The sequence below is a fragment of the Lissotriton helveticus genome, chromosome 2_1, assembly GCF_964261635.1.
Source record: "Lissotriton helveticus chromosome 2_1, aLisHel1.1, whole genome shotgun sequence".
NCBI classification, from domain to species: Eukaryota; Metazoa; Chordata; class Amphibia; order Caudata; family Salamandridae; genus Lissotriton; species Lissotriton helveticus.
The window spans coordinates 1,148,078,897-1,148,150,985 of NC_136059.1; positions in this window are offsets into that span (position 1 = coordinate 1,148,078,897).

The window sequence follows — 72,089 nt, forward strand, 5'->3', positions numbered from 1 at the left end:
CTCATTGGATATACCTTACTCTCGTGGGATCTGGACTTGGCCGAACTGAGTAGTTTCATGTAAGAACTACCAATGCGCTCTCATTGGGCAGAGCGGACTACCGGCGACACATTTTGCATTTGTAAAAATCTCGCGCGTAAACATACGCCCTTTCAATTAGTAAACACACCTGGCGCCGTTTAATGAGAAGAGGAGTATATATTCACCTTGAATAACAGTCCTCATTTCTTTCGGCACATCCACCACGATGGACCAGCCCTGACTCCCGCTAAGACTAGGCATCCCGCTATTAACAAGGTATGTTTTGCGAACCTAGGTATACTGTATCTCGGCTACATCTAATTTAACAAACACGCGCGCAAATATATTAATACCATTTCCTCTGGTTTGTTTTTTGGACTCTACCTTTCCATATTGATTTAATCTAAAGACTACCAACGTCCGTGATCTATTCATCTACATATCCACATTATGGACACGGGTTCTGACATTTTAGGTACGTACTGCCACCTAGCTTCAACATTTATGACTACCCGCTCTCAATTTTATAATACAAGTTATACTCCATGCTCTCCTTCTGGCTTATTTTCAACAGCTATCTAGATAGCGGTGCATCTTCGGAACTTCAAATACACGCAATACTATCTATGTGGAGTTGCAATAGGTAAATATCATTGATATAACCTTGTAGGCTCACAAAATAAGTAAGATGCATTCCTTGTACATTATTAGGCATTAAATAGAAATTCCTTCATTCGTTTCAGCAGGCTACATCATACCGACCATCTATTGGTACGACTGGACCAGTCTCTAATTAAGTGAATATCTTTTTCTGCTAAAACAGATTATCTAGATAAGGTAATTGAGATTAGGGTAGGTCTATTTTCTTTATAAGTTTCAATCTTAGATATTTATGGGGCCCCCCACCTATAAAACTTATTTGTCTTTCTGTTTTTACTAAGGCATAACCAGTCTGCTACCGGCTCTACTGCTCAATATCCTTTTTAGTAAGATGGTGATGTAAGCAAGTGCCCTGAAAATTATACTAAAGTTGATTATAGAATAAATAGGTATACATGGGATATTTTTTCTTAATATTAAAACAGTTTATGCCTGTCTTTTATACTCATACTATTAGTTAGTCAGAACGTATGGTATAATATGGTGTTTCTTTTGTTTTAAACATGTATAATTAAGAACCAGACAACCCTCTTGTGAGGTGTCTTCAACGAATATCAACAGGAGAATATTGTACCTTAAATATCTTATGTAAGTATATCTTAGAACGACATCCCTATTAACCGTCAATCCCCCTATCTTTTGGTTTGATTACTCTCACTCTGTTAGAAAGATGAGAGATTCACCTACATCCATCTAAATGCAAGAATGGCCGTTTATAAACATCAAATGTCTCACATATTTAAACTTTTTCAACACAGCTTATATTCTTACCTCCTTCTACCCTAACCTTGACTACTACTTTCTATGTCTAATAGACTCTCCTTTTCAGTAGATTTTAACAAATATAGCAAGATCTGTTGTACAGTTTATAGATACACAGAGGAATGCGACCATTGATGTGACTTTAAACTTACTGTATAAGACTGATACATTATCCTAGAGCTGCTCATAGTATGTTTAAAATCATAACAGGATTATTAGATCAAATTTTGTGATATTTAATAAATTATGACCTAGACCCAAGACTGATATACTGTGTACAGAATGAACATATAAACTAATAAGAAATTTGTGATATATGACATGTTTTTTCAATTGTTTTCTTTAGTGTTGTGCTTATATGTTCTCACTGCAAATGACGGACTCCTGAAGAAGGCTAATGCCAAAACGCGCGTAGAGTCCCATCTACCGCTTTGCTTATTACACTCAAGCCCCATTTAACACCGGAGTCATCTTTGTTGTCCACCTTGTATTTTACGTTTTTGTAATTTTTCATTTGGCAAATCAATAAGTATATCACATACCTTTTAACTTGAAAATGTATATTTTTATAAACTGAATATGTTCAACTAAAATGTTAAAATATATATTGAAATAAAACAAAAATATCAATTTATAATACAAAAATAATTGTTGTTCTTATCAGTTCTTTACTACAGGTCATAATCACTTTGTAGTTACTCAGTTTCCTTCTTGGGTTTCTGGCTTAAGAATAATTCTCACTACTTAATGTTTTGCAAGAAAGTTCTTATATGTTTCCCTACAAGTAGTGAATGTATCATTAGTAGGGGTCCCCCTTCTTTACAAATACTTTTAGAAAGTTGCCATTTTTTATCCTAGCCATTTGGTGCCTGCAGCCTGTGTCTTTGGCCACATTACTGTGCATAGTTGGCAGATGGCTTTTGTGCATTCCTCAGACAGTGAGACAATGTGGGACCACGTGTTGGCCGGATGGGCCATACTGCAAGGATGGGTGAGGTCTGCTGTTCCCTGCCCCACTTATATTTAAAAGGGCTGTCATCAGCAAACTCACAAAGGAACTTGACACAAACCTTTTGCCACCCTAGTTCACTTGGACATTTTCAGATCCAAATGTGGGGATAGTCTAGAAGTTTCTTCCACTTCAAATAATGCTACCAGGTATCAATATTGGACCTATACACCAACTCTTTTGTACATTCTTGGGCTACAGTATAAGGAATGTCTTGTTTCCTAGAGAAATGACCTGTTGCTTGATGCCTGCCGTGTTCTTCCGAGGACTACCCCGCTGCTACCGGAGCACAGCCCTTCTACTTGAGGACTGCCTTGTTCTTCAGAAGACTACCCTGATGCTTGAGGCCTGTGCTGCTCTCTGTGAAGGAAGACTGGACTGGCTCCCTTCATCCCAGGCTAACCTGAGTGACTCCATTGGTCAGTTGACTGACCTCCTGTTCTGAGCTGCAGAGCCACAATAAGATCCAGAGGCCTCCCTACAACAGCTCAGCTGACCTGTTGCACGTTACCTACCTGGACTGGCAGTCTGGACCTGCCTGAGTCCTGGGGGCCTCTGCTAGAGTGAATCTGTGATCCCCAAGAGTTGTCGCCACAGGTCCTGGACCCTTGGTTGGCATCATAGTGCACTCCTCTGGAAGAAAAGGAAAAATATGAAGTTTGGGCTCTTCGCAACCATGAACGGGCCTGATTGCACTGAGACTCTGTCACCCGTGACAACCGCCAGCGCTAAGCTCTGGTGAATATGACTCAAATCGCTACAGTGACCGCCAATGTCTACCGGCAATTCAAGATCTGTCCTTTGCTCTACACTAATGATAGCCTGTGGTGACCACTAATGCAAAGCTGCAGCAATGACCGTCTATGGCTCCCGACTGGAACTTTGCGCTACAGCAACAACCATCCTCAATACAAGGCTTGCTCTTAGCACTAAAGCGACAGCTATCCATAGTGCTCCCCCTGCTCCTTGCAGCTTTCTTCATCATGAATGGTACTCTTTGTTCCAGAGTTGAAGAAGGTAACTTTTTCAGTAGGACTAACCAGGTCCCGAAATTGGCCTGCATCATCGCAGTTGGCCTGAGCATGTGACTTTCGCCCATCTAGCATGACCAGATGACCACAAGTGCACTTTGTGCTTTTAGGTGCTATATCTACTTAAATCTTAAAAATTGCATATATCAGTTTCTACTGATTAGATTTTTGTTGTTTTACAGTCATTTAATTTATTTAAAAAATGTACTCTATTTTTATAAATTGGTATGTCATATTTCTTATGTGTTTGCAGTTTATTACTGGTTGTGTGCTGCATAAATACCTTACACAGTGATTCTAATTTAAACACTGCCTAATTTAGTGACTAAAGTGACAAGGATCGTGGTTGTTACTTGAGAAGGGGTTTCACCCTCCTCAACCCAAAAACGACTTTGCTTTATCATGATCCATATTTTTTTTCTTTACAATTTGCAAGTTGCAGTCCTAATTTTATAATTCTGTCAACAGGACTAGAAATCCCATAATGCAAAACAACGTCTGAATGAGTGACTCAGCTATTAAACTGGTAAACTTGAGAGCTTTGGAACCTATCCCATTTTCATAATTTTAATTCCAAACTTTGCTACTAGTTGATAGGTGCTGTTGGCACATTGGACAAACCACGAGCCAGTGATGAAATTATGTTTTTCACTCTTACTTGCCTCAGGAAGAAAGTAATATCTGCTTCCATACGGCGCTTGGCCATTTGAGGGGGGGAAAGGGTGGTCAAAAATCTTGCAAGGGCCCTCTGAGTAGGATAGGTGCATACCTGAGATCAAAGAAAATGGGTCTGTGAGTTCCAAAGGTCATAAGGACATATAGGGTTGGTGAAGGCTGATGTACCCTGTAAGGGTTTGAGATGTCGTCATTGGGGCTTAAAAGAGGAACCCTCCCAGTAAATAGGCATAAGTGAAAGTTCTTGTGTGAACTGCCTCAGTTGAATTACAAAATGAGATCTCTAGCAACCTCTAGTACAAAAAGTAAAGTGACAAAAGGGATGAGCAACTTAACTTCAAGAACAGGTTAACCCGATGAGGCTCAGAGAGCCTCATCTGAAGGAAACAGTGCAGAGTTTAAACCATAAGAGTACTCACCAATAAAGGAGTCAGACGGCCTGCTAATGTGGGTCACGGGCACTCAGGAGATTGAGGGATAATCTTGGAGAAGGTTGGCGGGCAGCAATATTTTTGAGGATGGTGTTTAGAAAGCGATCATTCACAACAGAAGACCAGAGGAGAGATGGACAAAGTGGTTGGAGAGGAAGAAGTGCATACTGCAGATATTGGATCAAGTGCAAAATATTAACTTCGAAAGAAGAGGATGTGGTCAAGACAAGCAAGGTTGGAATGCTTAAACGTTTGAAGTGTGAAGTGGTCCCCAAGGGGTACAGAAATTAGCACTAGGGGGTTCAAGAAGAGACTGGCCTACAATCTCCTTGCATAGCTTCTTCCTGAGACTAAGAAGGATGATGCCAGTTGAATTGCTGTCACAGCCATTTCGGTTAAAATTGTATTTACATCTTGTTGTAGGTAGCCAAAATTAAAGCCCAGTCTCAAAAGTGATATGAATTGGATTTACTGGCTAACAGGATATTGATGCAAAACCTGTTGCACAAAAAGGAAAATTAATTGTTCTAATTTAGCTCACTCTCTTTGGCACCCTTTTTACCATACCGAGTTAGTTCTCAATCAGCTATTTATTTTTTTGTCAGTGTGTTTTAATTATATTGCTAATACCGTATAAATTGTGTATTGCATTGATCTTGGTTTTCTGCTGTATTTTGAATTCCTTATTTTCTGTTATTCAATTGCATTTGAATACAATTCTTCTGTTTGTATCCTGTGATGTCCGTTTTGACCAGAATCAGTTTTCATAATGTAATTGGTATATGTCTGAAATATTTCTCTACTGAAAAAACAGGTGTTTCTATGCTGTTGGGTACCCCACCTCTCAGTTTATTAGGCTTCCCTATGTGGGAAGGGTATGCCCAGACGTGGGTCTCTTGCTCACTAAACCACTGGAGTCAAGCTATCCTGGCTGAAGACGGCTGATAGCCAGAAACCGGTCCTAGGATGCTTGATTCCGGTCCAGGAAAGACATGGCATGCAAGTTCGGGCTGGACTGTTCCCATGAGGCACAGGGTCAAGACTGATTTGCATATGGCCATGACTAAACTGGGGTGGCTTGGCAAGCAAAATAACGATGGATTAAACCCAGATCTGTGACTGGGGGTGAATGTTTTGCCATTGTGCAACATTCCGTCCATCACCTTGTGTGTTTTGCTGAAAATCCAAAAAGTCATTCGTACAGACCAAAAGAAATACAGGCACTGATTTACACAAAAGAAAGACATACTAACACCCATGCATATAGGCATACAGAAACACATTTTCAAGCACCAAAGAACATAGGCCACGAGACATTCAGGCAAATATTTTTTGTTTCAGTTTTATGTCTTGCAAACTTGGCCCAAGGGTATTAGAGCCCTTTCCATGAGCACCGGGGAGATTAGCTCCCAGATTCATCAAGAACACATTTTGCTATTCATTAATAGCGAAAAATACTGATTCGCTATTAAGGAATAGCAAAATGCTATGCATCAAGAAATCACTACAATATTAGCGATTTCTAATAATTCCTTAATTGTGACTCGCAAATTGCGAGTCGCAATTAAGGAATATCTCCCCATTCATTCCTATGGGCCTAGAGGCCCATAGGAATGAATTAGGAGACAATCTCAATTTGCTAATCGCAATTAGCGATTCGCGAATTGAGATTGTGATTTCAAGGGTGCAGGGGTGTCCAAAGGACACCCTGTTGCACCCCTGAAATTGATGTGTGCACATATGTTGCGCACACACATGCCCTTAGGGCATGTGTGTGCGCAACATGAAACTTTGAAAAATGCACTTTAGTGCATTTTTCAAAGTTTTTGCAAATTACCACGAAGATGTATTTCATGGTAATTTGCGTGCCCTAATAGCGAATTCGCTATTTTTTTCACTTTCATGCATTGCATTTAAGGAATCTCAATTTGAGATTCCTTAAATGCAAAGAATCTCAATTTAGCGACTTCTTAATTAGCGATTTTTGCATTTGGGATGATGCATCCCAAATGCAAAAATACTGCTCGCAAAGGGCCAGATTCTCAGAATCTGGCCCTTTGCGAGCGGATTTAAGCTTATTGAATCTGGCCCTTGGTGATTTGCCCAGGATCACAATATGTTGAGCCAAAGCTTGGCTTTAAACCTGGCTCCCCAGTTCCAAAGACAGCAAGCCTGGCCACTAGGTAACATCACCTTCTTCCTCACATCAGATAGAAGGTATGCAGAGAGCCATTCTCACATAGAAATACAGAGGCACAACAAGTGCAGTTCTACACCAGGGAAACAATGCTTAATTATGCCATTGTTTGTAGGTTGTGGGCACCAACACTTATTTTTCTGGAACTAGGCCAGACTTAGACCTGATGAGAGAAAGAGGAAGGCAAAAAGTGGAAATAGCAGGAAGCAAAAGATAGAACAAGATTTACGAAGGAATAAAGTAGGGATGAAAAAGATCCTACAAGAGTGAAATAAAAAGGAAGTGTAGGGTGATGCAAGTAAGGGGCATGATGGGGAATTAAGACTAGGCTGACATGGCCACCCAAGCACTCAGGAGCTCCTCAGAAAGCTTAGGTTGGACCCTCTTTTTCTCTTTGAACAAACTAAACTCAAAAAAGGCCACATGTACCACATTAATGACCTCACACAAACAAACTTTGGAGACGGTTCATAATTTGGCGGAGAAGATACTCCGTCGCAACGGAAACAGAGTACCCTTTCCACCAAACTGAAGATGTACCGGACAAGAGATGTCTCCTGGGATGGCAGGAATCTCAAATTTTGGTAGGCCAGGTACTCCCTCGGGGAGTATTTTACTCTGTCACTGTGATGGAGTAAATAACTGTCCACGAAAACTCTAAATCAGGCACTATCACACAAACTCACTGAGGTCTGTTGATAACACTTTTAAAACCAGCATTTTTGGATACTGAATGGGGTAAAAGACGATTTAACTGAAATTTTAAAAAACAAATGCAGGGTACGCATGCAAACCTGCCAATAGGTGTAATATTTTCGGTTTCGGAGACCCGCACAAACATCTGCATAGTCCAGCAGTAAAACAGGGTTGCCAGAGCTTTCACATTTTCTTTTCGGTAGCCCGGCTCGGTGCCTGACACTGTGTGTTAGCTGAGATTAAGACACGATTTAGCTTCCACTCTGAAATATATTCGGTTTCACAGCACTCACCGTCCAGGATGACATACCTAAATAAAATGCGTTGCTTGAAATCCCGCCTGAACAAACTGCCAGGGACAGGAAATATCTGTGGGGCAGAGGCCGCATACTACAAATATCCTACTAACTCCCCAGGGACAAGCGATGCCAATTGGGAGGCTCTAAATAAACCTGGCAGGGGGATGAAGGCTGAGGGCTGAACACAGACCGTGCATCACTTGCTTCAAGGGAAACAATGCCAACTGCCTGAAACTTGCAAACAGGAATGCCGTTTCTCAATACATTGATCCTTATTTGATGGCGTCGGCATCCTGATGAGTGATAGATAGATAGATAGATATTTCTTTATTCGGTTTTTGTCATTTAAAAAACCATAAAAGCAGTTTCACACATAAAATTACATTTCACATTTAAAAATTTACGATTCAATGCCCCATGATATGTACAACTTAAAAGAAATTCAAGATATATACATGAAACCTTGTATGATAAAATCCTGATGAGTGTAAAGTGATTCTTGTGTCTAAATCGGACACTGTTGTGCAGCCGAATGAGCGTTTATTGTTGTATGCGAAATGGGATAACATTCTGCATGCTGTGGGACTGTTACACATCTGTGTATCTTACATTTTCAGTAGTTTTGCAAATTTATGGTGATTCACAAAGTAGAAAAAGCTGTATATATTTATTTTAACTACCCCAAATGTACTCTTGATGATTACCTGCATTTGTATATATATCTATCAACTTATTTCCCATGGAAAATATATTTGCATTCAGGGTAACTTTTTCCGTAACACCCAATGAAAATATAGTAGTGCTTGGGTTATTTTCCCCATCCAATTTGCACCACTGTGTAGCCATGCCACACTCACTGCCTAATGTATATTGTGGGATCGCAAATAACATAACCATTATACACACCTTTTTGTGACTAAAATTAAATGAGCAGAATGTATTTGAAAACAATTGTTATTTTCTGTAAGCACCCACAAATTGCAAACTTTGTGGATGTTAACCACATTTCCAGTGGTCAGTTGCTCAGGAGCATCCATGTTTTCCTCCACAAATGTAGACTTTCGACTGCATGACATTTCCATATACTTCCCCCAGTTGTAAGGGAAAATGCAGTGGGTAAAATCGGTAAATCGTGAGTCTGTGACTTGGGACCTGATTTAGAGTTCAGCGGACAAGTTACTCGTCACAAACGTGATAGATATACCATACACTGTATTACAAGTGCATTATATCCGTTGGCACTTGTATGATGGCAGGCGGGATAGCCGTCATGTTTGTGACTGATTATTCAGTTCACCAAACCCTAAATCAAGCCTATAGTCTGTTGGAACATGACTGCAAATTTAACATTTTACAGATTCAAGTTGCACTTACAACTGGAAAAAGTAGCATGAATTGACCTTTTAATGTAAGTTCTTAGCCTTTGTGTACCCACAACAGGTAGCCCCGGGGCTCTCTTCGGGCAGGAGCACCCATAAGACAAGCACAATGAGGTGTGAGATCTTTGCTCCTGGCTGTCATCACCTCCCAAAATCATCAGTAAAGGACTAGGAATGGGCTGGCCGGACCTATAAACTTCCCCACCTTCAACTGCAAAAACTACACTCACATCCACAACCCTACCATCCACCAAACAGAGTGCTCAGGAAGAACTAATCATCAGCCCCTTGATAACAAAGTCTTGAATGAATTTCTAAAGGGAACCTTCCTCCAAGCTCCTCACTTCAGTGTCTGGGTCCTGACCTTCCAGTCACAAGAATGCAGGCAACACACTTCCACAGTCTAGGCAGCTATCCTCACCACCATTTTATGCTATGATAAATCTTGGGTTTTCAAAGTGATTCCATCTTCTAATTAATAGTGTGAGTCAAATTTTAAGGGTGGACATCAGAAGACATTCGCTCCAGCATTTCCAGAATCTCATTTTCACTATCTGCATTATTTACCATGTATATTTTCATGGTGCTGTGATCATAAGGTTACTGTTTTCTTTGAATGTAGCCTAGGGATCTCAATAATTCCCTCTACATGTGTCCAGCCATTACTTCAAACCCCTGAAATGATTAGTCTTCCTTGCTGAAGCAGTGGACTAGCCGTAGCCTAGCAGTAAATGCAGTGAATTATTTTCTTGGGTGTACAAAACTAATCCCAATTACAAACAATAATCGATACACACTGGATTAACCACTATCTTTGGGTTCTAGAACTGAATTCTGCACGGTGTAAAGCACTTCAATGCCTAAATAATGGTAGTAAATGCTATTGATGCCCACTTAACTGAGCTGACTTCCAAGAAGTAGCACAAAAAGGTGATCTGTACAGAAGTCTGGCAGAAAGCCTCCAACATCCTCCAACATCCTCCAGGAGGCCGTGTTTACAGCAGCTATACTCAAGGCTCCTGACTTCTCCAAATAATTTTTTGTGCAAACGGATGCTTCAGAGCATGACATAAGGGCTGATTAGCACACTTATATGAGGATGGTCTATACCAACCTGTATCGTTTATCTTAATCAGTAGAAGATTATTTGTCTGGGAATATAGGTGGACTTAGTTTTAAAAGGATGCCTTTACAGTGGCCATAGAACTAAGGTCAAGACTGATTTGCATATGGCTGGGTCCAAACTGGGGTGGCGTAGTGAGCAAAAAAAGATGGCTTCAACACAAATCTCTTAACTGATTGTGAATGTTCAATTCATTCAGCATTCCGTCCATCATTTATTGCCACAGCACTTTTCGCCCTAAGTGGGATGGGTATGCCCAGACGTGGGTCCCTCAGTCTCTGTGCCATTGGATTCAAGCTAGCATGGCTGATGAGGGCTGTTACCCCAAAACCTGTCCAAGGAAGCTTGTTTCTGGTCTAGGGAGCACCCAGCTTGGCAGTTCAGCCTGGACTTTTCCCATGAGGAGCAGTGTCAAGAGTGATTTGCATATGACTGGGTGCAAACTGGGGGTGGTGTAGTGGGCAAATAAAGATGGATTTAACCTAGATCTCTTCACTGGGGGTGAATATTTGATTCATTCAGTATTCCGTCTATCCTTCTTGCCCTAAGTGGGATGGGTATGCCCAGACGTGGGTGCCTTGCTAGCTGTGCCATTTGATTCAAACTAGCCTGGCAGATGAGGGGTGTTACCCCAAAACCAGTCCCAGGATGCTTCCTTCCGGTCCAGGGAGGACTGGTTTGGCAGTTCAGGCTGGTCTGCTCTGCTCCCATGAGGGGCAGGGTCAAGACTGATTTGCATATGGCTGGTTCCAAACTGGGGTGGTGTAGTGAGCAAAAGAACAATGGATTCAACCCAGATCTCTTGACTGGGTGTGAATGTTTGACTCATTCAGAATTCCGTCCTTCCATTGTTGCCACAGCTCTTTTTGCCCTAAGTGGGATTGGTATGCCCAAACGTAGGTCCCTTGCTCACTGTGCCACATGATTCAAGCTGGACTGGCTCAGGATGCTTGCTTCCTGTCCAGGAAGGACCCGGCTTGGCAGTTTGGGCTGGACTGTTCCCTTGAGGAGAATTGTCAAGACTGTTTTGCATATGGCTGGGTCCAAACTAGAGTGGTTAGTGAGCAAAAGATAGATGGCTTTAATCCAAATCTCTTGACTGGGGTGAATGTTTGTTTCATTCAGTATTCCGTCCATCATTTGTTGCCGCAGCACTTTGCTTAGGTCTTGGCCCTAAAGAAGCTGGGACCATACCTGTTTGTGGCTCACCTCCGGTTTCTAACAGACCACAGGCCTCTCAGGTGGCTCTTGCTAATAAGGGGTGAAAATTCCGAACTACTGTGGTCATCCATTGCCCTACAGGGAATGGACTTTGAGGTGGAACAATGCCCTGGGCCAGACCATGTCAATGCCAATGGTCCCTCCAGGTTCTACCGTCTAAGAGATGAGAACTCTGAGAAGGTTAGGTTCAGGAGAACACATGCTAGACCTTTCAGCTTTATGGTGGTCTTTCCCCAAACATTTTGCCTTGCTCTTCCTCTTTTTGCTAAATTCGTTTTTGCTGCCTTAAGGACCCTGCACACTGTACCACTGCTAACCAGTGCCAAAGTGTTTGTGTTCTGTCCTTTAATCATTAGTGAAAGTGGCTTACACCCAATTGGCACATTTAATTTGCTTTTAAGCCCCAAGTAAAGTGGTACTACAGGCACCCAGGGCCTGTAAATTAAATTATAAAAGTGGGCCTGCAGCACTGATTGTGCCACCCATTTAAGTAGAGTTTTAAGTTCTAAAACAAGTCGCAGGCCTGCCATTGCAGCCTGTGTGTGCCAGTTTTTTTACAGCCATTTCGACCTGGCAAAATAAACCTTTTGCCAGGCCTAAACTTTCCTTTTTAATTCATATAAGTCACCTCTAGTGTAGGCCCTAAACAGCCCTTAGTGCAGGATGCAGTGTATTTAAAAAGTTGGACCGGTCCTTTCAAGTTTTACTTGTCCTGATAGAGAAAAACTCATTTTTCGCTACTGTGAGGCCTACCTCTCCCATAGAATTACATTGGGTTACCTTATTACGTTTAATAAGAGCTAACTTTCAATTGGGATCAGGTAGGAAAGTTGAGTTTTTGCAACCTAAAATGCTCTTTAATGATAATGCTGGATTTTAACCCCTTGCGCGCTGTGCCGATTTTCGCCCAGTGTGGGCAAATTAGAGAGTGGGCGGGGTTCGGACAGCCCCCACCCGTCCTCTGCACACGCACACCGTGACGTATGACAGCCGGGGGCCGTCGTAAGCACCTAAGGGGTTAAGTCACAACTCTGAAAATGCCTCTTTTATAAAGTTGACATTTTCTTCTCCCAGCCATTTGATGACTGCAGCTTGTATCCTGGGTCACATGACTAGGTTTAGCTGGCAGTTGGTCTTTGGGTATTACTACTAGACATTGCAACAAAGGGGGAATGGGTGTTGGCAGGATGGGCCATCTCTGTCAGGATGAGGGAGAGGATCTGTCACCTATCTCACTTACACATCACAAAGGCTTGGCCCAAGCGCTCTCACACAGAGTTTCACACTAATCTTTGGTACCCTCTGACAAGATGGGGTCAAAGGAGGGAGGAAGGAAATTCCAGACACCTCTGTAGGGGGAGGACTCTAGAATCTTCTCCCAATTCAAAGTGGGCACCAGGAATAAATAGTGAACCCTCAGAGCCAACTCTTCGGTACACTTCTGGAGTTGTGGAAAACTCAGAAGGAGGACTACTGTGCTGCTCTGCTGCAAGAAGGCCTGCACTGCTGCTCTGCTGCCCTGCTTCGCTGCTTCTCTGCTGCCCTGCTGCCTGAGTGAGAAAAACTAGAGCTGCATCTTGAACGCAGGACCACCAGAGGGACCCCAAGGGCTAGTTGACTAGTCTCCTGATCAGAGCCTGAGGAACAGAAAAAGTTCCAACTCTCTTGCACCCTGCACCTGGACTCTGTCTGCTATGAGTTCTAACCTGACATGTGGTGCCCGTCGTGTCCTGGACCCTTGGCTAAAGCTGCTCTGCCAGCTGAACTGTCGTCCCATCTGAACAGACGCACTGTGATGTTGCCTAGACACAAGCCTGCATTGTAGCCTGCTGAGCGACTGTGTGATGCATCCTTGATGCAGACCTCACAGCCTCTCATTAGGAACAGTCACAGCATGACACAGTCTCAACAAAAGCCTGTATCTCCATCCTTGCAGCTCATCTGAACCACCATTGCATGACGCATCCTGAACATGGACCTTATATCACTTCTTGGGACCGCCACTACGCAGCACAACACTCCACAACCAGGATTTAAAGTTCATTTCTCAGCAGGATAACTTGATCCCTGTATCTGGCCCACTCTCCGTCGCAGTCAGCCTAAACTTGGTAATTTGTTTCAGTCCAGTGTGACCAAAAAACAACCACAGTTGGCATATTGTGGTTCCAAGCACTGTCTTTACCTAAACGTTTAAAATTCTACATCTCCGGTTCTACTTATTGGCTTTTTGTTGTCAAATAATTTAATACATTTTACTCTATTTCTATGGATTTGGGTGGGATTTTTCATGTCTAATGTTTTCACTTTACTACTGTTTGTGTGCTATATCAATACTTTACACTTTTCCTCTAAGTTAAGCCTGCATGCTTTCATGCCAAGCTACCAAAAGGTTAAGCACAAGCGAACTTGGTGTTTGCTTGTGTTTCACCTGACCAAGAATTGTGGTTGCTGCATGAGGAGGGTTTTACCCCCCTCAGTCAGCAACCCAATTTGCTCCACTAAAATATTAGCAGTTGGACATGGAGTGGATTTCCAGTGAAGTCTTGTTCAACAAAGTTGCAACCTGAAGGCTTTCTCATGCCATCTGGAATATTTGCACCAAGAAACCTTAAAGATTGCCTTGGTGCAAGGTTCTTAGTCTAATGCACATTTTAAATTTAGTAGTTAAAAATTCAGAGCTGATCATAGTGAATGTTGTGCATGAGGTAGAACTGAACTGACAAACAGCGCACTTGTCAAAAGTAGCAAGAGACTAACATATTTTTTTAAATTAAAAATGTTTTAGATCAGCACATTTTTTTATTTTGAGGGTGGGGTATTTCTTTCTTCAGGAGGCAAGAGGGAGAAAGGCAGTTTGCGCCTTAGCATTTTTTTTCTGGAAGTACCAGAACTTAGAGCCACATGTATCATGCATTTTACTGGTCGCAAATGGCCCGATTTGTAGAATCAGGATGTTTGTGACCGGCAAAATGCATTTTGGAATCTATGAATTCTGATTTGCGATTTGGTAATATGTTACTGAATCACAATTTGGAATTCCGAATACATACCGATTTGGTATTAGGAAGTGGTGTGTTTTGGGCATCCCTTCCTGATATCAAATCGCAGCGGTATGTAGGAATGTTTTACTACCGAAATGCGGTCGCAAAACATTTGCATTTCACCACTTACTTCAAGTAGGTTGAAACCCATTCGCAAACGGGAATGAGTCCCAAAGGGACCCCTTCCGCTTTGTGAATGTTTGTTAAATGTTTGGTCTTGAAAAATGAAAAGAAAACGTTTTATTTTTCTTTCAGAAATGCAACACGTATTCCTTTAAGAAAAACGAACTGCATTTAAAAAAAATGATTGCTTTATTTAAACGCAATCACAGACATGGTGATCTGCTGTCCCAAGCAGGCCACCCTCCCTGTGATTGTAGCGATTCCTAATGGGTCACAAATTGTGACCCCACTTATTATTATTAATGAGGTAGGTTGATTTGTGACTCATTAGGAAACGCTAAATGAAACTCATGGAGTTTCATACATTCAAATAGCGATTACCTAATTGCGATTTGCAGAGAATTGCACCTAAGGTAATCGCTATTTGAAATGATGATACATGTGGCCGTTAGTAAATTGTGGAAATCAAGTGTCCAGCTTGAGATTGGAATCTAGGATTACATATAAAAGTAACAGGTTGAAGGCATTGGCCCATGGGACCGGCCGTAGTGTGCTCACCCAAATGCTATGTTTTTATGAAAGTATGGAGAATTTTGGATTAGTGAGGATCTTTTTGTAGATGGATGATCACTTGTGTCGGGCATAAAAGAAGTGATGGGAAGAATGTTGCACATAGTCTAAACACTGACAATTCTTGGGGTACCATTCAAACCTATCATTTTATTATTTACCACAATACCACCTCAGATTAGACCCAGCCATATGAAAATCAGCCTTGATCCAGCTTCAATGGGAACAGTCCAGCCCAAATTTCCTCTCCTAAACAGAACAGACTGGCTCTACTCTAGTGTTTGTTCATGGTGGCTAGTCTATGGATGGGGAACTAATTTATTATCATTGATCCTCATTGTTGTTATTATCATGCTTATTATCATCCTCATCAGTATGCATGGATTCCTTCAATCTTTGCCTAAAAACCTGTTTCTAATTTTATCATTAAAGAATAGTTGTGATTTCACCAGTCCTATTTAGTATGCTGGTGCTCAACTGAAATAACTCACTATAGGCGAGTTGTGATTTCACAATGCCCACTGTCAGAGCGAGCAGACTGTGTGAAAGATAAGCCACGCGCCGACTTTCCAGCTCTTCTGATGGACTTCCCAGTAATAGCCAGCCAATAGGAGAAGGGAGACCCATGAGGCACTATGTTTATTTATTGCGGGCAGTATTTCTTTGCAGCAAATTTTCCTCGACTTACCACACATTTTGAATTACAACCATTTAAGAAAGTGACTGATATTAAGGTGCTATTTTTTTTGCAGCAAATTACACGCTTCATGCTTTTGAGTTTAACTTCACACCACGTATTCTGTATTGCATTATCATTATCGTTATCATTGGTATTATTATTATTATTATTATTATCACATGTAGGGGCCCCCCATGCTCTGGACCCAGTCATGAGCTGTCACCCAGGGGGCCACTGTCTGTGCACATTGTTGGAGGCCCCCCGCACTGCGGGGGCTGCGGGGGCTAATGTTAGGCCTCTGGGTAGGTGCACTCCTGGCATCTAGGAGACAACCCTGCCATTAATAGATTTTGGCATCACGCTTCAGAAGACCCTTCTGAAGTGGGATCCAAATCCTCTCTGTCAGGAATGCCTGTGGAGTGTGCTGCTGGCTGTCAGGACTCGGGCACTCATCATACCGAGAGACAGCATGCCAGTGCGTTAACAAGGCGCGTGAGAGTAGCTTAACCCGGATGTGATGGCTGCGGCCGGGGGATCGGCTCTGGAATGAAGAGCTGTGGAGTGAATAAAGGGAAACATTTACTGCAAGCGGTCTAAAGTGCCTGTACTATCTGCCTAGATGTACGTTGAATGACCACAGTCTACATGCTCTGTAAATCAGGTGATTCTTGAGGAGTTCATAAGTAAACTTTATCTCAAAGAGATGCAGTTTTAGTAAAGTAGCAATATTTAATCAGCTGGATGTTAGAACACTGGAAGGATGTGCGATTTATTGAAGATTTAAGGGTTGCAGAAGTCCACAAATGGCTAATTTAGGCCCTCTGCTTCAACATTTCCAATATTTGTTTTTCTGATTCTTCCCGTTTAATTTCGAAAGTTATGCCCTCTGTGGAGGAATCAGAACACAAGTCCTGGGCAATGTTCCCTCTAATTTTTTTCCTCTGTGTGCGGCAGTGGAGGGTCTCTGTGCCCTGCAATCATGGCTATGTGTGCCAGGAACCAGACCGCGCGTGTGTGCGGCGCCAAATGTCACTCAAAACGTTTACTTTAAAAAGTGAAAAGATTATGCATTTTCACACATACAGCGCCACAATAAGGGTCTTAAGGGCAGTTTGCAAACTGGATAAACACGCCATGACATGAATTGGTTACACAGGCAAGTACACTTCAAGTTTAGAAAAGCACCAAACTTCAACGGTGGTACCATCATAATCTTTTAATAAATATTCTAACTGGAGCACAATTTGCCCCCCGCTGTGCAGCCACATCCCCACAAGGCCCCCAGGCCACAAGGCAGCCTTACCTGCACTCGTCACGACTCCTCCGGCACGCACACCGCATTTAAAAGTGCCTGATTTTCGCGCCTCTTGTGTCTTTAAAGCGGCAGCGCAACTCTCTCGTGCGACGTCCTGGCTCTGTGTGCACCCCACACACGGCAGTGCGTGCTGATGTCAGGAGAGATGCGCGCCTTAAAGAGAACGGTGGTCCTGGTTACACACAGGTAGATGGCGTCTCCCCACTGTTTTCACAGAGTTAACAGCGTCTTCCCTGCAAAGAAATTGGACCCCACAGAACCTGCAGGTTGTCTGCTTTCCTTTGGAGCAGCAACATACAAGTGCGGAGGGGGCTTATCAGTTTCCAGCTGGGCCCATGGCAAAAGCTAAAGTTAAGGGACCACCAGGCTTCCTTGTATTGGAGTATCCTGGCTGGGAGCTATCTGGAGACTCACACCTAGATGCCAATGAAAATGCAAAGGCACACAACGTATTAGTTCACAAGTACCTAATAGAGGCATGCTTTTGACTTTGTTTAGCCCCTTCATATATGGATATGTATGCAGTGTAGGAATGCCAGATGTGTTGTTTAGTACCAGTCTTTACAAAAATAACAATTCAAATACCACTATTTCCTTTTTATTTATTTTTACTATAGAGCTAATCATCCCAATGAAGGGTGTGAGAGTTCTTTAAATCACATGTACACATTATATACTGAAAATAAATCATAAGTGTGTAAATCATTGAAGTGGCGGCTCCGCGAGGGATTGCTGTGGGGCAGCAGGGCAGTGGGGCGGGGGAGGGACAGGGTGGCAGGTTGTAAACTCCGACAATTTTTATGAGATGAGGTAATGCACACCTTGTTTATAAATCCGTTTTCCATTACTTCATTTTTGTCATTCCTTCGGCGTGATTGCGTGCAGGTTGGCTGATAGGCATGCCCTACTGCCACTAATTACGAAAATTTAGTGATGAGGGACTGCATAGCCCCTAAACCAAATGCACAGCTTCGTGCCGCTAATTAGCGTGCACTTTTATTCAATTAGCAGCACGAAGCTGTGGAAAACGGGTTTATAAACAAGGTGTGCATTCCCTCATCTCATAAAAATTGTCGTAACTACAGCCCTACCCAGGGTTTGCACCCATAATAAGACTGGCTTTACAGATGAAGAGAATGACTGAACACTTGAGGATCCAAACATTCGGAGAAATAATCAAAGTTCATCGCATGGGTTTCCGACTGCTACCTCTTAGACCTCATATATCTCTGGTTACCCTCTAGTGTCACTTCTGCATGTATTTTGAACTTGTGTAATGCGCGGACTGCTACCTCATATATTCTGGATGCTAACTAATGGTGATTTTTGATTTTGACTCATGTAAATTTTGGTTGGCATGTGTATCTTGCTCTCATCAGTATTATACTCTCCCCGGTATTCTGCACTATTCTGCACATTTCCTCTACATGCACCCACTCCTACTCTTCTCACCTGCTACGCACCGACTGCTACCTCACATACAATATGCACAGATTGCTACCTCATATTTATTGGTTGCTAATTAATGTCACTCTGATTTGTGATTTTTGACTCATGTATATTGCTGTTTGCATTTGTATCCTGCCCTTATATACTATCAGTACTATACCTACACTCACATCTTGTACTTTGATTGCTAATTAATGACACATTGATTTGTGATTTTTGACTCGTGTAAACTGCTGCTTGCATTTATATCCTGCCCTTATATACTATCAGTATTATACCTACACCTACACCGTGTTCTTTGTAATTACCGTATGTATTTGCTCTATTGCACACTCTTATATCCTAGTGAGGCTGGTTGATCACTAGTGCCACTTTTGTATTTTATAACTTACTACTGTGTAACCTACTGTATGCATTTGTCTCTCTGCACATGTGTACCACTATAGGACATTAGCGCACTCCCCCCACACCCACCTAATCCATCACCGCAACATGGATCCTATCGGCAAACACACATACAAAATCAACTACCCACCATCACTCACCAAAAAAGCCGCCAAACGCTTTAAACACAACCTCCTTAGGTCACACCCTGAAACTCCCTTTGTTGACACCTACTTCTCACCGGTCAATGGATCGCTGAACACTGATATCATCTTCCACACCACACGCAGAGCTCAATGGAGAAAAGCGTTCCTCATCCTACTCACCGTCTCCTCCACCAGAAAATCCCCTCATAGCCTAACTCTCTCCATCACACCATCCCTAGTCTTTCCAGGCATAGCCACCATCACAATCTACAATAACGGGATTGTCCTAGCACAAGCTACAGACAGGAACATGGAACTGCTAGACAACTTGTTCCCCACGTTCAAAGAACACCTCTCCAATCCACAGACCAACACTCATATCTCCTCCAGTCCCACCAACCATGACCTCACAGCCACACACTCCTCAATCAGGGGCACACCTACCACCCCTGACCTCCCATCCCCCACCCACAACCCCACTATCCCAATTCAGCCCTCAAGCACAGACACAGATCGCTCCCCCCCATACACCACTCACACCACCGCCCCTTCTACCAACTCGCGGACCTCCACACATACCTTCAACACTCCTATCACACCTACAGCGAGCATTAACACCCCGCTCACCGCTGACAGCATAGCTCCCACCCTTAACACACCAAAATTTGTCCAGCACCAGAACACGCACCCCGACAAATCCCCCCCTTTATCCCCCCCCACTCTCAGTCCCCATTACCCACTAACCAACTTTGCAGAACATACCTCCCCCCATAATTTAACTCCCCCTCCCCTCAACAGGACCATCTCCAATGCCGCTTCCCCTCCTACTCTCAGCCCCCACTATCCTCCCTACACCCCCACCACGGCTAACAGTCTCACAGACTACACCCTGACCCCCCCCGCCTACCACCAATGCCATTGTCAACCAATCACTCCTGACTGCCACATCCACCCCCACCACCTCCCCCACGATGGAATACATCATGGCCACCCTCACTCAGATCAAAGAAGACATACACATCATCAAAGAACTACTCTCTACACACCCTATACACCTCTCACCCACCTCAACATTCCCTCCCAAACTGTCCCCTACTCCGCCGGCTGACTCCCGCACTCAACACGCCCCACACCGGGCTCATAGGCGCAGCAACTGCCCTCGGCCCCCGCATCACCCCCGCAACGTCTCACGCAACTACACCTCCCCGCCCAACTTATCCCCCACCCTTCCGACTAACTCTCTCACTCAGCTATCCCCCAATCCGACCTCAATCCCTGGTCGTAATCGCAACAACCGCCCTCGCCGCACCCACAACTCTTCTTCTGACCTCGACACACTCACCCTTCTCCGCTCCTATGACCCAACCCCCCAAAATAACTCTTCTTCTGACCTCGACACGCTCACCCTTCTCCGCTCCTATGACCCAACCCCCCAAAATAACACAACCACCCCACACCTCAACATTCCCTCGATACAATCAAATCCCCTTAGACCACCCACACTAAACAGCAGATTCTCCATCCCCAATAACCTGAGAAAAATCCCTCTCTCTCTGGAACCATCTACCACCCCCAACACACCCCGTCTCAAATGCACTCTTCTCAACTGCAGATCAGCCAAGAAACATTCCTCCGCCATTGCTGACCTCCTCTTATCGCGGGACCTTGACCTAATCATCTTGACTGAAACCTGGCTAACTGAATCTTCGACACCTATAATGGACATCTTGGTTCCTCCCGACTACCACATTATCAGGCTCGACAGAACAGGCAAAATAGGTGGTGGAATCGCATGCATCTACAGGAACAACCTCTCTGTTCAAAAAGTCAATTCCTCCTCCCTAACATCCCCAACATCCTGGGAATACATATGCCTTGACATTATTAGTGAGGGCAAGCCGATATGCTCGCTCCACAGTATTTACCACCCACCCAGGGACAACTTAACCTTCTCCCAAGAAATAATGGAGTTGATCTCAACTAATTCCGGACGGCAACTCACCCAAATATACCTTGGTGACTTCAACCTCCACTGGAACGATCGCAACGACGCAGTGGTAAATAGTCTAAAAAATTTCCTCGATGCCCTTAACCTCACCCAAATATGCAACAGCCCGACCCACGAGAAAGGTTCTACCCTCGACCTGATCATCTCCAAAGAGGACTCTATCCAACTCGAGTTCATCCAACCCTGTGACTGGTCAGATCATCATATTGTCACATTTTTTATCAATGAAAAAGTCAAAGTTAACCCGGCTCAACTCTCCAAGCCCAAAGTCTGGAAAAGAGACTTGAAAAAGCTCAACCCAGGCTCTTTGCCCCCCAACAGTTGCAACCTCCTACTGCCTCCGACAGGCGTTACAGACGTACAAACTCTGACGGACCACTACCTCAACACTATGACCTCTATAATCAATGAGGCTGCTCCTATGGAGCTGAAAAGAGTCTCTACTAAAATCTCCAAACCATGGTACGACGGGAGTCTCAATGAGGATAGACGAGACATGCGAATGGCAGAGCGTACCTGGAGATCAGCTCCCTCTGCAATGCACCTAAAAGAGCTGAAGAAAAAGAGAAACGCCTACTTCAGGAAAATAAAACGCTCAAAATCAGACTTCTTCAGCCTCCAACTCGACCAAGCAAAAAACCGCCCAAGAAAACTGTTTGAGCTAATCAGAACACAATCCAAGGAACAACCCCAACCGCTCAACACTGGGCATGAGGCACCCTCCTGTGAAGACTTCGCTGCTTTCTTCATCCAAAAAACTGACAAAATAAAAAACGATCTCCTCATGGACGCAAGCCTCTACTCCAAACCCCAATGCCTAGCACCCACTGAACCAAAAAACAATGCTACATGGTCAACCTTCGGCACATACTCGGAAGAAGAAATTGGCAAACTGCTCAGCACCCTGAAACCTTCCAATCACCTCACGGACCCCCTCCCTGCCTCCGCAGTAAAAGACTTTACCCCTTTGCTTCTCCCTCTCTGGACTAAAATTATCAACAGCTCTCTCCAACAAGGAAGCATACCTGACTCCCTCAAAGTTGGTCAGGTCACACCTCTACTAAAAAAAAACACAGCTGACCCCTCTGATCTCAACAATTACCGTCCCATCACCAATATTCCTACTCTCGCCAAACTGTTGGAAAAATGCGCACAACTACAATTGACTAAACACATTGAGCAATTTGATCTCCTCAACACCCACCAGTCAGGCTTCCGAGCAGGACACAGCACAGAAACTGCCATGACTCACATAATTGACGACGCACTTCAAATGCTAGACCAAAACGACACCTGCCTCCTCATCCTACTAGATCTCTCTTCAGCATTCGACACCGTTAAACATGAGAATCTACTAGAACTACTAAACACAAGAATGGGTTTATCTGGAACTGTCCTCAAGTGGTTCACTTCCTTTCTTCACAACAGGTCGCAGAAATTCAAGAGCAATAACCTGATGTCCTCGCCAATACCTGTAACGCTAGGCGTCCCCCAAGGATCCTCTCTATCCCCAACTTTGTTCAACCTAGTCATGGAACCTCTCACCTCCCTGCTACATGCATCCAACGTAAACTTTCACATGTACGCCGATGACACTCAGCTATATCTCAAGCTACAATCCCCCAAAGACATCTTGCGTCTGAACTCAACGATCAGAAGCACCCAATCTTGGTTGGCTGATAACCACCTCAAACTCAACGCTATGAAGACTGAGTTCCTTCTGATCTCACCTCCCACGAAAATATCTACCACACAAACATGGCTTAAGCACCTAACAGCTCTCAATGTCCAACCGACCATAGTGGATTCAGCAAAATCCTTAGGCATAACACTTGACACCAACCTCAACATGCAGCAACATATCAGCAAGGCAACAAAGGGAGCGAACTTCCAGATCAATACTCTGAGGAAACTTAAACCCTACCTCCCAGCCAAAGATTTCCAAACAGCAGTACAAGCGCTAGTCATCCCACGTATTGAATACGGCAGCACCGCCCTCTACGGACTCCCCCTAACTACTACCGCACCACTAAGAGCTTCTCTGAATGCTGCAGCGAGACTCATCACTGGGTCAAAAAAGCACTCCCATATTACCCCCGACTTGAAATCCCTGAACTGGCTGCCTTTTGAAGCCAGAATACATCTGAAAATCGCCTGCATGACACACAAGGCGGTACACCTAAACTCACCCGGCTACCTCGCTCAGAAACTGACAATCTCTGGGGGTATTAGAAACACTAGAGGCACAAAGAATCTTCTGCTGAAACCTCGAAGATTCAGGAAGGAAAAAACATACAAGCGCTCCTTCTCAGGATTGGCGCCTAGGATTTGGAACTCACTCCCTCCCGAAACCAGGCTTATCCCCTCCACTACACTATTTAAAAAGGAAGTAAAAGCTATCCTCATGGCTAAATACACTTGATCTACTATCTCAAACTCTGTTAACACCCTGCACCGATCTGTACTACATGTTTGACCCATTCACTGATTTGTATGAGCTGTCTTATTACTCTCGTGATGGGCTTTGTAGCCATCTATTTGTACTGTATGATCTAGTGATTTATTGTTTGAATATGTTCCCTCATGTACCCCTCTATGTAAAGCGCTCTGATATCTGTGAAGATCTTGTTCGCGCTATATAAAACTTTGAAAATAAATAAATAAATAAAATAACTATATGCACGGACAGCAACGGTGTGCAAGGATATATAAGAGACTGTGACATTTGCCTATGTATAATTTTTACGGACTGCATTTTGTATTGCAGACATGGATTCTAGATATTGTAGTTTCCTCACAGACTAAGGCAAGAGGTAACAGGAAGCCTGAAGCTCCGGGCCAATGGGGAGGGAGAATGCTGGGGTGGCGGGATTTAAAAGAACGGGCGGAAATGGATATTTTCTAACTGCTTGGAGCTATAATGACGATGGAGGGAGACGTTGACTTATCCGCAAAGCAGGTATGCGAAGTGGTGGGAGATTTCAGTTGCATGTATTTGTGAGATACTTTTATGAGGTACTTTGAGTCGATAACAGGATAAAACTAAAAATGTGTAAAAACGCAGTACAAGACTTGTTGAGAAACTCACAAACATGATAAAAAATAGATACTTCCTTTATGAGATGTGAGAAGCATTTGTGCATAGGGGTTAGAAAACGGAGGTAAACTGGGAGCATTTGAATAAATTAAACCACAGGGTCAGTTTGGTTTACACCCTGAGCATGAAGGTACGGAGCGTGACAAATTAATTAATTGAGTGGGAGACTTAGGGGGATTATGTCGCCTGGAATTACGTTTTTTAAATAAATCAAAGATGTACGAAATGAATTCTCGAAATGTTAGTGTAGCGTTGCTTAAAAGTAGTGCTAATAATGTATTCATGTTGTAATTTTTTTTTAGTGACCCCCGACGAAGGGCACATTGGCGGCCCGAAATGCATTGGGTTCTTTTTTCATGAAATAATAAAGACTGCTTGCGATGGACTTTTTGCATCATTCGTATTCTTGCTAAGAGGCACCGGATGGGCACTGTTTGAATACTAGAAACCTGTAAATTGGCACCATATCCCGAGTGTTGGACCTTGGATAAATGGGAGACAATAAAAGTTGGAATAACTAGAGTTAAAGTATGGTTAAAAGTTGGAATACTGCAGATTAAGGATAAAAGTTTTTGAATAAAAGTGCACGCTAATTAGCGGCACGAAGCTGTGCATTTGGTTTAGGGGCTATGCAGTCCCTCATCACTAAAGTTTCGTAATTAGTGGCAGTAGGGCATGCCTATCAGCCAACCTGCACGCAATCACACCGAAAGAATGACAAAAATGAATTAATGGAAAACGGGTTTATAAACAAGGTGTGCATTCCCTCATCTCATAAAAATTGTCGTAACTACAGCCCTTCCCAGGGTTTGCACCCACAATAAGACTGGCTTTACAGAAGAAGAGAATGACTGAACACTTGAGGATCCAAACATTCAGAGAAATAATCAAAGTTCATCGCATGGGTTTCAAAATAACTATATGCACGGACAGCAACGGTGCGCAAGGATATATAAGAGACTGTGACATTTGCCTATGTTTCATTTTTACGGACTGCATTTTGTATTGCAGACATGGATTCTGGGTATTGTTGTTTCCTCACAGACTAAGGCAAGAGGTAACAGGAAGCCTGAAGCTCCGGGCCAATGCGGAGGGAGAATGCTGGGTGGCGGGATTTAAAAGAACGGGCGGAAATGGATATTTTCTAACTGCCTGGAGCTATAATGACGATGGAGGGAGACGTTGACTTATCCGCAAAGCAGGTATGCGAAGTGGTGGGAGATTTCAGTTGCATGTATTTGTGAGATACGTGTATGAGGTACTTTGAGTCAATAACAGGATAAAAATAAAAGTGTGTAAAAACGCAGTATAAGACATGTTGAGAAACTCACAGACATGATAAAAATAGATACTTCCTTTATGAGATGTGAGAAGCATTTGTGCACAGGGGTTAGAAAACGGAGGTAAACTGGGAGCATTTGAATAAATTAAACCACAGGGTCAGTTTGGTTTACACCCTGAGCATGAAGGTACGGAGCATGACAACTTAACCCCTTCGACGCTGATGACGAGCTGGGCTCGTCATGAGGTAGCCTCCTGCTACGCTGATGACGAGCCCAGCTCGTCACGTAACATGCGGTTTCGCATATCTCAGCGTACGAGCGGAATTCCGCCCGCACGCATGCGGTTAATTAATTGAGTGGGAGACTTAGGGGGATTATGTAGCCTGGAATTACGTTTTTTAAATAAATCAAAGATGTAGGAAATGAATTCTCGAAATGTTTGTGTAGCGTTGCTTAAAAATAGTGCTAATAATGTATTCATGTTGTAATTTGTTTTGTAGTGACCCCCGACGAAGGGCACATTGGCGGCCCGAAATGCATTGGGTTCTTTTTTCATGAAATATTAAAGACTGCTTGCGATGGACTTTTTGCATCATTCGTATTCTTGCTAAGAGGCACCGGATGGGCACTGTTTGAATACTAGAAACCTGTAAATTGGCACCATATCCCGAGTGTTGGACCTTGGATAAATGGTAGACAATAAAAGTTGGAATAACTGGAGTTAAAGTATGGTTAAAAGTTGGAATACTGCAGATTAAGGATAAAAGTTTTTGAATAAAAGTGCACGCTAATTAGCGACACAAAGCTGTGCATTTGGTTTAGGGGCTATGCAGTCCCTCATCACTAAAGGTTGTAAACTCCAGCATACGGCTGAACGGAGTTAAGTAAATAAATAAATAAAACGAATTACATTGCACACAATGCAACGCCATTTGGTGTTGCAGCACATACAATGTAATTCGTTTTATTTATGTACTTAACTCCGGTCTGCCGTATGCCGGAGTGAGCTAAAAGAAGCATGACCAGTTTTGACCAGGATGGCTTATTTTATCAAGCTACACATGTTGCCAGGATGTGTGGTGCACGTGATCGTACAGGTGCAAAAAGCATTATCTGAGATAATCAGACTTTTTTTATAACTGTTTTCAACTTTGTTGACCATGCATACACCATACACACTTGAAGTAATGGTTTTTTTTGGTCAATACTTAGTACATTTAATAAAAAATTGAACAGTATTTTGAAAGGCAAAAACTATCATCCTTAAATTATTACCATCATGGTTGTGAACATAATACAATAAAAGCTGCCTTTTAAGGCTCTTTAAGCATAACCAGTTTATTTCAATGGGGCTCGTAACCCCTATTACCGGCACTATCTAAACTAAGATGGCCGAGATACATTTTACTCAGATTTAGGCAGCCCAACGCTCCAAGTAAACTGCCTGAGCATTCGGTCCCTATAATTGTTCGTTTTTCAAAGGAACTCTTGGTTCCACCTGTAACCCCTTTTAACTACAAACTCCTGTGTTATTGATACCAGGGATCAGGGCCGGACTGGGAACCAAAACCGCCCCGGCAAAGTGCTCGGCGGGACACCCCCTGGGAGAGGTTGGGGTTGCAACCGAGCTCTTTGCCGGGGGTGGTTTTCGGCCGATTTTGTTACAGAGCCGATTTTGCAGCTATGCTGCATAACAGCCCTGTAATAAAAACGGCCCCCAGGGGCCCAAAACCGTCCCCCTCCCGTGCGGCGCACCAGGGGATTGCAGGTGCCCGCAACAGTCAGTCCGCCGGGGAGCGAGGCGGAAGCAGGCAGTGGTGCGAGCGTTGCGGGGCTCCCGTGACCAGGAGGGAGCCCCGGATACTGATTTATCCAGGAGCCACGAAGGCTGTAAGGTGTCAGAGCACTTTACATCACACACACATTGCACAGAGACAATCATGTGTGTAAATCAGTGCATTAGAAATGTAACATCAGACAGGACTACAAGATGTAATGTAGAAGTGACATGTCATCAATACTGGTAGGAAATATAGTTTGAGGCCTTATTCTTTAAAGCACAAATTCAGCATTTAAAACATAACACCATTGTTAGGGGTTCTCTTTAATAATAAGAATTGTTTCTACCCAAATGAACCATTTTGGCAAGATTAGTATAATGAAAGACTGGGAAAAAAACATATAGCTCTTACATATATCTTGCAGTTTGTATGCAGCTCTTTGATGACAGTGAATAGCTCAATGTTCTATATAAGGGTTTTGACTTATAAATGACAAGGAACAAAAGGAGCTCTCTTATAGAAGCAGTAACCTACTGCCCTATTTACATTTTATGCAGTTTGTTAGCTGTGTGGTACAATTTCTTAGCCACAAGCATTTTACCCTCTGCACTACCTTAGTATTAGTCAAAACTTCCACTAAACAAACCTCAGGTATCTTTCCACAAAGACGAGCAATCACCGGAGATATCTTGACATTTTAATTGATGCCTGAAAATTCAAGAGACAGTAATTTTGTTTTAAATTAATTAATCATCTCAATATCTGACATCCTTAAAGCACATTTACTGGAGTAAGTCCAAGACCTCACTGAATCTAGGTAGTGCAAATGGCAAGGTAACTTTACAGACATGCATGAAATAAAACAGACTGCCTGCCAAAAAAGTTATCGCAATTTCAACATACATTACAACAGATTGACCATGCATCTCATCTTAACAACACCAGAAAAACCGTCATCCAAGCCATAGTCACCAGCTGCCTCAACCATGACAACACGCTCTACGAAAGAATCACCACCCAATTCCTGAGGAGGCTCCAGACAATACAGACTGTAGGTGCCAGACTCACCCTCAACCTACCCAAACGGACTGCATCACTCCTCACCTTAGGAACTTCCACTGGCTCCCCATCCAGAAAAGATGTCAATTCAAAATGCTGATACACACTTAGAAAGCCCTCCCTGACCAAGGCCCACCATCCATCAACCGCCACCTGAACTATAACCAACCCTCCAGACACCTGTGTTCGGCCTTCCTTTCCCTCACTCACACTCCCCGCATCCGTCAAAGCTACAGCTAAGGAAGTTCATTCTCCTACCTCACCACCAAGGTCTGGAATGGCCTACCCCTCCACCTCCAAACTGTATCCTCTCTCACAGAATTCAGAAAGGGAGTCAAGACCTGGTTCTTTGACTGACCCCAGCAGGAACCTAGTGCTTGGATACCCTCGCAGGTGATTATCCGCGCTAAACAAATCTAGATTGATTGATAACTATGTCATTAACCCATCAAAGTGAACAAGATTGTAATTGAGTACACACACAAGACTGCTGAGCCCACTACTTCCCAATTACCTTTCACCAGTCCAGCATAGTTGGAAGTTATTAGAAGAGCAAGCACCATGATAGAAGTTTAGTTGTTTACAAAATGTCAGACCCAGATGTTATTGTTAAGGCACTAATGGTCAGGCAGAGGGGGTAGAGAGAAGATGCTAGAGTAAAAGGTCACATTTTTCAGATTGACCAACAAATAGCTGGTGGGTGATATGATCCTAGACATGTTCTGGGATGGGATGGTGCCTCCTTGGATGCAGTCACTGGCCATTTCAAGCCACTCTCTGCACTGCAGTTTGGGTCTGGATCTAAATCATGACTGTTTAATTTTCTAAAAAGGTGGCGCGCACTTGAGTTGATTGACAATGGGTAACTCAACAACTACCAAGGACTGAGCTTAGAAATGGTATGACATCGCCCTTCAACAGAATCCAGAGATGGGTATCTGACTGCATGTGCTGGTGAGCTGTGTGGCAACTGTCTGGCAAGCATTCTCCATCCCTTTGATGATTTTTTGCTTTCTTGTTCATATTTATGCCCCTCTACTATTTGTCCTTTGGCTGGTACCCACTAGGCGATGTTCCACCTGGAATGAGCAAAGGTCCATTACCATCCTCTGTGGCACGAATCCTGGAAAAAAGTGCCTCCCAGTGCTTACCCTAAATAGGCAGGCAAAGTATTTTTGTTCACCAGATACCAGATCACCACGTACAGTGGGACTCAATGCTACTATCATAGAAACGTGCTTTCTTCCTCCACATCCTTTTTTTAATTCCATTTTTTTTTTTTTTTAAGTTTGCTAGTGCGCCTGCTCAGCTAGTGAATAGGGTGTGGGTAGCAGGAACTGTTTTCTTTGGCAGGATGACCGCGATCCTCTGAGCAGCATTTGTGGTCAGTTATTGTATTATAGTACATTGTATTGTGTTTAACTTGATTGCCCATTGTTGAGCCTTTATTTCTTTAAGGATATATTTTTATTTTATCTATCTTGTTTGGTTATATTTTATACTGAACACATAACGATTTACCTTTAAAGTTTATCGAAGTGTCTTTGCTGTCTTATACAAAATAACTCCTGCTCTACAGCCTTTCAATATTGGACTTGTTATAGCCATGCCAGGGTGCATCTTGCCTCAATCTTAAATGATTCCACCTACTTTGAAGTCGGTTTTGACGTGGCAACCAAACTACTAGAGAAAGTCGAGGATGATTGGAAGCCCATGTTTGTGCACAATAATTTTTTGGGGGAACATTTTTATTCAGTTATATTGTAAATAGAGACAACACATCAGCATCAAGGTACCGGCATAAAACACCAATCCGCGCACTATTGCCAGTTATGCATAGATCAATGATTGTCCTCAATGTTAGACACTCTCGTCCTGAGTTGACATCTACAGACCTCCACACACTTTCAAAGACCACCTAGTGCGTCTCACTTGCAACACTTCAGTTGCTTGTGAAGAATACTCTGAATGTTGTATGTATTATTGCTGAGTGTACCCTGTGGCTATGAGATTAAGAGGATCCTTTGACAGGCACATTCGCCAGAGGTGCTTGCAGGCATGTATGGCATGTGACAGCCACTGAGAACCACAACAATATTAGTTCCATAATACTCAGTCCTGGCACTCCATCAATGTGCGAGGAATGCGCGATGCTAGGGGCATGTCTGGTAATTTCCCTGGTGTGATACATGTCAACTACATTTTATGACAATCAACAGCTGTCTCACAACTGCAGTCTGGGGGATATGGTGACCTTTGAGTGCTTGTTATGCTTCATCTCTTAAGCAAACATACTGATTTATGCACTTTGCACATCCCGACTGAATCAGCATTGGAATCAGCTGCCACTAATCCTACGCTCCTGTGTTAATTTAACCTTATTTTTTTTTTAACTTTGGAAAACATAGCTATTTAATCTGTACATTCTAATCAACTGAATTTGTGCAGTCTGCCGAAGTGCCGAGAGACCCCTTAGGGAGTCATTAGAGCGCTTTACAAATATCAACAACATAACATATTACGTTTTTCTTAAAATGATATAGATAATATAGTAACGGTGTTAAATTGAAATTTGCTCCTGTAACAGAAGAAGCATTCTGAATGTTATATAACATATTTGAATTACAATTGGAATATTCTGTAAAATGCCAATAAAGAGTGAATAAAAAAACATAGCGTGACATAACAGCAATTGGTGGCACACGCGTTGCATTCACACCAGCAAAACGGCAAGCACATTGTACTATATGTTCAGTCAAATTGACTGATACATGTACAATAATGACATATTCTAAGCATGTTCGCTCCAAACGTGTAGCAGTATATAATCAGTTTTTATCTACTGATTTCTTTTTGACAGCCCACTACCTGACCTAAGCTGGGATACAGGAAGCAGACAGGGTCATTTTGATTCTGACAGAGACCCCTGGCAGAGGATGACCCATGTTATTTAGAACCCCCAGCCCACCAGGCAGATGGGGATCTTTGTGTCTCCAGCAGACGTACTCGTGTGGCTGCTCCAATGAATGCATTGAACTTTGAGAAGTGGGTGCCATGTTTGTGGTACCCACTTGGGAAAACAAAAATAGTTTCCTATAAATAAATTCTTAATCTGGGAGATTTTTCATGAAATAAAACGCAATTTCTCCCATCCCGTGGGGCCATCTGAGAGTGTCAAGCCTCACAGTTCCCAGGTAAGGAAAATATCTGTTGCCTCAATCTGTTCACTCGGGTAAAAAGATTACACTGGCAGAGCCAGCAGATACCTCACCTATGTAAACTCAGCTGGTTAATGTTTCTAAGCTTGTATGCAAGAGTTTATAGGTATTTGGCCAGTAAATCAAAATAGCAGCCTCCTGTGGTGGCTGAAATAATTTATAGCCACAACTAGGAGCCCGTCCCGACGTTCTCCGGGTAAGAAATAGAATGTGTGTAATGTGTGTATTTGGCAAAAGCAATTTATTTTAAAATCTCGCGGTAGACAACATGTTTTGCTTCATTTCAATAGGGACGGAGAAGGCCCAGCTGCAGCCCTGGTTGATGTTAGCAGGCGCGTGTAATTGGTGTAGTGATCTGCCGCCTGAGCCCAGCTACAGCCCTGGTTGATGTTAGCAGGCGTGTGTAATGTCGTTGAATGAGAGAGTTATCAGCCGCGGGTAAATCCGTTTAATGAGAGAGTTGAGTGACAGCGAGTAGGAGAGGCTGCAGTAATTGTCCCAGCAGACATGCTCATTTGCGTGTTCCCCCGCTTGAGGCCCAGATGCAGGCCTCTTTGATGTTAGCAGGCGCGTGTCCCCCCACTTGAGGCCCAGATGCAGCCCTGGTTGATGTTATCAGGTGCGTGTAATTAGTGTACTGATCTGCCGCCTGAGCACGGCTAGAGCCCTGGTTGATGGTAGCAGGCGCGTGTAATTTCGTTGAATGAGAGAGTTCTGTAACAGCGCGCAGGAGAGGCTGCAGTAACGTTACTTACCAGGCCTCCAGGTGAACGCGTTTGTCACGCCCCCAGCACACGGCCACAGCAGACGATCTTCTGATTAATGTACGACCCACATGGCAGGAAGAGCGGAACGTAGCACACGCCCCCAGCGTTTCTCACGCCCCCAGCGTGCCCCTTGATGCGGCGCAATTGCGTTCACATGGCATGAAGGCCGGACACACGCCCCCAGCGTTTCTCACCCCCCCAGCGTGCCCCTTGATGTTGCGCAGCAACGTAATTGGCGCTTGTATGTACGACTCACATGGCATGAAGGGCGGACACACGCCCCCAGCCTTTGTCACGCCCCCAGCGTTTGTCACACCCCCAGCACACACCCACAGCCCACGATGTGAAGGCCGTACCACACGCCCCCAGTGTTAGTCACGCCCCCAGCCCACGCCCACAGCACAACGCAGACACGCCCACAAGGGACTACTTTGCTGGCACGGTTCTTTTACCTTTTAAATGCATAGAGGAGTTGGCCTAACGGCTAAGGCGCTCGACCTCAGACCTGGGGATCTGGGTTCGAGTCTTGGTAACGACGCCAAACATCCTGTGATTCTGGGCAAATCACATAATCTCCCCGTGCCTAACAAAAATGAATGTGTGTCCTCATGTAACGTAACTGGTGCTATATAAAGCGCTCTGATACCTGATTCAGTTCAGGTCAAGTTTGCGATATATAAAACTGCAAAAAAATATATATATATGGTGGCCGCCTGCATAGCCTATGTCCTTCTGCTGCAACTGCCCTTTCCAACGCTGTATTGGGTGTTGTGATTGGTGCTGTGGTTACTGAGATTACCCGCCTCAAAGGTTTGGGCTCTCTCTTTATAATATTAGTATGGATAATCAACTCTTTCACTCGAAGTGACCTCATAACTGATCTATTATTTTGAAAAACATGTTTTTGCAGATCTGACTAGATGTGAACTATTCATTTTACATCATTGCAATGTCTTCAGAAATGATTTGCTTTGTGATACATCAGTGTGCATTTGTCGTTTAAATAACTCTAAGTGCATTCACTGTATAAGGTGATCTGTCTGCATATGAAGGGACTCCCCAACAGGTTAACACAATCGGCTGCACTTACAAGCACAGGTTGTTTTTCAAGCAAACAATGTAACCAATATTTCCATGAATATTGTACTAGGACACTTCCCAGTTGCAGTGGTGGCCAGCACAGATCTGGGGTGGTGAGGCGGAAGGCTTAAGTGAGTCTAAAAAAGAAAAATACACTTACCTCGTTCATCGTCGTCTCTCCTGCGCATCGGGCCGAAGTTGCTGAACAGGAAGCACATTCAGGCTCCCCTGAGTCAACCAAAATGCTGCAATGTGATTGGTCTGAGCGCCATAGTTTGGCGCTCATCCAGGGAATGGGAGCCTGCGCATGTTCTCCACCCAGGCTGTAATGCAGCCTGGATGGAGAACATGCTAAGTGCGCATGCCTGTTTGACCAGCCCTCTAGGTCCCGGCCAAAGCGTCATGTGAACTTCAGCATGTCCAATACTCCTCCCCCTGCCCTGCTCTATGAGCAGAGCAGCCCCGACTCACCAAGCCGCTGCAGCAGGGAAAAATAAAATGATAATAACAGCAAGCTATTATCATAGTTTTTTACCTTCTTTCACTGCCTTAGTGTAGGAGTCGCCACTGCCCAGTTGATTATGCCACCCCGTTTCTTTCTTAACCCCTTAGCTGCGGCGGCTATTCCGCCGCAGCGCTAAGGGGGAGGCGGGGCCGCGCGGCGCTCCCGTACTCATGACGGAACCACTCCGTCACGGCCCTCGGGTGAGCTGTGCTTGTGACGGAACGGTTCCGTCATGGCCCCGCCCGCTCTTTAGAACGCTAAGCGTAGGCACGGAATTCGCGCAGCGCAGGTGCGGCGAGCGGGCCGTGACGGAACCGTTCCGTCACCAGCACAGCCCACCCGAGGCTCGTGACGGAACGGTTCCGTCACGAGCACGCAACGGGTTAAATGATCAGCTGTCAAAATGTGAAACATTTATCGATATTGTGTTCAATCCATGAATCAACCTTGTTAAACTTAATTTCTCATATGGAGTAAACGAGGATCAATTAAATAACTGTATTTAGATCAAACTATAGGTTAAGTCCCATTTACTCAGCAAGCTTTGATGAGTATTCATGTCATAAGGTTCAAATATTACCGAGCCGTTGATGAGGTTACATGGCACTCTGTTTGATTTCAGCCCCTGTAATGGAAATTGTAATGGAAATATAGCTTTGTACTTTCTTAAACTTGTTGGCAGTTTTGTAATGTTCCAGAACTTTAAGAGCAGATGAAAGCAATTCTGAAACTGAATATATTTTTTCTTTCAGCATTTAGGGTCTCCATTATTCTGAGTATAATCCTTCTGCCTGCTTTCGTTCCAGAATTGGCGGATTTGTGCCTGATCTCCGTGGTTACTTATGACCTCCGATCTCTTTTTGACCTGGACTTTGTTGTGGTCCCTTGAGAAAAACATTTAACTTCTTGTATTCATTAAATGATTCAAGATGTTGTCACTGCAGCCACAGTATTTTCTTCAGACCAATTTTGACCTAACGTGCACTGCTGTATTGACGACATTATCTATACTATACCTAGATACATTTTAGGTGCAAGTGGTCCTAAAATCCTTTAACAAATCTTTGGTACATTTTTTTTCAAAATACTATTAACAACCAGAGCATGCATTTCATCACAGTTTAATACTCTTTTCAACTTTTAATGTGGAAAGTGTGAATCATTTTTGCAGGAGCTATAGGAATTGTCAATTACCTCACATATGCAAAACTCAAAGCGCATTGTCTGCTGGATGCTGTCATTCAGAAAGATAACAATCTTTAGGATAGCCACATGCAGGAAAGAGTGTCTATTCACTCAATCTGGGGCCCCTCACATCACCACAGTTCCTATAAAGGAAACGTTTTATTTCATGCTGCAAACACCGGTTCAGAGTACTCACTTAGAAATGTAGGTGAATACATTGTTTTAATTGGCTTAGAAAGAAACACACGAATATGGTTTGCGTAATTCTTTTCATAGAAAGGAGTGTCAGGGTCAAATCATTTCTCAGAATTCACCCAGCATGCTTCTAAAGTTAGGCTTCTGGTAATAATAACATCACAGATGCTCAGTAGGGTTTCACAGCTGGTCTGAGCACAGTGGAGCAATGCCATACTCTGCATCAGCTTATTAGAAAATATGTGCATATATGAGGCGAATCTCTCGGTCTTCCTTTTATGTATCTCACCTAGGCATCTGCTAAAGTTAATAGAGCTAACATCTGGGACATTCTATATGGTATGGAGGTCAAACTCCTGATAGTTAATTGTTTGAAGAGACTTCACTGGAATATTTCAGCTAAGGTCAGTTATGGCCTATAAGATAAACTTACCAATAATAGTCCACTTAATTCTCTTGTTGGTATTCCCTGCTTTGTAAAGCGCTCTGATATCTGCAAAGATCTTGTTCGCGCTATATAAAACTTTCTAAATAAATAAATACATAAATAGGGCTATCCAACAGGGCTGTGTTCTTGCCCTTTTTTTGTTTAATTTATACCCAAACCAACTTGGGGCATGATTTGGGGTATGATTTGGTGGGCAGCCTACTCCATCACAAATGTGATGAATATCTATCAGCCCTATTACAAGTGCCAGAGGATATATTGAACTTGTGATAGAGTAATCAGTCTGCCAAATTCAGCATCTGGCCCTTGGTCATCACTTAAGAAGTGTTGGGCAAGAGACACCCAGAGTAGCCTGAAAATCAATTCATTTACTTGCAGATGATGCAGTTTTACTTTCATGCATTGCTAATGGTCTAAACGGCCTTATAAGTTCATATGAATGAATGAATACATGCTTATATAGCGCTTGGCTACCCGGAGGCATCCCAGCGCTTTAGACCAAAACAAGTAATCACCGCTCAGGGAAACAGAAAGGTCTTCAACCGTTTCCTGAAGGCAAGCTGGTTAGATTCCAGCCGAATACAGTCGGGGAGCTGATTCCAAAATGTTGCTGCATGAAATGAAAAACGCCGGCCAACCATGCGTGTCCGTTTGACCCTAGGGACTATCAGCAGGTTTTTGTGGTTAGATCTGAGAGATCGGGGAATCTGATGGTGAAGAAACATAGGGCGTAGGAGGGCCGGGCCGTTATCAGTGGTTGACCTATGGACCATACACATGGCCTTGAACCAGACCCTTTCCTGCACCGGCAGCCAATGTAGTAGTCGCAGTGCCGCCTTAGCAGAGCTACGTCTAGGGTCACATGTAAACTGTATAGACAATTTAGAGTCCTATGTTTAAATGCTAGGGCCTAGACCAACTACATTAAAACAGTTAAAGGTTAAAGGGCTGTTAAAGGGCAACTGATAAGCAAAGCATCTTGCTTTTCTTATTTTGAAATATGTTTTCAAAATACACTAAGGACCTCATTATGATTTCGGGAGGATGCAACACCTTTTTGGTGAGGGAACTGCCCGACGATAGGTCGGCAGTTCTGCACACTGAATGAGGATGCGACCACAAACCTCCATTTTACAAAGGGAGCTTGTGCGACAAGCGGTCGGAGTCTTACCCTCCAAGGTCGTAATTAGGCTCTTAGTTGACCTAATTTGTTAACAGATAGAATATTTTTATCTATTAACTCTTGTAGAGCTATACTCAGTTTTGTCACCAAGGTGGGTAAAAAACGTATTAGCAAATAGGGAAATCACTAGACATTGGAAGGCCCATGTGGGCCCCTGAGTAACTGCATGGCAAAAAGAACTTGAGAGATAGACTGGATATGAGGGTGGAGTATTGCTGATGGAGGCTGGAAGAGGTATAGGTTCACTAGACATAACCTGAGCTTGGGAGATATTGGTGGCTTGCTTAAAGGATCCAGAACTCCCGTAACAGGCATCATCACCGGAGGGTCCTCCTCTCCAGAACTGGATGTGTACGAGTGAGATATTCCCTGGATCTGTGCATCCTGATAACCCAGTTATGCAGAAGGGATTCAGGAAGTCTTATGCCATCAATCACAGGAGGGGGATATTTAAGGAAGGAATCTAATGATCTGAAATATACATTTGGCTTGGGCGCAACTCATTGAGTGGAAGGGAGGTGGGATGGTTAAGCAGTTCGGGGAGTTTTACAGACAATTTCATTTTGAGACGGATTGTATTGCCTAGTACACAGCGGGGCATTAGATGCAGTAACTGTACTTTGTGATGTGCTGATGATATAATATCCAATAAAATCCGTTTAAAAAAAATAAAGAGGGATAAAAATCTAATTGCACAATCAATGCTATTTATAATAGTAAATGTGTGTCTGTGGCTACTTATAGGGCTGGCATTTGGGGAAAAGTAGATGCAAGTCTGCCGGCTGAAGAAAATCACAACTATAGGAAACTTCTTGGGTTGCTTCAGAGTTCTTTGCATTTTGTCTGTCATGAAGAACTGGCACTCCAGTTTCAAGAATATATGATGCATTTTGCTCCAACATTATTTTGGGTCTCTATTTGGACTGATCCAGCTGCAAGATTAACCCATGAACCTTCATGAATATAAGTTCTGAATTTAAAATATCATGGTTGCATTACATTAAAAGTTACGACACAATGATATTGGGTGTTTTGAGTTTTAGATAATATTTTAAAAAGTGTTAAAGGAGATACATTAGTAATTAGAAACATCTTTCCTTAGTTATACAGCCCTGTTAAAGGCAGAAATGGAGCTATTGAAATCTACTGTTAAATCTTATTATATGAATATTAATACAAGATGTCATCAACAATATTGAGCATGGGTGCAGAATGTACATGAACATAATTTATTGACACAGCTTAGGGTAGGTATTATGCACCAATATCTATTTTCTAAACCATAGATCTTGCATACAAATTCAGTATTTTGTCATTGTGGTAATCAGTCACTATAATCTATGAGGCACTTTTGTTTCTAAATTCATTGTGCCTTTAATGTGTGATTTAGACTTTACTAATTGTCGCTCAGCATTTTTTTATCTCCACATGCTAAATTCCATGAAACCATCCTTTGGATAGTGTTGGAAAGTGTTTAAAAATTGCTATGCATTTTGGATCAACTTTGTGATTCAAAATCAAACCAGTAATTTACTAATGTGATGAATAGTAGCTAAGATGGATTTTACCTTTCCAATATTTTGGTATTTCTAGTTTGAAATTCTGTTTTATTTTTGTTATATGATTACATTCTATATTTCTGTTTTTAAATGAATGAAACTAATTAAATGAAACAATATTTCAATTGTGTTTTGAAATATAGGGATTTTGCGACCAACCCAGGCTCACTGTCCTATAGCAGTATGATAAAGTGTTCCCTCTAATCTTGTCGAGTCATCATCCTGGTAGTGTTTGAAATATTTAAAAAAAAATCACCATGTCAGTTATAACAATGTTTCTGTAAATATTTGTTCTAAGAGGAGACTCATTCAGAGATTGCAGATCTGTATCATTCTAGGATTGCAGCTCTTCATGGTACTTCTGTTCCAGTAGCTGGCAAAATGTGGTGATAAGAGAACTTATAGATTCAGGAGAACTATATGTGGCATTGTACAGTCTTTGCAGGTCCTTGGATTTGGAAGCTCAAGTGCTCCCAGTAGACACCACATTGCACAAGGTGTCCATTATTTTGACCAAAACGCAATCAACATACTTCTAGTGACTCTATCTAATTCTTCTTGCATGCCCAGCTTTATTGCTGTAGAAGTTAGAGCTTCAATTTCAGAAATGTATTTGCCTGAGTGGAAAGATCACTATAATTAGCCAAAATATGAATTAGGTTAGTGTCAGTGCTCCAGATATAAGTGCGGGAGGCTTTGTATAAGTCTCCAATGCATGCCTACTCGACCCATATGCTTCTCCATTTTTGGTCTGGTTTCTCCGTGATTATTGTGATATGGTGCCGGACAGATGCAAGGAATCGGTCTGGGTTTTCTGCAGAAATCCTTTAAATGGTATAGACCGAGAAGAACTCTCTGATCTATGGCTGCCCATAAACTAGAGATAAACAGATTTAGACTCTGAAACTAGGGAGGAAGTAGCTTTGTCACATCAACAGCTAACGAGTGAAACGTTCATCCTCTCCAAATTAGAACTATGTATAATCTGCTCTTGTTCAGGAACGCTCTTAAAATCTGGCTTTTTGCCAATTAAGAAGTCCTTCAGGCACCATATCAGGTCACCATGAGCTGAGTGCCTTGACACCCATGGGTAATTGTCATGCTCTATAAGCATTTATAACATAACATAACATAACATCATTCAAATCTATGATTTTGTTTATCAGCGTCATGATCAGCAATGGATGGATTGATAATGAACTTTTCACATTTTGAAAGTTCTAAACCAGAGTTTGGTGGATTTGTGGTGCTTTGTCTCAAACTTTTAGAATATTCGTGAACAGGTGTAAGTAGCTGTGCAGAATATGTTACTATAGCAGTAGCAATCATTGTAGTGTGTTCTGCTTGGACTTCGTTGCTCTTTGCTTGGAGGGTGTTCAAACTGTGACGCATTTTGCGTCATTCTAGTAGGTTATATAGCTTGCATTCTTTCTGAAGGCAGCACTGGTTGTTAGTACAGGACAGGCTATGTGGTACGGTTTAATCGAGCCCATGGACACCATTCTCTTTTTATGTTTGGGCAATAGTGGAAAGACCATAATTCTTGTTCCCTTCGTTGCTATGACTGGCACCTGCTATTTGTAAGGGGGTGGAAATTCTGTTTATCTCCCAACTTTTCAACCATAAATTAACTAACTTTGGTTAACTAGCCATGACTGCAGATGCTGATGAAGAGTGACTAGTCATAAGGATTATCCCCTCATGGAATATCTGACATGTACATGCACACACTGAACAATGTTTCATTATGGATACGGTTCATCAAAACATGCATTTGCGTATTACTCATAGCTATCTGTGATAACACAACATTGAGTGTCTGGTAGTGGATTAAAGAGGTACGAGGTGGATTAAAGACTATACAGCCTTGGTATTCGACACACCAACATTTAATAGCAGCAGATACAGGCATCTGCTGAGAGCTTTGGGCACTGACGCTCATTCTTTTCAAATTAAGCACTGATTTTGTCCTGAATTTCTCCAAGAAATCTGGTGCAAGTACTTTCCTTTCATGGGACAAATCATATTCTTGGAAAATCAATCAACAAATCAATCAATCAATAAGGATTTGTAGAGCGTGGCTGCTTCACCCATGAAGGTCTTGAGGTGCTGTGGGATCATGTTGTGGGATCATCCTGCCGCTTTCTATAGGTAGAACATCCAGGTCTTGAGGTCCTTCCTGAACTGCTGGAGCGATGGTGAGGCTCTGAGGTGCAGGTGGAGGGTATTCCATATCTTAGTGGCCTGATAGGAGTAGGCGCGGCCTTCGCTGCTCGACCGGCGGATGCATTGAGTAGCTGCTATGGAGAGGAATCCGGAACAGAGTTCCATGGTAGGTTGTTGGTAATTCAAACGTTTGCTGAGGTACGCTGGTCCTTCGTTGTGTAGTGCCTTGTAAGCGTAGTTGAGAAGCTTGAACTGACATCTTTTCTCGACTGGTAGCCAATGGAGTTTGCTGAGGTGAGAGGTAATGTGTGTCTGTCTGGGGAGGTCGAGGATGAGCCTGGCTCCTGTGTTCTGGATGGTCTGGAGTTTCTTCATGAGTTGGTCGGTGATTCCTACATAAAGGGATCTATCGATGAAAGACCAGGTCAATAAAGTTACAGCCACTTGTTTTACTATCCTTAGATGGCTGAGGAAAATCTTCTGGATTTTGCCATCCGACACCCAAAGATCAGTTGTGACTGCCCTGGTGACCTCAAGATTAGACTACAGCAATGTGCTCTATCTGGGGGCTACCAGGGCAGTCATGCGTCGTCTCCAACTAGTCCAGAATGCCGCTGCTCGGCTTCTATGTGGATGCCGGAAATATGATCCAATTACGGAACGTATCAAGCAACTTCATTGGCTTAATCTTGACAACCGGGTAAAATTTAAGGCACTATGCTTTATGCATAAGATTAAGATTGAAGCCGCTCCCAGCTATCTTCAATCACTCGTTAAACCTTATATACCCGCACGCTCTCTTCGATCTTCTTCCCAACACCTGTTTTGCGTGCCTAAGTTCAGGCTTTCAAGAGTAGGTGGCCGTTCCTTTGCTGTACTGGGACCCAAACTCTGGAATTCTCTTCCCCTGGACCTACGAATGGAGCAGTGCCATCTTCGCTTCCGAAAAGCCTTAAAGACCTGTTTTTTTGCCTAATAATTTTTTCTTCAGGATCAATTATGCTGTTCACTGTCAATTAGCGCCGGGAAACCCTCACGGGTAGCTGTCGCGCTCTATAAGATTAATAAATAAATAAATAAATAAAAGGGAGTTGCCGTAGTCGAGTCTGCTGGTGACGAGAGCTTGCGTGACATTTCGCCTGGTGTTTGGTGTGATCCATCTAAAGACCTTCCTGAGCATTTGGAGGGTGAGGAAGCAAGCGCAAGAGACAGTGCTGACCTGATTCTTCATGGATAACGGACTGTTGAGGATGATGCTGAGGTTGCAGGCATGTTCGGAGGGTTTGGAGGTTGAGCCCAGCTCGGGTGGCCACCATTTGTTGTTCCAGAGGGTGTCCCTGCCTTTCCCGCAGATGAGTACTTGTCTTGTCTGTGTTGAGTTTGAGACAGTTGTTGTTCATCCAGATGGGCACATACTTCATGCATCTTTGGAACTTGTCTTTGATGTTCGTTGGCTCATTAGTCAGATAGAGGATGAGTTGGGTGTCATCTGCATAGGAGATGATGTTGAGTCTGGTGCCCCTGACATTGTTGGCCAAGGGTGTCATGTATACATTGAAGAGAGTTGGGTTGAGAGTGAGCCTTGAGATACACCGCAGGTGACGTTCTTAGGGAGCGAGGAGTAGGGAGGGAGATGATCTTCTGTGTCCTTCTTGTGAGGTAAGATGCAAACCACTTGAGGGCTGCTCCTTGGATTCTGATCTGATGGAGTCTATTGATCAGCATGTGGTGGGATACAGTGTTGAAGGCTGCTGACAGGTAAAGAGGATGAGGGCTGCTGTTTCTCCAGTGTCTAGCTGCATTCTGATGTCATCCGTGGCTGCGACTAGAGCTGTCTCAGTGGTGTGGTTTGCTCTGAAGATAGTTTGGGAGGGGTCCAGAAGGCCGTGGCTCTCCAGATGTCTAGTTAGCTGGATGTTGATAGCTTTCTCGATGACCTTGGCTGAGAAAGGGAACAGGGATATGGGTCGGTAGTTTTGGATTCCCCTGGGTACATGGAAGGTTTCTTGAGCAAGGCTTCACGTTGGCATGGTTCCATTTCTGGGGGCTGTGGTGATCGAGGAGTTGAGGGCCTTGTTGTTCTTTGCTGATGGGTTGATTGCAGAGGTTGAAAGTGTGGTGGGGGCAGGGGTCTGCTGGAGCTCCAGAGTGGATGGATCTCATGATGGATGCTGTTTCCTTCCAGGTGAAGGTGTTCCATGAGGTGAGTTGGTGTGGGTGAGCATCGGTCTGTGTAAGGAGGTGGATGTCATTCTCAGTGGTGGTTGGGGTGCACATTTTTGGTAGATGGTGATGATTTTGTTGTCAAAGAAGTCTGCGAGGGTGTCACAGAGAATTTGTGAGTGTGTACTGATGTTTTTGGTCGCCAAGGGGTGGGTGAGCTCCTTGACTTTGTTGTACAGTCCCTTGCTGTTGTTGGAGCTGTCATTGATAAGGGTGTCTTGTTGATTTTCATGAGATGGTGGTATCAGTTGAGGGAGTCTTTGAATCATTTTCGGTACTCGAGGGTCTTACTGGTACACCATCTTCTTTCCTTCTGCCTGCAGTCATGCTTCTGATTTTTCAGTTCTGCCGTAAACCAGTTGGGATGTCATGCTGGTTTCTTGTGGTTGGTGGGTTTCCTTGGTGCAACTTCATCAGTGCTTGCCAGGATCCAGTTTGCCAAATTTTCAGGTGATTGTTCTGTGTCTTCATGGTGGTGTATCGGCAGGAGTTGAGGAGGTTGGTCCATTGTTGTCTGATAACTTTGAGCAACTGCATAGTGTCTCGCTGGAAGTGAAGGCAGGGATGTTGGGGGGTTCTGAGATGATGAAATGGACCGAGTGGTGATCGGTCTGGGTGAGCTTCTCAGTATGGGTGTATTTTACTCTGTTGCTGACTAAGAAGATAGGGTTTAGACTGTGTTCTGTGGTGTGGGTGGGGTTGGTGACTAGCTGCTTGAGTATGAGGTTAACAATGCTTTCTAGGAGCTTGGCCAAGTTGGCGTCATCGGTGTTCTCAAGGTAAAAGTTGAGGTCTCCAAGGAATATGTACAGATTCAAGTTGATGGCGATAGGGGCGATGAAGTCGGAGATTGCATTGCAGAAGGCAGGGTGAGGCCTCAGACGTCTGTAGAAGAGGTTGCCTCTGATGGTGGTTTTGCTGTTTGTTTGTTCGGAGTCGGAAGTGGAGGTGTTCAATGAAGAAGGTGAAGTCATCTGTTGTGGTTGAGAATTCAAGATTCTCTTTGTAGATTATGGTGATGCCTCTGCCGTTTCTGTTGGATCTGTCCCGGTGCACGATCTTGGGTGGCTGTTGCCCTGTCTGGAGCCGATGCGGGATTTAGCAAAGTTTCTGTGATAAAGATGGCGTCTGGTGGCTCGGTCGTAAATCACATTTAAAAATCAAATGTTGGATTTTCACAAATTTCGCTTTTATTCTGCTTCCACGCGTATCATACTATTCTGTATATATGTGGGAGAGTCTCTTCTAATTCATCATCATCAACGTGGAAGATGGGCATGGAGCAATTATTACCTGATACTGCAATTCATCTAATATACTTTTTAGATCCCACTTTGCTTCTGGTTACATTAAATAAGTTTTTGAACCAGTGGTTTATCTAGAAAGGGATTACACACGAAATTGCCTTTTTATCCCACCCTGCTTGTTTCTTTTAATGCTCACTCAGTGGCATATCAGTCCTGCAATGGCCGGGGCACAAGCAAAGAGAAGCCTTCCAATATAGCCAATTGGTGTGTCTATTTTAACTTGTGAAGGCCAGTTTTTCTCTGCAAGTACAACACAAGAATCATTTAATGTGTCCTTGCAACCATCAAGATGGTCTTTTCACTGTCCCCTTCCATTTGAATCTGGGTTTTGTAGAACACCCTTATATCTATAGCCCTGTGGAAAATGAGAGTAATTCTCATCAGAAAAATTATATTTGTCTGGAGCCTTTGTTTCTTTTATATTGCTCAAGTTATAACCTCCTCTTTGATCTTCATCTTTACAATAGTATTGGATTTTCTTTTTCCTAAATCCACCCTGAGCGTTCACACCCTTCCCTTTGGATCTTTGCATATTCCATTTCTTTTTAGATTTGTTTCATTCTCAGATTGGGCTTTAATTTAGGTTTTTGTGGTTTTATATCCATGGTGTCTCTTCCGATGAAGAAAACCCTAGCAAATAATCTTCGGTAACCATTTCTTTTTGATACTATGGTTTTGTGGTGTATCTTTGGCACATGTCAAAAAGGAGCTGTATTACTTTTAACATTGCTGAAAACTATTTCAGGTATGGTATTGATTTTGTCTAGCAGTTTAATACCCAGGTCCACTGTAAGTGAGGTACCATGTGCCTCCTAGAATTTGTTGTGGAATCTTATTCTGTCACAGTCCTATATACTAATTTCACTGGCATGTTCATTTATTTCATTTTGGTGTGACAAAAACCTCTTCGATTTGCAGCTTTTTGTTTGTAAAGTACAGGAATGCACACCGACAGACTTTCTTAAAGATGGAATAAAAATATTGCATTTTGCTAAAGGTTTCTAACGCAATAGTTTGCTGTGAATAACTTTTAAGCCGGCAACTTACAATTCAAAAGTATTCTCTTAATTTCTTTTCATAATACTCTTCTTTGAAGGTACATCGTAACTCTGTTAATTAAGTCAGTTCAGCAGAAGGGTTATACTCCCAGCTCACATATTGTTGAAGCCCAAGTTGTTGCCTCATTATGGGGTAAACCACAATCTTGCCAAGTATTACCAAACAGTTTATTTACCAAAAGGTTACACCTACTGGCTTTGCCAGTACTTGATGCAGTAGCTCTGAGGTGTTTCGCAAGCTTTTCATTCCTTAATGTGCAAAGGTGAACATTAGCCACTGTTGGAAATTTGCCCTTCCTGCAGGGTCACTCTGAATTGTTGGCTTTTTTACTGAACCCTAAGTTTGTGGCTATAGAACTCTGTGGACTACGCCCCTACCAACCAGTGGTAACATGCTTACACTCTCCCTGTTAAACATGACAATTTTAGTATACCTCCGATTAGCACATTTATTTTACTCATAAGTCTCTAGTATATGGTACTACCCAGGGCCTGTAGATTAATTTCTGTCTGTGGGCTGCAGCACTCTTTGGGCCATCCACTACAGTAGCATTGTAAAACATGTCTCTAGGTCTGCCACTGCTGCCAGGGTGTGCAGTTTTAAACTGCCATTTTGACCTGGCAAAACAGCTTTTTGCCAGGCCAAACCTTCCTTTTTAATATAAATATAGGTCATTCCTAAGGTAGGTTATAAAAAAGCCCATAGGGCAGGATGCTTGTTATTTAAAAAGTTGGACATGTATACTTAATGTTTTACATGTTCTGGCAGTGAAAAACCTTCTAAGTCGTTTTGTACTCTGGCATGGCTGTCTCTCCCATTGGAAAACACTGAACAGTGTCCAGTGTCACTTAACTGCTGATGGCTCCCCTGTGGTGAGATGTGGATTGCTCCCAGATAGTAGACAAAGTTCTTGGGTTTGTAAAGTTGTTTTTCATCCTTGAGCTGAAGGCCTGGGCACTGTGCCCAGCACCTTCATGAGCGTCAGATGATGCCTACGCTTTCACTGCTAGATGTAGCTTGCACCTAGGCCTACCTCCCTTTTGTCTTCCTAGACAACTCGAAGCTGCCCTAAAACTGGTTTAGAGTGACCGCAGGGAAGAGTTTGCTCATTATCCCAGCCACACCTCTTGGTAGACCCAGGGAGCTCTGGCCAGTCAAAGGATGGTTCTGCCATGTTGGAATTTTGATAAAGAGGGGCACTGTGGGATCATGTACAGTAAAACACACAAAAAGTGCTGAAAAGGTCGGTATGGTCACTCCTGGGAACTTTCACCCCATTGGTCAGGGAAAGGCCAGTCGTTTTGCCCCATCCACAGGCTTCCACTGGGCATAAGTGTGGCATCACCAGTACTCTCCTCAGAACACTCCTAGACCTGTGAAGAATTAGAAGAAGGATTGCCCTGCTGTTTCCTTTGATTAGCTGCCCAAATTAATTGTGTGATCGCTTCCACATGATGCAAATAAGCAATATTTTATGACATTTTTCAAAAGACACCAAATATATTTTCACTCATTATTCGGTGCTCCTTCTATGCATAACTTGTGAAGTTTTAGTTGTCTGAACCAGACCAAATTGTGGCACACATCTATTTGCCCTACTCTCGCGTGGCACTGACTATTCTAGGCTCCAATTGCGGATGCTGCTGACGAAGCACAACGGTGTGTCCCGCTGAGCACCGGCTGTCCTCAGTTCTCTCCCTAGAGCAGTGAATGCTGCCCATCCACATCTTCAAGCATCATTAGTCTCCTGTAAGACTGATGTTCTCATCCCTGGCTGACAACCCAGATCTCTGAATGATGTGCCCTTGGCCTGGCCCAAGAGGATATCGCACTTGAACACGATGATTTCTCTTGAATGTTTCTCATCCTCAGACATGCCAGCCTATGCCTCTGCCTCATCCATGCACATGTCGATTCTGACAAATGTTGTCATGCTTGCGGATTAAATGAACGATGAAACAGCAGCATCAGCTCAATTCATGCGCATGCACGGTTGGTCAGGATGGTTACACAGCAACATACAGGGAGAACCTGTCCTTTTTCTGATGTGTGTAGAAAGTAGAAGGCATATCGACATTCACAACACAAGTGATGTATAAAAGGTTTGTAATCATTTAAACGTGTTCTCTGCTGCAGTTCAAACTATGAAATGACACAATGTGTCATTTACAGTAAGAGCTCTGTAAAATACAGAGCATTAACCTGAAATTCATTAACTCACAAAGGACTTGTAGCTAAGATTTGGGGGATTATGAGGAGGTCATTTACACCTTCATTCAAAGTTGTTAGCTAAAATCCTTCGACTGATTTTCCCTTATTGTCGGTCTTTAAGTGTGTATTTTGAGCTTGGTAGGAAGGAATTGGATTACGGTAACAGTTTATTGGCTTAAGGTACAGCAGCAGAAGACCCAGGTGCACTGCACATTTCTGAGTGCCCATTCAATGGCCGCCATTTTTGCTGATAGAAATGGCTGTTTGAATTCTCTCTCTGGTCACCACTTCTTCACTTGAAGTATCTCTGCTCTATACGATTTGTTTTCTTCTTCAATCTTCTCATACTTCAAACTACTTTTCCTTTCTTTTTCTGCCACTTTAGCCTTACTGATTCTAAAAGTAGCAGTTTTGGTTAAATTTAGTTCTGAGACAATGTCACAATGCTTGAACATTCTCCGGAAAGAACAATCGGGCACATGCATCATTGGTTTTTGCATTCGCAAACGGTGCGAATCGGTAAAATCGGCCGTTTGCGAATGCAAAAACCATTTGTGGGATGCATCAAAGTTGTTTGCACAATTCACATTTTTTAGCATTTCTAAAAAATGCGAATGCATTTAAGGAATCGCATTTGTGCGATTCCTTAAATGGAATGCATCATTTTTTTTAAAATTGCAAAAATGGAAATTGGAAGTGCAAATTAACACGAGGTTGACCCTCGTGTTAATTTGCGAAAATTAAAAAAAAAAAAAAAAAATGAATTTTTTTAACTTGCATGTTACAGACACACATGTCCTTAGGACATGTGTGTGTGAAACATCCACTTAAAAATACATTTCAGGGGTGCAGGGGGGGGTCCTTTGGACCCCCCCTGCACCCATGGAGTGCATCAACATTATGCGAATTCTAATTTGCTAATTCGCAATTCCCATTGATTCCTATGGGCTTTTTGGCCCATAGGAATCAATGGGAAATGCGAATTAACAAATTAGAATTCGCATAATATTTGCGAATCGGTAAAAAATGCGAATTTTACCGAATCGCAAATATTATGTTAAAATATTCATGCATCCCGTTTTGCGAATTCCGAATTGCGATTCGCTATTTTTCACAATTTGGAATTCGCAAACGGCCGGGATGATGCATGTGGCCGAATAACACCTCATTAGGTGTTGTGTCAGCGCTGTATAAAATATGATAGAAGTAGGCAAATAAATAAATAATGGAAGTTAATATCCATTTTTTAAAGTCTGATTACTGTTTAACGTCCTTCTTAATACTGATAGGTGCAGAAAGTGCTTCTACAAAGGACAGTTCTAGAATGATTTCAGTGAACCAGCAGGAACTGGACACTTCTTGTCGACCTGAAGGGCATTATCAGAACCCTCCTACAGCTGAAAACTGGTTGAAAGAAGTTGGTTTTAGAAATAAATCTACCCCTGAAGGACAAGAGCAACCTGCCAAGCCCCTCTGAAAAAACACGACTCTAACCTTGAGTTTCTTTCCTACTCACAAGAAGGAAGCTGAAGACCACAGCAGGACAACTTTTCCAGTGGATCTGAAGTTTTGGTGCACTAACTAGCTACAGAAGACTAGAAACAAATCTGTCATTGGAACTAACTACCAACTTTTACCGGGCCGCCTACTTTCATGGCTCATATTTACAACAAGGGGTGGTGAGGGACAGAGTCTCTGAATAAAGCAGAATACTCTCACCCAGTCAAGAGATCAGGGCTAGATCCAACACCGTTTTTTAGCTCACTGCACCATCCCAGTTTCAGAACCTGGCTGTATGCTAATTAGTCTGTTCCTGTCCCAGTGCATGATGGGAACAGGGCAAACCAAACTACAAAAGCCAATTCTTACACTGGGAAGGAAACAAGCTTCCGGGGACCGGTTTCTGGCATTACAGCCGTCTTCGGCCCGGCTTGCTTGAATCCTGATGGTGCAATAAGCAAGGGACTCATGTCTGAGTATACCCTTCCACGCTTAGGGTGGACAAAAATATTTACAACAAGGGGTGGTGAGGGACAGAGTCTCTGAATTAAGCAGAATACTCTCACCCAGTCAAGAGATCAGGGCTAGATCCAACACCGTTTTTTAGCTCACTGCACCATCCCAGTTTCAGAACCTGGCTGTATGCTAATTAGTCTGTTCCTGTCCCAGTGCATGATGGGAACAGGGCAAACCAAACTACAAAAGCCAATTCTTACACTGGGAAGGAAACAAGCTTCCGGGGACCGGTTTCTGGCATTACAGCCGTCTTCGGCCCGGCTTGCTTGAATCCTGATGGTGCAATGAGCAAGGGACTCATGTCTGAGTATACCCTTCCACGCTTAGGGTGGACAAAAATATTTACAGCAAGGGGTGGTGAGGGACAGAGTCTCTGAATTAAGCAGAATACTCTCACCCAGTCAAGAGATCAGGGCTAGATCCAACACCGTTTTTTAGCTCACTGCACCATCCCAGTTTCAGAACCTGGCTGTATGCAAATTAGTCTGTTCCTGTCCCAGTGCATGATGGGAACAGGGCAAACCAAACTACAAAAGCCAATTCTTACACTGGGAAGGAAACAAGCTTCCGGGGACCGGTTTCTGGCATTACAGCCAAAAACCGGTCCCGGAAGCTTGTTTCCTTCCCAGTGTAAGAATTGGCTTTTGTAGTCTAGTCTGCCCTGTTCCCATGATGCACTGGGCCAGGGACAGACTCATTTGCATACAGCCAGGTTCTGAAACTGGGATGGTGCAATGAGCTAAAAAACGGTGTTGGATCTAGCCCTGATCTCTTGACTGGGTGAGAGTACTCTGCTTAATTCAGAGACTCTGTCCATCACCACCCCTTGTTGTAAATAATTGTGTCCACCCTAAGCGTGGAAGGGTATACTCAGATGTGAGTCCCTTGCTCATTGCACCATCAGGATTCAAGCAAGCCGGGCCGAAGACGGCTGTAATGCCAGAAACCGGTCCCCGGAAGCTTGTTTCCTTCCCAGTGTAAGAATTGGCTTTTGTAGTCTGGTCTGCCCTGTTCCCATGATGCACTGGGCCAGGGACAGACTAATTTGCATACAGCCAGGTTCTGAAACTGGGATGGTGCAATGAGCTAAAAAACGGTGTTGGATCTAGCCCTGATCTCTTGACTGGGTGAGAGTACTCTGCTTAATTCAGAGACTCTGTCCATCACCACCCCTTGTTCTAAATAATTTTGTCCACCCTAAGCGTGGAAGGGTATACTCAGATGTGAGTCCCTTGCTCATTGCACCATCAGGATTCAAGCAAGCCGGGCCGAAGACGGCTGTAATGCCAGAAACCGGTCCCCGGAAGCTTGTTTCCTTCCCAGTGTAAGAATTGGCTTTTGTAGTCTGGTCTGCCCTGTTCCCATGATGCACTGGGCCAGGGACAGACTAATTTGCATACAGCCAGGTTCTGAAACTGGGATGGTGCAATGAGCTAAAAAACGGTGTTGGATCTAGCCCTGATCTCTTGACTGGGTGAGAGTACTCTGCTTAATTCAGAGACTCTGTCCATCACCACCCCTTGTTGTAAATACTTTCATGGCTCAACAGCAGGAGTAGTTAGGTCTCTGGCAACCGCATGAGGTCAAACTCTTTAACTTATTTTTCTACCTTTAGGTGTTTGCGGAAAGTTTTGTTGCTTCCCTTACTGCATTCTCTAAAGTCAGCCTGTCGGCTTTTTGCTGCACAAATATCCTTCTGCTGTCACCGACTGCCTCAGTGCACAGCTTCATAGAGGTGTGAACTAACTATCAATCTTATCAAGCAAATGCCCAGATGATCAGTGGTATCAAAGACTCAAGGACCCCTCCCCCGTTGATTTGAGGCTGCATTATCAGCTCACATCCCCTTTGTCACCATCCATCAGGCCATCAGCTGACTCTGTGAAAGTAAAGTGTTGATGACATGTACTACAACATCTTCCCCCAATACTCACGCACATAAGTAAATGGTTCACTACTCCCCAGGCACGTCTCCACTGCTTATGTTCGAAGTATGAGTGACTTTCTTCCAGTGATGTTTGGGAAGGGGTGTCTCTGTGCATGGCTAGCAATGCACAGATCCACCTCTGTGAAAGGCTACCAGTGAGCAGGGCTGTGCGAAGTGGTCAGGGGGACACTCCAATCTAAATATGCAGAAGAAACAGAAATATGACTGCAGAAATAAAAGATTAATTACAAGAATATCTAGGCACAGTGGTCTTCCCAGTGGTCCTTGCGGTGACAGCACACATAGAAAGAGGAAAAGCCTCTTGTGATTATTGTTGTGCAGAAAGGTTTCTTTTCCTCTACAAAAATAATCATCCCCGCAACGCAGGCACTTTTGCACCATGGCAGTCCATTGTGCGCCGGCGCAGGAGAAAAGGTCAGGAATGCGACGTATCTTATAGATACAGCGCATTCCTGCCCTTTTCTTTTGCCGTAGGGAAGCGCAACAGGAAGGCCTGCTGCGCTGCCCTATGGCAAAACCTCATAAATGAGGCCCTTTATGTCTTTCTCAGGATTCTAGCTTAGTTGTCATGCTCTGAGCATCACATGCGAAATACCTATCTTTCCAATGGTCATATCTCTTTAGGAAAACATTTCCTTGGTACACTGTTGTGAGATTTTTTTTTATCAAGTCGACATCTGTTTTTTGTCGTCTTTCTGATTGGCTGTACTTACCAGTTGCTTTACATCCCTTATGATGAAACGTAATCATGTTGTGATGTTTTATTGAAATCTAAATTTGCAATGACTACTTATTTAATGCTAAGGTAAGTGCTAAATGTAGCTTGTGTCTGTGCTCTCTGGGCAGTAAAGGGCAAATGTTCATCTCTAGCTATCCATATCCGTCTTTCTGGATATGGCTTGTGCCCTGTGTGTGGCAAGAGAGTAATGGAGAAAATAACTGGTCAAAGAAGGCTACCAATGACTTCTGTGCATGCTTCCTATTACCTCCATTCACGCACCCCACTGGTTTTGGATGTGAGGAGATTGTGTTTTTACCACTGAAGATAAAGGGGCATATTTACAAGGAAATGGCGGAGCACAACGCTGCAACAAATTTCGCAGTGCTGTGCTCCGCCATTTCCAAAACGCAGGGATGCGCTGTATTTACAATATAGCACACCCCTGTGTTTTCCCTAGTGCTGGCGATAAAAAGAGCTGCCTAGCGCCTAAACAGACACCCTTGTGCCACAGTGCAAGGGTGCCTGTGTTGCATGGAATGATTGTTTATGTGCAGGGAGGTGTCCCTTCCAGCACATAAACAATCAATAATGGCAATTTTTTACTTCTATGTGTGCTGCAGAAGTAGCAAATCATCATTATTTAATGATTGTTTATGTGCAGGATGGGCGCTTTCCTGCACATAAACAATCATTCATGGCGTTTTCTTCTTTCATGTGTGCTGCAGACTGAAGCGCACATAGAACAAGCAAATATGAGGAGAAATAATGGTATTTCTCTACATTGTGCCATTCTAACGCCTGCTATTGCATGGCATTAATTTTTGGAGCTGCCCCAGATTTACAGATCCTTGTAAAGCTGGGTGAGTCAAAAAGCAATGGGTGTTGCAGTGGAACGCCCACAGCAACACCCATTGCTCACCGCTTTCACGCAGATACCTGCGTGAAAGAGTACCATATGTACAAAGCGGCGTTATGCCAAAAAAAGTGACTTAATGCCCCTTTGGAAATGTGTTGCAGGACAATGTGCCACCAGAACGTCGTTAAAAGTGATGTTCCCGGTAAGGCAGACCCCTTGTAAATATACACCGATGATCCTACAAAAATTACCTAGCTGTGGCCAGACGAATTAGCAGACACCTAAAAGGAAATACAACACCTTTCACAGTATGCACACAAGTGTCACAAACCAACACAAAAATGCATATAAGACAAGACAAATTAAATGGAGAGGGCATGTATGGAACAAAGAAAGTTAACTGAATGGGTTGTTGCCACTTGGTGGGAGGCAAAGACTAGTGGATCAGTGTAGGACAATATATTAAAGCTCACCATGAGGGCTAAAGTACCTACTTTTTATAGTGTTCTAGTAGATTGATGGTAACATCTGGGGCCCTTTCAGAGCTGTTAGAAATGGGGGTCTCTAGTTGCCAATGGCTTGCACCCTTTCCAATGGGAACCCTTCCTTCTAGTCAGGGTAAGGAAGTTATCCTTCTAAAATAACCACTGCTCACCCCCTTGGTAGCTTGGCACAAGTTATGCTTATCTCAGAGGCAATGTGTAAAACATTTGCACATAACACACAGTAATACAGTGCAAACACTACAAAAGGGCACCACACCAGTTTTAGAAAAATAACCAATATTTATCTGTGCAACCCAGACCAAAATGATACAAGACCAACATACAGTAATCAAAAATATGCACTTTGCAAGAATAACTTTAAAATGCAGTTCCTTGGGGCGTGGCCATGCAGCATGGCTGACAGGACATGAGCTTTGCAGCTCCCGGCTGGCCTACCTAGTAACCCTGCACAATCTTATTGCTTGGATCTGCAAAACAGCCCAGAAAGTGCAAGAGACACTAAGCAGATCGATGGGCCCCCTCTGCGGACTCACCTGTACAGCCTGGCCCTCAGGCGGAGAAAGAGACTGGAGGCATGAACGGGTCCTGTGCTGGGCCTGGTCTTGATGGCAGTGTGGAGCCAGAGGGCACCTGTTTTCAGGGACCTGCCGTCTGCCTGCTTGCCTCCTGTGACATGTAGCTCAGCTGGAGCTGGCTCACGATCTGTCCCTGTGTGTTGGTGGCCCAGGGGGATGCACTCCTGCAGAGACAGTGATGTGGTGGTGGGTGAGGCCCGGTGACTGGAGGCAGTGACAAGGTGTACCCCATATAAGGAGAGACCAGCGTGCATTGGGTGCTGTGGCGGCCGGGGAGGCCCGCGACCCCGGCGCCAGTCACATAAGAAGCGCGGGTGGCCGCTGTGGTGGCTGCCTCCCGGTAGCCCTACAGCAGCGTGGAGGTGAGCTGAGGTTGTGATGCCTTCCTCTGGTGGCATGGGGCCTGTGTGTCTCTACAGGACTATTGGCAGCAGGGGGGTGATATGAGGCCTGCAAGAGACTGGCAGACTTCCGGAGGGAGAGTTCCTGAGAGCAACAGCGCTGCCAGGACCTGCGGAGACTTAGTGTGGGACAATTGGTCCGACCCTGCGGGCCTCGCAGTTGCGACCAGCAGTGCCCAGGAGAGGCGCCGAATAGGTGAGTTGCCCCGCCCGCAGTGGAGAGCACAGCCTTTTTCTGGGTCTCCAGTGCTCGTCCGGGAGCCTGTTGACCCCGGTGCAGAACCAGGGCCCAGTGGAGGGGGGCGACTCCGAAGGAGCCCCGACAGATGCATCGGAGCATGGGCACCTGGGACTATCACGTGGCTCCAAGGCAACCTGCTTTAGGAGCCTGAAACGCACTCTACGCCCACATCAACAAGTCCTTACTCTGTAAACTCCAGATAATACGGAACACTGCCGCCAGGCTTGTCCTCTGCATCCTCCGGCACAAACACATCAGTCAACACCTATGAAGACTCCACTGGCTCCCTGTGGAGAAAAGAGCCACCTTCAAAATCTTCACCCACACCTACAAATGCCTACACAACAACAGACCCAAATACCTCAACAACAGAATCAACTTCCATGTACCCAAACGAAACCTCCAATCTACCAACCTTGCACTGGCCAAAGCCCAGCGTATCTACAGAGTCAGAGCAGGTGGAAGATCCTTCTCTCACATTACAGCCAAGACCTGGAGGATGTATGACGTTACAACACATACTTTTACCGCGCATACCTTTACAACGCGGTATTTACAACGAATACCGTTACAACGCATAGCGCTTAGAGGTGCTGGATAGTGGTAAGTATAATTTTCTATTCCAACTCCAGTCCCCGTGGACACTAGGGAAGGTGTTGGATAGAAAATTAAACTTATTACTTACCCTAGAGCGCCCCCCAGCGCAATGCGTTGTAATGGTATGCGTGGTAATACCTGCGTTGTAATGGTAGTGCGTTGTAAAAATTTCATTGTAAACGTTGCATACCAGACCTCGAACGAGCTACCGGCAGACATCAGACACGCCCCCTCCCTGAACACCTTTAGGAAGACCCTCAACACCTGGCTCTTCGGCTAAACAGATCTGCGGACCCCCTGCTTCAGGGCCTTGAGACCCTCATGGGTGAGTAGTGTACTTACAATTACCCTCATTGAAGGGGAAACAACAGCGAAGTGGGCACTGGGACTGAGCCTCCCCCAACAGGGTCTGCCTCACGCATCGACAGACAGCCCCACGCCCCTCATCAGTATTCCTGGTCCCCCCAATTTGCAAGGCTGTGGGGGAAATGCTAAAATTGCTTGCAGGCACAAGAGTAATGGAGTTGTGGAGGTGCTGAACCAGTGGCACTTGGGGCCAGGTAATCCACAGACCACTCACAAGCAGAGCCAGTGGTCTCCGACCCTGACTAGCAGTGTGTGGCGCAGTGAGACTCAGTATTTGCAGGCACTGCAGGGTCGCTCAGGGCAAGTTAACACTGAGCTGTAAACCAGCAGACGACGACTGGTGACTCAACTCGAGCAGAATCATGGGCAAGGATAAAGTTGCTCGCACTGCAGGTCCTAACACCATCACGCAATACACCACACTGTGTCACCCCCTCAACGCATTACGCGACAAATGGGCTGCGGAGAAGTAGACGATGGGGAGAAAGGCGCTGAGCCCTCATAGACCAAGCTCCTAGCTGCCATTCAGGGCTCACGGAAGGCCCTGGAGAACCAGATAGATGCATTGACAATAGTCGTCAACCTCCTAAGAGCGGGCCTTCACATGGTAGCGTACAAGGTGTTCATTGCATAGGGAGACATCACAGGACTCGAGGGCACGGTGGTATCCCTCAAGAGACAAGTAGCTCAAATGTCCACCATGACAAAGGCCCTAGAATTCCAGGCAGAGGATGCGTAGAGTTAGGTCCGGCAACATTTGGATACTGGGCTTTCCCGAAAAATCAGAATAGAGGTCGGTGGATCAGTTCCTAGAGCATTGGATCAAAAATCAGCTGCACCCTCAGGAATCTCTAACCTTTTTGTCATATAAAGAGTGCACAGGGCCTTGGTCCCGTCGCCACACTTCCTGGGGGCACCCCACATGCATTTATAGCAAAACTGTTGAATTACAGGGACAGGGTCTACATTCTACGGGCCGCCAGAGAACAGCTTGATATAAGCTATCAAAATAATAAAATTACAATGTACCCAGACTACACAAAACAAGTGCAGGAACAGAGAAAGACATTCCTTGGGATAAAGCGGAACCTACGGGACATGCGCCTCCAATACATGTTATACACGGCAAAGCTTAAGGTCTTGGCTCAAGGGAAGGCTCACTTCTATGAATCTCCTGAGGGGGCATGGGAATGGCTGGAGGTCCATGGTGACGGGCTCCCTCCGCAGGAGCAACGGGATCAGAAGCGACAGTGGGGCACCCGCCCAAGTAAAGGAGCACGGCGCAAGGGGAATAGTGTCGGGATCCCAGACACAGAGCCTGACGACCTGGAACAAAGAGTGACGTTTGGGAGCGAATGCACTATCTTATTGGGATCGGTTGTGCCAGTGGGCTCAGGCACTGAGAGGGAGTCCATAACCCTGAGTGCTGAGGAACAGTCGAAGTTGCTGGGCCTGACAGGCGATATAGTCCCATAGACACAGCAGGAAGCAGAGGCTGATGCGACGAGGACTAAGGGTCATGAGGCTGGCTTCATGTTAAGTAAAATGTGTGCCTGTGCAGTGTGGATGAGGCAGAGATGTGGGACCAAGTGGGTATGTAAGCCACCAAAAAGGGATCCAAGAAACACAAGAGGCAGGGCCCCTGTTTGAGGGGCACTTTGCTGTCACATAGAGGCTTCCCCCTGGGATGAGGGGTTCTTGGCATCAGGGTACCACATTATGACCTGAGCTGGCTTGGTTTTTCAGGCTGGGTGGGTCTGGACAATCCACCCTGTGGTGGAAGAGAGTTATGGCTCCAATCGGGCGAATTAGGGTAACGTGTATTTCCGGGCACGATTCAGAAGTAAGCGTTAACAGTAGAACAGTTGCTCGCACAATGTCCGTGTGTGGGTGTTGGAGTCTTGTATGTCGGCAAAGGACAGACAGGATTAGCATTAGACACCAGTGCGAGGCTATTCTGCTATGGGGAGCGAGTGTAGATTCCTGACCTGGAATGTTCGTGGGTTAGGCACTTGCACTAAGCATCATAGGGTGTTAACCTTCCTCAAGCGCCATCATATATCTATATCTTGCCTCCAAGAAACACATCTTGACAAAGCCAGCACAGCCAAGGTCTCTAAGAAGTGGCGAGGCCAAAAGCATCTCTCCTCCTTCTCTACCTTTGCTAGGGGCACAATGATATGGGTGGCTCCAGGCATACCATTCACCCCCACATACATTGAGTCAGACATAAACGAATTCTTAATCTTTCTCCGGGGCATGCTAGATGGCAGAGAGAGCACCATCTTGAACACACATGCAACAAACACCGACCCAATGTTTTTTTAAGTCATCCAGGACTTAATAGCTAAGCAACTTGACGCTCCATTCATATGGTTGGGGGACTTTAATTGTGTTCTTGACACAAACCTAGATAGACATCTCCCTAAGCCTGGAACGAAACCCAAAATGATGCAAAAGCTCTGGGATGTCATGCGTGAGCTAGGCGTTTGGGACATCTGGCGGGAGGTTCACCCCACTGTCTCACTTTATTCATGTCATTTCCTCACTAACGGCACTCATAGTAGACTGGTCAGAGTGCTGGTTTCAGGCACTCTGCCTTTCCCAGAGGCAGAGATAACACACTTGGCTCATTTCTTGTCGGATAATTCTCCGGTTCGCTGCCTACTGAAGTGGGGAGACAGAGGTTCCCACCAGATCTGCTCGAGGACCAGTTGGGGAGAACTGCCCTTTCAAAGGTGGAAATTGATTATCTGGCTGTGAACGGGGGGGGTTGACAGGTAGGGCGACTAAGTGGGAAGGTGTCAAGGCAGTGGCATTAGGAGTCAGCATAGGATTGATGTGTGTGGTGCGATGACAGTCGCAAGGGGAGCTTGACGGGGAAGAAAATGCCCTGGCAGAAGTTCAGGCAGGGGACCCGACTAACCCGGACACGGGAAACCGAGAAAGGAGGTTGTGTATGGGAAATACAGACATTTTGGAAAGACTAGAGAAGTACACATTGACTCAGTATCGCCAACTGCTTCATGCCGAAGGGGAAAAATCAGGGTGACTACTGTCCTGGATCCTGCAAAAGGAGCAGGTAGCTCCGTTGATGACCAGCTTGACGGCCGAGGGAGTAACCCTATACACCAGAGCGGGAAAACTGGAGGTATTCCAATGTTACTTGCAGTTAGTTTACACAGCAGCCCCAGTGGTGCACGCAAACCACTATACCCCCTCCCTCAGACAGTTGACCCTATTGCAATTATCACCCTCGGGATTGGAGGAACTGGACACCAAAATAACAGTCAAAGAAATCAAAGAGGCACTGTGGGTCATGCCGGGGACATAGGCTCCGGGGGGGGGCGATGGTTTCTCATTGTTCTTCCTAGAGGCGTACTCGGGCCAACTGGTGCAGCCACTGCTGCAGGTGTATGACGAGGCATTTGAGTTGGGGATACTGCTAAGGATCATGGGGGAGGGGGTGAGATTGTTATGCTTTTAAAACCAGGGGGAATGATCAGGATCTTGCTGCGGATCAACCCCTCACAATGATCAACTCAGCCATCAAAATTCTGTGCAAGGTTTTGGCAGCCAGACTCGCCCCACACATGGCTCACCTGATCCATGAAGACCAGTGTGGGTTCATACCCTCCCGCAGCATGGGTTTCAACATCAGAAGACTGGCGCATATTATGCATGAAGTGCGATATACTCACGATGAGCTAGCTCTGGTGTCCATAGACCTATGGAAGGCTTTCGACTCAGTAGCTTGGGGATATCTTCTGGAGGTACTGAGGGTTGCTGGCTTTGGTCCCCGGTTTCGCCGCTGGCTCCAGATACTATATACAGTGCCGAGCACCAGGGTTTGGGTGGGTCACAGTAGGTCAGAGGAGTGACAGCTGGAAAGGGGCTCGCACCAGGGTTGCCCATTATCTCCGCTATTATTTGCCTTAGCAATTGAGTCACTGGCTATTTGGGCACGCAGAGAGCTGGTGCGTTGGGGCATTAGTATGGGTGGAATCCCACTTATCATATCGTTATATGCCGATGATACTATGTTTTATGTCTCCTCGCCCCGAGAAGCCATACCTAAGCTCCTTCAAGTATTAGAGGAGTTTGGCCCATACTCGGGGTTGCAGGTCAATAAGTTAAAATCACTGAACTTCCCTTTGGATTGGCTGTCCTCCTCTCCCAAAGCTGGGACTACGATGGGGGACAGAGCATTTCAGATACCTGGGCATACAGGTGGCAACAGAGGATGCACAAATAATGCAACATAACATCTACTCGACAATCGACAATTTGAAGCTCTCAATGGGTTTTGGAATACCCTTCCCCTCTCTTTAATCGGTAGACTGGCGGTGGCCAAGATGGTGACTCAGCACCACTGCCTATACATGTTGAAAAGCGCCTTATGTCACATACCCAGGCAGATATTCTGGTCACTTAACTCTATAATAATAGATCTTTACTGGGCTGGCTGCTATAGCAGAGTGGCACTCGCTACACTGAACCGCACATATGAGGATGGCAGCTGGGGGCACCACGGCTGGACCTCTATTATTACGCAGCACAGTTGCAGCATGCCTCTCACTGGCTTGATGAAGGGGATACTAAGGAAAAATGGTTGCTGTGCGATAGGGTCCCATTGGCCAGACTGCTGTTGTTGCTGATGAAGGGGGAGGGAGCTTTGGATGCAGTGCCATACGTGGTGGGGCAGACCGCACGCACCCGGCCGAGCTTCATAGAGGTGGATTTTGAGGCGTGTCCCATTCCACCGGGACTTGTCGGTGCAGGTTCTCTTCCAGGCTTGGAAAATGATGTCCTACCGGGATTGGCAGGAGGGGAGTGCAGCATGTTGGCAGATCTATACCCGGGCGAGAGCTTCATCACCTATGAAGAAACGTGTGGGGACTTTGGGCTGGGAAGGGTACAATATCTGAAATAAGCAGGCTTACCAACTTATTTAAGGAGATATGGCCCACATACCCTTCTATCCCGAAGCCTGCCCAGACGGTGGATGTGCTGCTCATATGCGGAGCTGGGAGATGTCTTATTTCCCTGTTGTACAATGCTATGAGAGCTGACGCAGATGGTCCTCCTCCAAGGGTGTTTAAGACATGGAATGCAGGCTTGGAGGAGCCCCTGGAGGATAGGGAATGGAGAACAGTGAACACGCTCACCCACAGTTTCATTCAATGCCCACTGTAGGCCTGTCCATTATAATTATATGCACTGCACCTACGTGACCCCAGAGATGTTACATTGCATGGCACCGGATTGCCCAGACTCTTGCCCTAGATGCCACAGGGTATGGGCAATTTCCTGCATCTGACTTGGGAGTGCCCCAGGGTCCGGCTCTTTTGGACCATGGTGGTAGAGAGGGTAAGGAGAAGTATTGGCTGCCGTGTGAGGCTGATGCCTTCCAATTGCTTGCTGGGGCTGATACGGAAACCTAAAAGACAAGGCACGATAGCATACAAGCTCCTACGGTTACTAATAGTGCTAGTGCAGAGAAGATTAGAAATTTTATGGATGGGAGTGCGGGCACCCGTTATTACAGCATGGTTGAAAGATGCGCGTGAATGGACACTAGCTGAGGAGGTACATATGAAAGTGTGCCATAAAGATAATAAGCTAGAGGAGGATTTAAGGTCATGGAGGGAACTTTGCAATGATTTTTCGTTAGAGGGGCCACAAATAAGTTCACAGATTTAAACGGGAATGTGTAGTCACACGGGCTCAGAGGTAGATACAGACTAGATGTCATGCAGGGTTAACTGGATGCTTACGAGATTGCCCATGCCATGTGAACTGTTGAGGCTATGTATTATGTGTGATGTGCACATGATTACACTCTTAATGAATACTGACACTGGTTGTACACCTGTTACATGTGTTGCTTAAACCGTAAAAAAAGACAGTTAGTAAATAAAACAAAATGCAGTTCCTTAAAGCTGGTAGCTCAGTCCAGGGCTACCGCGGTGCTGAAAACAACAGAATCCAATGGTTACGGCTGACTGAGTCAGTGCGGACCGGCATTAGTGTCAACAGACTCGTAAACAGTACCTTTCGTTCCAGCTTACCGGGTCAGTGCAGGCCAGTCGGGACGACCATCGCAGTTGCGATGTGAAGTGTAGCGGTGCGGCGTGCGGTTTCCTTGAGTCGCGGCGCAAGCAGCAGCTGCGTGATGGTCGTCCAGCGGCATCGGTGAGATCAGGGCTTCGGTGCGAAGCAGGGCAGTACTCGTTGTGGTGCTGACAGGTCATGATGCAAGTGATAGTGCTGGTTGATGAGAGCTGGCGTCGGTCGTCCCAGACTGTGGTGTGGAGTGGGGAGGTGCGTTATGTGACTTACAAGCAGTGCCCCCTAACCACGGTGCAGTCACGGGTGTCGAGGTCAGTGTGCAGTGACGTCGTCGGTAAAAAAAGCGTGGCGGATTGAAGCGAGGTGGTGTGGAGTACGGTGCCCACAGGTCACGATGCAAGCAGCGGCTCTGTGGCAGTGGCAGTCAGCATCATCAGTAAGAACAGGGTTGCTGTGCAAAGTGCGGCGGTGCCTTCAGGACACGGAGCCAGCAGCAGTGTCGGTGACGGTGTCAGCTGCTTTTCCCCTCTGTGGCAACTGAAAGCCACAGTTCCAGAGGTTGTACCCAGAGGTAAGTGAAGTCTTTGCTGTCCCTGAGACTTTGTGAACAGGATGCAAGCTATATTTCAAGCTCTTGGAGATACTCAGAGACAAGTGAAGAAAGTTCCATCCAGTCCTTTCCCTGTCCAAGGCAGAAGCAGCAACTGCAGACCAATCCAGCAAAGCACAACACAGCAAAGGGGCAGTAGTCCCCCTGGCAATTCCTCCAGCTCTTCTTCATGGCAGGTTCCTAGATCCAAGCAAGTTCTCTGAAGTCTTTTAACTTCCTGAGACTTCCAACAGGAGGCAAGCTCTACTTCAAACCATTGGAGAAAACTCTAACAGCAGGATGATGAAAGTACAATCCAGTCCTTTGCCCAAGACAGAAGGAGCAAGCAGCAGGCCAAAACAGCAGAGCATACAGCAAAGTGGCAGTTCCTCCCAACAGCTTTTCCAGCTCTTTTTCCTGGCAGGTTTCTTAGTTTAGCAGTAATCTAAAGTTCTGGGGTATGGGCCCCATTATTTAAATTCCATATCTCTTTGTTCTCTGGTGGCAGAGAGGCTCTGTGCTCAGTCAAAACCAGTTCTGTCCTCTCTGGTCCAGCTTCCCAGCAGCAGGTGGAGACAGCATTGTGTAAGGCAGACCAGGCACATTCAGGTGCAAGGAAATCTCCTCCCCTTACTCTAAATGCAGCCAAGGTCTATTCAGCCCATCCCTGACTCATCCAGGAGAGGCAGGACACACCTTGACCCTCCCAGTGGCTATTTACAGTGAATGCACATCCCCAGTCCTTTCACTCCCAAGCCAGACAGTCAATCCACAACCCAGCAGAGGCACACAAAATGGCTAAACAAGAAAATACCTACTTTCTAAAAGTGGTATTTTCAAACCCGCAATCTAAAAATCACCTTTACGTAAAAATGCATTTTTATATTCTGAGTTCAGGCATACTAAACTCCATCTTTCTATCTTGTCTCAATGGGAAGTTGTACTCATAAAATATTATAAATAAACTCCCATTCCATTCTATGGGAGAGATAGCCCGTTAATAGTGAAAAGCAAAATACACTATTTCACTATCAGGACATGTCACACACATCCATACATGTCCTACCTTTCACATACACTGCACCCTGCCCACAGGGGTAACTTGGGTCTACCTTAGTGGTGACTAACATGTAATAAAAGGAAAGGTTAGGGCCTTGCAAGTGGATGCACTTACCGGGTCGACATGGCAGTGGAGACTGTGAGCAGACACTGCAGTGGCTGGTCTGAGAACCTTTTGCAAGGCTGCTAGTGTGGGTGGCACAATCAGTGCTGCAGGCCCACTAGCAGGCTTTGATTACAGGCCCTCTGCTAACACAGTGCACTGTACTAGGGACTTCGTAGTAAATCAAATAAGCCAATCATGGAAACACCAATCCATAAACACAATTTACAGGGAGGCCGTATGCACTTTAGCACTGATCAGCAGTGGTAAAGTGCCCAGAGTCGTAAAAACCAACAAACACAGGGTCAAAAACAGGAGGCAAAAAAGCAAAAGGTCTGGGGGTAAACCCGCTGAAAAGCCAGGTCTAACAATCAGCCTTCCAGGTCACTAGATTTATGCATAACATTTCTTTAGCATATTTAAGGACACTTTGTTTTGCAGTAGTGCTTTAAATGGAAACATAGAAGTGCAGGTACTAAATTGTTGGAGTACCAGGTTTTTCCTGAGAAGTGCCGGTACTCTAAATGGATTGCAACAGTGCTGAAAAGTGGATGTACATTTCCTTTCAAATTAGAGGAGTGCAGCTACTCAGTACCGGACAGTACCTGCCTATCCTTCTGTTCTAAAGTTGACCACATTTACATGACTGAAGTAGAGAGGTGGTCAAGGGGTAAAAAAGAAATGCAGTGTTATTTACTGTGTAGGGAGAATACCCCAATTCAATGATGAAATGACCTTTGTATTTAACGAAAACACATTTATACCTTTGTTATTAAAACAAAGGGCTAGACTTTCTCGTAAACCATTAACATTGCTTTCAATGGAGGAGAGGAATGTGATGTGATTTGCAAATGTGTAGAGCTGTTGAAGACCGGATTTTCCTCAAGCATTCATAACATTTTTGAATTGATTAATGTGATTTTTATTACATGACCAAAATGCTAAGAGCACTTTTAATTGCTAATCTTATGTTTGTTTTTCATTTTTAACAGTTTCATTGATTTTTGTAGAATTTGATTTGTAATGGTTTGTGACCAAAAAAGCATAAAAGTACCATGCACTTGATAACCTCTTCCTGCTTTCTTGCCTTTGTGGAAATGTGGTCTAATGAATTGTCATTAGCAATTTCCTGATCACTAAGGAAAGTTGGATCTAATTCAAATTCAAGACACTATAAAAGTTATGAATGCGCTTTTCACGATATGGCAGTGTTTTCTCCTAAAAATCATTGGATGACAGTTTGGGTGAGAGTTTAAGAGTCTGATTGTCTGAAGTAAGCTATCAGAGAATTCTGAACTGTGAGAATAAACAGAGAGAGGAGGTGGTCTAAACTGGGCCTGTGCTCAGTGCCGTCTCTAGAAATGATTTGTAGGGGGCAGATAAAACTGGTGGAGCCACCTGCAAAGGGAAATCATTAAGTGTGTGTGTGTGTATATACATGTTTGATACAAGTGTTTCATCATAATTTTGTATGTATGTCTACATATATATATGTATGTATATATATATATATATATATATATATATATATATATATATATATTACCTACTGGCGGTCGCCAGGGGTAGTTATAGTTAGGATTGTTTTCCATAGGAAATCCGCAACATTCTATTGGGAATAACTTTGGTGCCGAATGAGGGATCTGCCTGTAATTTTCCTTAACTTTGCCTCACTGCGCTCCGCTCCTTCCCTGAAAGTTTTGGGGGGATCCATCAAGCGGGGGCCGAGATAAAAGGGGGGTCCCAAAACGTGTTTTCCCCATGTTAATTTCCATAGGGCGGTTGGACTCACTTTTAGCCCGAACGGCTGAATGGATTTCCACCAAACTTGGCAAAATTGTAGGGACTGGTACCCCGATGTGCCTTTGCTACGTCTAAAGATATATGCTCCAGTGGTTTTTACGAAAATTAACTTTGAAAAAATATATATTGGGCTACATTGGGCTATATATATGTTAGAGCCCAAATGTAGCCCAAATGTAGCCCAATGTAGCCCAATGTAGCCCAAAGATGGCCACCAGAGACAAAAAAAACAAATGTAGCCCAAATATCAGCCAGATGTAGCCCAACTATAGCCCAATGACAGAATGTCCCAGAGTGTTCTAAAGAACAACTAGAGCGCTAACAGTCTTACTTATGACAAAAGTATGGCACACCTGAAGTCATCTTGATTGGAATAAAGTGTTAACACTTAAAACATTTAATTTGCAAAGGAACAAAATGAGGGGGTTCATTTTGCCATAAGAATTATGATTAGTGCTGAAGAAAGAAAAATTAGGGCACATTTTGAGTGACTTCTCAAATCCTCTTATATTTAATTAAAAAAATTCTGATATGCAGTCTCCCAAGATGGCCACCAGAGACAAAAGAGCCCAAATGTAGCCCAAATATCAGCCAGATGTAGCCCAACTATAGCCCAATGACAGAATGTCCCAGAGTGTTCTAAAACTAGAACGCTAACAGTCTTACTTATGACGAACGTATGGCACACCTGAAGTCATCTTGATTGGAATAAAGTGGTAACACTTAATACATTTAATTTGAAAAGGAACAAAATGAGGGGTTTCATTTTGCCATAGAAATTGTATATATATATATATATATATATATATATATATATATATGTTCCACAAATTGCCCAAAGCATCGAGATGTCACCCGACTGCGCCCAGCCATCCGGCAATTACCATGCGACCTGCTTTTTGGTCCAAAAATGTTTCTTACTGCCAACGCGTTTCGAGGCCAAGAGCCTCCTCTTCATGGGCTGCTTTTAAGAAAACACTCAGGCTTGCATTTGCGTTAATCATCATTTTATCTTCGCATGTGACCTACAAAAAAGGAGTGGTTTCATACAGTTAGGCATGCTGGTCATCGTAGTTCCAAGTGCAAACGCAGTGTTAGTTCTAATTTTCGAAGCATTATTTCTCAACCAAGGAGAGACGATGGAACATGCTGTTTGATTATATGCTCTTGCTGCAATAAAAAAATATTTACAAAAAAAAAAAAACAGAGAAGTCTATCTAAATCTATAACTACTCCAGAGGGATAGTATATAACTATCAGAAAAAGTTTACCATATTAACTTATAGTGCACAATATACTTCAGTTTTAAAAATAAAAACTTACCTTTAGAAAGAAGTTGAAGGAATTAGTGAAAATACTATTGAAATGTACACCAAGAAGTAGTAGTCAAAATGGCTGTGTTTTCTTCTCTTCCTTTATATATATTCAGGTATATAACCAATGAAATGTCAGGTAAAAAAAGTAGAAAATGAAAGTAACATATTAATTGGTTGCCAATTCCAACACTTCAGATGTGTTTTGTGAAGTAATTTACCTCAGGATATTTAGAGAGGTCTACAGGCTAAATGGCTAAATGGAATTCCAATCAAATTTGTGAAAATGGTAGGGATTGGTATGTAGTATGAGCTAATCTATATTTGGTGAAATTGTCTCCAGTGGCTTTTCTGTGAATTACTTTCCCACCTTTTTTGATGGTGCGCTTCCCAGGGAGCGACCCGGTACGCGAACCGTTGAGCGCCCCGGTTCGCGAACCTTAAGCGTTACGGGAGTCCACCATTTTGTGTTTCGGTCGAATTAAGATACAAAATGGAGGGCAAATAATGTTCAGAATGGGTAGAAGGGGGCACGGTAGACTTATCTTGACCCCCTAAGTTTTGTGAGGGTGGCTGAGGAGGCTTATATGTGCGAGAAAAAAAAACATTTTTTTTAAAAATTTCGCGAGGTTAGCTCCCGGTTCGCGTACCGGGTAGCGCCCCAGGGAGCGTACTTTGTTGAAAATTAGTGAAAAATGTTAGAGTAAAATAATAATTGTGAGTGATCAGATGTAGGGTAGCTCTGAGAAGAGCTTTTGGGTTTATGGTACATTTAGGTACTTATAAGTAGGTACCAATGCACAGTCTTAAATTCAGAGTGAAAATTCTGTTGCCCTCATCTGAGAAGTGAACTCCATCTCCTCTGTAGATATCTTGCATGTAGTAACGCAAGTTATTGTTGTACATGGAGCCCATTCCATGGTCTCTCATGTAAGCTGAAACAGATTTGTTTACATGCTTCCTCGACTTCTCAATTTGTGGACAAAATTGGTTTGACCACCTCCATTTCTGTCTTTGGCATATATTTGAATATACCAAGGCAGTCTGAGGAAAAAGTGCCATCAATTGCTCAAAGGTGTCCTTTAAAAGCATTTCCAGACCTACCCCAGTCAAAGTGCCCAAATCATTACCTCCACAGTGCACAATTAACAGGTCAGGTTTGGGCAAATGCATAAAGGTTTTCACCAATGGTATCAATTGGTGACATTTTAATCCTCTGTGGCCAAACCACTTAATTTCCACATCTTGTAAATTGAGGTTAGGTAATTTTCTGTTCTCAGCATACCTGTGAGCCCAGTGAATATAACTATGTCCAACAATCCAGACAGAAAACATGGTGAGAGGAGGTTCTCCTGCAGTCAGATGAAGTGTGGCAATGAAATGGCAGTTGAAAAAATGAGAGTTTAAAATGAAAAAAACTGTGGAGTTTCTGTGTTCATGAAGCAGTAACAGTGATTGGTGGATTTTGATTGCTGAAAACAGAAAGTTAGGGTGCATGGATGTGTTCTTTGAAAGATGTATTTTGAGTGGTCAATAAAAAATCATTAAATGAAAGATTGCAGTGGATACGCAGGTGCACTGAGAGTTCAGAGTTCAATTGCAACATTGTTGTGTGAACTTGCAAACACCAGAGGTCTTCCAAGAGGTGGTTGCTATGCAGAAAAGGCATGAAATGGCAGAGGGGGGAAGGGTTTTCATTTGAAAAAAAGTGAGGGAAGAGTTTTGATTGGGTGACATGAGAGATATGTGTGAAGAATTACAGCATTTCTGTGCTTTTGATAGCTGCAGACTCTGGAGTGCATACCTTTTGCTCTGCTGAAGACAAATTGGTGTGTTTCTGAGACTGTTTTCAAACTCAAAGTATTTGCTAAGGTGAGAAAATATTTCTTTAATTTAGATAGAGAATAGTGTGCTTTAAGGAGAAAATTATGAATTTTGTGGCGCAAATTGCTTGTAAATATGCTCCCACCTGTGCATGGAAAATTTAGATTTTGAATGTTTGTGTTACATAGCCATGTTAAAAGTGATACAAACATGCTGCAAAGGCAATCAAAAAACGCTTTTATGTGTCTTAAGGACATTTTAAGTAATTTTCCCATGTGCAGTGTTTTGAAATTATGATTTGAAAATCGTTTTTGGGGAAAAGGAATTGTTTTTAAATTTATGACAAGGACATTATGGTGTATGCTTCTTTATACGGCAATTGACTGTCCCTGATGTTATTTTTCCCATTTTAATGTAAGACCTTTCTCTGTGGCGCAAATTGCTTGTAAATATGGTCCCACCTGTGCATGGCAAATTTAGATTTTAAATGTTTGTGTTACATAGCCATGTTAAAAGTGACCCAACCATGCTGGAAAGGCAATCAAAAAACACTTTCATGTGTCTTAAGGACATTTTAAGTCATTTCCTCATGTGCAGTGTTTTCAAATTATGATTTGAAAATCGTTTTTGGGGAAAAGGAATGGTTTGTAAATTTATGACAAGGACATAATGGTGTATGATTCTTTATAAGGCATTTCAGTGTCTCTAATGTCATTTTTCACATATTACATTAAAAGACCTTTCCCCGTGGAGCACTTTCCTTGTAAATATGCTCCCACCTGTGCATGGTAAATTTAGATTTTGACTGTTTGAGTTACATAGCCATGTTAAAAGTGACCCAAAAACTTGCAAAGGCTTTCAAAAAACACTTTCATGTGTCTTAAGGACATTTTAAGTAATTTCCCTGTGGGCAGTGGTTTCAAATTATGAATTGAAAATCGTTTTTGAGGTAATGGAATGTTGTTAAAATTTATGCGCGCCATATGCCCCCAAATTTATTTTTCAGGGGTGCAGCAGGGTGTTCTTGAGACACCCCTGCACCTTTGGAAAAATTCCTAATTTGCGATGAGCTAATTGCTAATCGCAAACTGCACCTTCATTCATATGGGCATCCTGGCCCATGGAAATGAATGGGTAATTTGCAATTAGCAATTTGCTCATCTCAAATTTGGAATGGTAAAGAATCGCTATTTATTCCTTAAAATTCGCTATTTTGGAAATGCAAAATAGTTATATGATACATATGGCGGTTGATGTCTAACAAGATAAGAAGCTTAGGGATACATTTATGATGACTGGCGCAATGAAGTGGACATCACTTACTTCATTGGTAGAGCTTTACATGTATTATGTCCTCTGTATTCTTCATCAAGCGTAACTTTAATCTGCAATCCTGAGTAGGCCTCACCTTAAACAAACCTCTGGATAGGCCGCACCTTATCGTCATCATGAATTAATCATTTAAAATGCTAGGGACAGATTTATGATAGGTGTATGCCTCTTTTGCGCCACTTACAAAACACTGTCCACGGGGAAATGACTTAAAATGTCCTTAAGACACATGAATGTGTTTTTTTAAAGCGTTTGCAATTTTTTTGGGTCACTTTTAACATGGCTATGTGACTCAAACAGTCAAAATCTAAATTCACCATGCACAGGTGGGAGCATATTTACAAGGAATGTGCTCCATGGGGAAAGGTCTTATAATGTAATATGGGAAAAATGACATCAGAGACACTGAAATGCCTTATAGAGAAGCATACACCATTATGTCCTTGTCATAAATTTGCAAACCATTACTTTTCCCCAAAAACGATTTTCAAATCATAATTTGAAAACACTGCACATGTGGAAATGACTTAAAATGTCCTTAATTCAAAATTTGCTATTCCTTATTTTGCGATTGCACTGAAGGATTTGCAAATTTTGCGATTCCTTAAATGCAATGTATCAAACAAAAAATATGTAAAAAATGACATTAAGGATTTGGAAACTACCACCAACTTCTAGTTTGTGGTAATTTGCGAATTCTTTTCAAAAAGCATTTTTTTCCAAAAAACAAAAGGTGCCATATGACGCCAATACATGTCCTTAGGGCATGTATGTGCGCCATATGCCCCCACATTTATTTTTCAGGGGTGCAGCAGGGTGTTCTTGAGATACCCCTGCACCCTTGGAAAAATTCCTAATTTGCGATGAGCTAATTGCTAATGGCAAATTGCACCTTCATTCCTATGGGCCTCCTGGCCCATGGAAATGAATGGGTAATTTGCAATTAGCAATTTGCTCATTGCAAATTAGGAATGGTAAAGAATTGCTATTTATTACTTAAAATTCGCTATTTAGGAAATGCAAAATAGTTTGATGGTACATATGGTGGTTCATCTGTAACAAGATAAGAAGCTTAGGGATACATTTATGATGACTGGCGAAATAAAGTGCAAATCACTTACTTCATTGATAGGCCTTTGCATGTATTATCTCCTCTGTATTCTTCATCAAGCATAACTTTAATCTGCAATCCTGAGTAGGCCTCACCTTAAACAAACCTCTGGATAGGCCACACCTTATCGTCATCATGAATTAATCATTTAAAATGCTAGGGACAGATTTATGATAGGTGTATGCCTCTTTTGCGCCACTTACAAAACACTGTCCACGGGGAAATGACTTAAAATGTCCTTAAGACACATGAATGTGTTTTTTTAAAGCGTTTCCAATTTTTTTGGGTCACTTTTAACATGGCTATGTGACTCAAACAGTCGAAATCTTAATTTACCATGCACAGGTGGGAGCATATTTACAAGGAATGTGCTCCATGGGGAAAGGTCTTATAATGTAATATGGGAAAAATGACATCAGAGACACTGAAATGCCTTATAGAGAAGCATACACCATTATGTCCTTGTCATAAATTTGCAAACCATTCCTTTTCCCCAAAAACGATTTTCAAATCATAATTTGAAAACACTGCACATGTGGAAATGACTTAAAATGTCCTTAATTCAAAATTTGCTTTTCCTTATTTTGCGATTGCACTGAAGGATTTGCAAATTTTGCGATTCCTTAACCCCTTCCACACTCATGACGAGCTGGGCTCGTCATGAAGTAGCCTCCTCGCACGCTCATGACGAGCCCAGCTCGTCATGTTGTGTGGGATTTCCGATTTCTCAGCACAGCAGGGGAATATGCTGAGCAGCCATGGGGTTAAATGCAATGTATCAAACAAAAAATATGTAAAAAATGACATTAAGGATTTGGAAACTACCACCAACTTCTAGTTTGTGGTAATTTGCGAATTCTTTTCAAAAAGCATTTTTTCCAAAAAACAAAAGGTGCCATATGACGCCAATACATGTCCTTAGGGCATGTATGTGCGCCATATGCCCCCAAATTTCTTTTTCAGGGGTGCAGCAGGGTGTTCTTGAGATACCCCCGCACCCTTAAAAAAATTACTATTTTGTGATGAGCTAATTGCTAATCGCAAATTGCACCTTCATTCCTATGAGCCTCCTAGCCCATGGAAATGAATGGGTAATTTGCAATTAGCAATT